Source organism: Ruditapes philippinarum, unplaced genomic scaffold (genome assembly GCF_026571515.1).
Source record: "Ruditapes philippinarum isolate M1 unplaced genomic scaffold, ASM2657151v2 ctg3194_1_1_1_1, whole genome shotgun sequence".
NCBI lineage: Eukaryota > Metazoa > Mollusca > Bivalvia > Venerida > Veneridae > Ruditapes > Ruditapes philippinarum.
In genome coordinates this window covers 2,842-74,930 of record NW_026855997.1, presented here as the reverse complement: position 1 = coordinate 74,930, position 72,089 = coordinate 2,842, and the positions used below count along the sequence as shown (strand labels likewise).

The 72,089-nt window shown below is 31.4% G+C and overlaps 2 protein-coding genes across 3 annotated transcripts; both read left to right on the top strand.

Annotated features, from left to right (window-relative positions):
- Nucleotides 1–44,357: 44,357 nt before the first annotated feature.
- On the top strand, nucleotides 44,358–54,023 carry LOC132745068 (uncharacterized). 2 transcript variants are annotated; one of them, XM_060733903.1, is made up of 8 exons: nucleotides 44,358–44,526; nucleotides 48,601–48,699; nucleotides 49,669–49,726; nucleotides 50,171–50,226; nucleotides 50,656–50,711; nucleotides 51,026–51,263; nucleotides 51,780–51,867; nucleotides 53,437–54,023. In XM_060733903.1, the coding sequence occupies exons 2-8, from the start codon at nucleotides 48,670–48,672 to the stop codon at nucleotides 54,012–54,014; spliced, it is 1,104 nt and encodes a 367-aa protein (XP_060589886.1). In that variant the 5' UTR covers nucleotides 44,358–44,526; nucleotides 48,601–48,669; the 3' UTR covers nucleotides 54,015–54,023. The 2 variants fall into 2 exon arrangements, with proteins under 2 accessions (XP_060589886.1, XP_060589885.1); XM_060733902.1 differs by having other exon boundaries at nucleotides 48,598–48,699.
- A 15-nt stretch (nucleotides 54,024–54,038) lies between these two features.
- On the top strand, nucleotides 54,039–56,122 carry LOC132745067 (uncharacterized). Its single transcript, XM_060733901.1, has one exon. The coding sequence runs from the start codon at nucleotides 54,216–54,218 to the stop codon at nucleotides 55,890–55,892; it is 1,677 nt and encodes a 558-aa protein (XP_060589884.1). The 5' UTR covers nucleotides 54,039–54,215; the 3' UTR covers nucleotides 55,893–56,122.
- Nucleotides 56,123–72,089: the final 15,967 nt, after the last annotated feature.

Below are 72,089 nucleotides of genomic sequence, written 5' to 3'. Positions count from 1 at the left end.
CGACTATCCGTGACCTGTCATGCGATCACCTACAACTAGTCGTACGACCATCACACGATTACTAAAGACTACTCAAGATTATCAGTGACTAGTGGCAATTTGTAAAGACTGTCGTAAGATTGTCGCACTTCTGAACGACCATCGTGCGACAGCCTAAGACCTTATAAGATCACTAGCGACCTGTTTGTTCGCAAGGAGGTTTTTGTGCTAGCTCAAAAACCTCTCTACGACTGATATTGGTCGTGGGACCTAAATAAGATAACCTGCGACTGTCAAAGATCACCGATGACCGTCGTAAGACGTTTTAAAGATTGTCTGCAACCAAAGGTCACTGGTGAACGTAAACTGGTCTTCACTGGTCGTAAGCTCTAATGTGACTGGGGCTTTAAGCGTGACATTGTACAGCACGCGACTCATCTGGCACCCCCTATGCCAGATGGAATTTCCGGCATAGGTAATATACTAACGGAAACGCCAGTCTGATATGCAAGAAAAGTGTGTCATATCAGCAACTTTGATCAAATAAACACACCTAAAACATTTTAAGGAAAGCCTTTTAGGAAAAATACATCTTATAATAACACGTACTGTTCTGGGATAACTGAAACAATACGTAATCAGCTACCAATAACCAGAATACAAGAATACAAGGGATGATCCAGAAATACCCGTAATTTAAACAATAAATGCAATAATATTTATTCAAAGTTCATATAACAAACAATTTATTACTGCGTAATATATCCTCTTTACAAGGAAACAAGAATATGATAATTAAACACAGTATGCCTACCATATAAGCAAACATAGGATTAGGGCCAATGTTGACTCAATGGCTATAATTACAATAACTTGGTAGAAATTCAGTACACAATGCTTCATGCCAAAAATGATTTATTTTATTACACTTGCTAATCATGCTAACAAGGATGACCTCAAAAAGTTGTTTATAAGATCGGTTGCAGTCATTATAGCTTGTTTCCTTGCATTTATTAACAGTTGCGATGATATTGTATAAACTTTCAGATACAATTTTAATTTCAAATGATTATAAATACTTTTAATTATTCTCTTATTTCTGTAATAGAAACCTGTGAATAAAATTAAATGTTTATTATTCTGCGTTTAAGATATTTAATTGCTAGAGCATCCTTGCGTTTATTATGAAAAAAATGAAGCATGGGAAATCTTGTTTGATTTTGCACAACTGATTTAATGAGTTTTCAGTTTCGACGAGGATGTCTATCCATAAATACAATAAATCATATGGCTGGCATGGAATGTTAGCCCTTCGCCTGCTAAACTGTTAAAATAAGTTATTCTTAATCTTTTCTTACGGAACAATTGAAGGAAGTGAAGACTGATGTGACTTCATACTAGTGACAAATCATTTTCGGGTCATTTAATTAAAATTGAGTTGAAAAAATGATAGTCATAACGATAACCATTAAACATTAATTGAAATTAATATTTTTGGATTGATATATTCTAATCAGATACATGAAAAGTAAAGCCCTAATTCATTCTTAGATAATTTTTTTACTGTTTCTTATAGATAACATAACTTTGTCAGATCATCCACAAAACTTATCACCATCAAAATGTAGTTGGTACTGTCATTTAAGACTCAATGCTGCTATTTAAATATATACCAAATATTCACAATGCAGGATCCTTTATCTGAGATTTTTATGTTTATGCCGATGAATACACAATATATTTTATACAAACCGTTTACTAGATTAAATTGTCTTATGTCACATTAAATACAATGTTAAAAATATAAAAGTACTAAATATTATAAAAAGAAAATTCAGTTTCCTAATTAGATATAATTATATGAAACTAGGAAAGTTTGCAACAGTTTCCGGTGTTATGTTATGTACACTTGAATAATGTCAAAACTGTTTAAAATCTTAAAAAAGAAGTTTATCACATGATACCAGTTATTAGATTTTGCTTTTAGAAACTTCTAGACAAATTTAATTTTTTAAACATTAAGTTGAAGTCATAAGCACGATCCTGGCAAAAATTACAAATGAAGATATGTCTTATAGTCAGACAGTCTTATATTATTGAACGCCGCCTTTCCTTGATGATCTTGTTTATCATATTTTATAGATGTGGTAATGGACAGTATTTGGCTTTCATCTTCATTTAGCAATAATGCAAGTTATTTGCCCAAAAAGTGGGATGTTCGAACGTATTTTTTTTTCATTTTCAATAACGCTGCCTATTTTAATAAAATGTCAACAATAAAAAAAACAATACTGTGTTCAAAAGAAAAAATAACAAGAAGAAAAAAATACTCACTTAATTGCGACGTACAAGCTACTTAACTACTTTAATATTTATTCGGCCACAGACAAAACGTCGATGTTGAAATAATTTGGACGGAATATTACATTTAGAAAACGTATTAACATTATAACATTATCCTTTGTACAAGTATAAAGTTACATAACGATTGCTGTTCGTTAACAAACTATTAAAACACTTTTCATTTAATTCAATATACGATTAATTTATGGCTAGCGTCCTGTATTATGTATTCTCAAGCAATGTAAATGTTAATGCATTATTAATTATATGAATTTTGTTTATAATGATGTATGCCTTTTAAATGACTAGAGCAATGTAAATATCAATGCATTTATAATTATATGAATTTGGCTAATAAGGATGTATGCCTTCTAAATGACTAAAAAGTATATAATATCACCAATAATTTTTGCAATTTACAATCTAGCATCGTGGTTTTCTTCTAATTTTAGAATTTATGATTTCCATTTGTGGAATCAGACATTCATAAATCAGTCGTAAATCCGTATATGAATGCGTCTACAATTCCTGGTAGACGTCTATGCTTCTATTAAAAAGTGTCTATTGCATCATTTGGCCACGTTTGAAAGCCATATTTCATACTTATCATAGACACATTTTTATATCTCTTTTCGTGTCGCCTTCCTCTTAACTGTTACCATGAAAACAATGCTTTTAGAAGTGACGCACACAGTATCACATATAGACAATAACAATACCCTTATTTCAAAGAAACGCAGAAGAGATCTCGCAAATATGCGTTCGGCGCAGAATAATATCAAATTAGATATTACATTGAAATAATCATTTTAATAGGATACAAACATTTTGATCTAATTCATAAGTTGAATTATCTATAAAGGAACTACTTTTGTTGAAAAATATGAAAGGAAAAGTAATTACTGATACGTTGCATCTATTGCAATTTATTCTATTCAGAAGTAAGAACTTTCATCAGCATGAAATGAAATCACTGAAAAGTGCTTGCAATATGAAACCTGTTGTTTTTTTCTCTAAATCAGAAACGAAGTAATAAATATTCACTTGCTGGTGTTGTTTAAAAATCCTCACGTGTAAAAAGGTCTGTGCTAGTTGCGTGTTTAAAGTATAAAACACTCCTTTAAATAATAAGAAACATTCAACTTACCAAAATTGAAATTTGAAAATAAGAACATGTGTCACATATTATGCTGTCCCAACAGTTCGTAACCAATATCCAAAATATTGAATTCATCATGTAACTAGTTTTACCTTAAACTAGAACAAAAGTCAGTGTAACGAATATCAAAATATAAATTTAGATATTTTTGACGAAACTAAATATTTCTTTGGAAGGTTTGTGCAGGTGATATGTAGCGATGAAAACATGTCACAAACTTTCATACAATATGGTTTGCCTGTTAAGAATACAAAGACACCAACCGATTTTTTATTTCCTTTAAGAATATGAATTCATTCGTTTTAAAACAAATCTATGTTTTTGCAATTAGTTCAGTTAGTGATTTAGATTTTTGTATGGAAATCAAAATTAATATGTTTACATTTTGCTACTTCTTCTTTCACATTGAGCCAACTTTCACCAGGGAACAAGCATCTAACTTTCTCTAACATCAAAATATAAACGTTATGAACTTATTGTTTGCCCTTTCTAAATATATCGAGCTCCGAGAAATGAACAGCAAATATGTTCAAATCAGCGTTTAAACAGAGAATACAAACAGAGAAGATAATCCTCAAAAAATCAATAGTACTATAAATAATGTATTGCAAATGAATATGCAATGTATAAGCCATAACGGCATTCTGTTTTGTTTTGTTCTTCATAGAAAATATACCAATTGGCCATTATAAGTTAGATTCTTTAAATTACATATCTCATTTTATATAGCTTTGGTTTTGGACAATCCTGCTTTCTAAACAATTCAGAATATTAAAATATTTAATATCTGAAAATTGATCAATATAAATATATTCAGCTCCTAATTTTAACGTTTACTTAGTCTATAGATTAATATTGGAATACACCAACAATCATCTGGGAAATATATGGATATTATCTTTGGCATCTTAAGGTATTATCGTACTCAATACACAAAGATATTAATATCGTATAAGTCTGCTAAAACATGTGCATTTACTTGATTAAAAGGAAAAACAAATCGTTGCATTGATTTACCACGTCGATAGATACAAATATTTAGACACAAGCTTCTTAGTATAATGTACATCCTAATAACATATTATGATATTTTTTATTACTTAAAAAATACATTTTCGAGCGTATAGTCCACCAACTTTGCGATGTTCTTGTATGGTTAGTTTGGTTTTACGGTGCACAAACACAATTATGATTTTACGGGACATATGATTCTATAGTTGTACTCTGCTCATCCTTGAGTAAAATATTGTTATCATGGAAATCTATTGAAATATATAAAATTCTTACCGCATATGTCTAATTTGAATAAAATAATGAATAAACTTACTATGTATGGAAAGCTGCGATCCCTATTACGTGTAAAGCAAAGGGTTGGTCTTTTCTTCACAGAAATGTCAGTTTCTTTTTAAATGATATATATTGATACCGTGCGTATCTATGGTGTGTATAGTTTTTACACATAGCATAACTATTCCGTGTGAAGTCAAAATATGTTTATTTTATAATTACAAAGACATTGTGTAGCAATTTATAGTATTTTCTAATCGAATTGGATCTTAGTTTATTTTTAACTAACCTCGGGTACTACAAATTAAAGCAACACAATGACTCAGAACCACCAACAGAAAATTGTCATACAGCAACACAATATGTTTTGGAATCAATAAAACCCATATAAGTGACAGTTGCGTGCGTTATAATTTAATCTAAATCCAAATTTCCTTCTGTCTTGTTCACAAATGTGTTTAAAGTCTCCTTGTCGTTGCTCCAATGTATATGGATAACAGTTGTTCGGTTTCTTTCCTTTATAGAAAAGCTTCCAGACAAATTGAAAGCCAAATAGAATATGCAATTCCATCAAAAGCAAAAGCAATCATTTTTATTTTATTTTTAGACCTTTAACGCGAATTTATCTACAATCATATGGGCACAAAAGTACAAATTTTAAATTTTTAAGAAAAAAAAAAGTAGAAATGTATCATTTGTAGACATTTAAGTGACATTATGCTCATATTTTCATATTCAAGTTGAGCTGAACTGACTATATATTTCAAAATATTGACTGTTAAAATGGTGATTGACCAACAGTTCATATTGGAAAATGTTTTGGATAAAATTTAAAATCTGCCTCAAATATTAAGAGACTGCCCCACTCTTTTTATGAACTGAACGTTACAGGTAAATTCTAATGGATATTTAAGAAAAAATCGTTTGGATCCATGCGTTGTTTATTTTTAATGTGAAATATTTTTTTTATTAAAAGGAATTATGGCAAAATGAAAACTAATTTTGACTTTCACATGTTCACTCATTTATACACTTGGATGGGAATATTGCCACTTTAATAACACATATTTTGAAAAGAATGTTGATAAAGTTCGTTCTTAAAGCAAAATATAAAGTTGTATAAATACGAATATCAAGGCTGTTTGCACGCGATTGTGTTAAGTTGGTTATAAGCTAAATAAGTTGGTTTGGAGAATGAAAATAGAACCTTATGCTAGAATTATGAATACTAAGCACTATTCTTTACACTTTACTTGGAGAATTGGTCAGTAATGACGCAAATAAGTTCGGTCCTAAGTAGGTCCGATATTTAAAGTGTATAAATAGCGAGAAAAATGTGAGGCAGCTTTTTTTCACTGTTCCCGTACATCATAAATTTGGGAGATATTAGGTTTCTGTATATCGTTTATCTGATCGTTTAATAATTGAGACATGCTCATATCAAAATTGTTTGGCTATACTCTAATTCTTATCTATCCGGGTACTGGTATCTACAAAACAGTTTAGACATATTTCAAAGTGAAAAAGCCATCATGCATAGTTTTGATAATTTTCCATATAAAGCTGACCAAATTTAAAAGAAAACTGTATAGAATTTCGGACAAACGATCAACTGTTTGATTAATTTAATATGATCTTCTTTAACAAGATTTTAATGGTAAATAAAAACTTATTTAACATTTCATATAAAGGATGAAAAGCATTTCGATTTTGGTACAGTAATAGTTCATTATTAACAGAAAAAAGTAAAAAGAAAGAGTAAACCTATCTTTCAATTGCTCGAATTTAGTTAAATGTACCTTTTGTTTAGTTTTTATCACAAGAATCTTAACAGAAAAATATTTTGTTGATAAGATATTCAGTTCATGTAAAAGGGGACATTCAAAAATAAAGTATGAATTTAATTACAATGTGATAATACTTCTATAGCCATTTACTGTAGATAGTTTCGTTTTTGTCCTGTTCAACATGGTGTTTCTAATGACCTATTTGTTCTTCGTAATTATTAAAGTCGAATTTTGTATTCCATGTGGGGAAAGGCTTTTGATTAAATTGAAAGTCCATTTATGGAAATTGCATTTCTATCACAGATTTGAATAATTATATCATCAGGGCGATTTACAAATCAGTTATTTCATCAACATTCGATATCACACTAATTGAGGCAAGTTTCAACGGATTTTTTTAGATTTTGCTTACCCACTAATGTAAACGCAGGAGCTTCTCTAATTGAACTTTTGTCATTCTTTTAGCGTTAACTTGCACGAAACCTGCGCACGTCGAGCTATGTTAAAATGAAGAATGTACAATCAGGCGAGCACGCGCTGTTATAACAAGTTTTCCTCCATATACATGTTTCACAAAACATGCGTTATAAAACTTAGATGTGACCTTTTTTCCATTTTAGTTCTTGGATGTCTTTTAAATGAAAGACGTCCATTAATTATAGCATATTTTATGAACACATATTCTGTCCATGTTTTTTTTTATTTCATTTGTTTTTTGTTAAAGAAGTATCCGGAATGTATCCTGAAACACATTTTCAATATGTTCAGCTTAATAAAAGAATAACTTTAATTTCTCCAAGGAAGTCGAATGAAATTCCACGACATTCTTCACCAATCAATTTGAGACAGTTTTTGAAATCATTCTCCTCTAATTGCACAAAACCTAAGGCGCCTGGTAATGTAAGATTCAAGTAGTCATTAGGTTTTTTATTGCGTATTTCGAATTATATTCCAATATTTATATTAATTGATTGATAATTCATTTAATTTAGAAAAAAAGTCCTACTCTTTTAAACTCTTCACTTTCGGATCAATAATAACGGACTGTAGCATGACATAATGACTATCCCGAGAAGGTCATTTTTCAAAATAAATAAACCGGTCTCTTTACACAAACATAGATTAATGTTAAGAACAGAAAATGACACCAGGTCCTTTCAGAGTATGTCATTTAAATGCTACAGTCCAAAGGACTCAAAATATGTTACTCAACAATAACGATTGCCTGCAACAACTACATGGGTTGGATAACTCATGGAATACAAAGATGGTCAATTTGAAAACAATTGTCAAGGTATTTTGACTTTCTTTATATATTCATTTGAATGGACATAATACGAGGGGTGTCCCAGAATTACGTGGACTTTTGCTGTAACTCAAAAACTACTGAAAATAAAAACAAACAAAATTAACATGAACAAAATGCAACTTTATTGCATTAGTACAAAAAAATTCAAAGTTGTCCGGCAACTGGATCATTGTCTGTGGGCAGGGTAATGAGACAAGGGGTAGCGGGTGCGGGGCAGTCCATTCCGACGTTACGACGTCATTCCGGTGGCGTCGCTAGTTGTTTATAAATGCGTGGCGTCGAATGTCAGTTTTTCTCAACATAGTCGCCGCCTAACTCAATACACCTATGATGTCGATATATCCACTGGTCGTACACCGCCCTGTACCACTCCTGGTCGAAATCAGCCACCATTTTCTGCGTTGCGAACGAGAGTTCCTGGAATGAATCGAACTTCCGTCCCTTAAGTAAGCGATATTGTACATATACTTAATCCGCAAATAATAATAATATTTAATAATAATAATAGTAATAATAATAATAATAATAATAAAAATAATAAAAATAATAATAATAATAATAAAGCATACTATTAACTTTTGTTACGATAATAGTGATAAAGACGACGGTGATAATGCTGACGCCGTATTATTATTATTATTATTTATCATTATTCTTTTTATTATTATTATTATTATTATTCTTTTTATTATTATTATTCTTTTTATTATTATTATCATTATTATTATTATTATTGTGGAGTTTATTTGGTACGCAAAGACAATGTGCGTTAACAAGGGAAATAACCTATCATGCGCACTATCATCTATGACGTCCTTGACTTCCTTAATTAACGTCGCAGTCAACGTTGACTTTCTCCCACGACCCTTGTCGTCGTCAATGTCCTCCCGGCCGTCTCGAAAACGCTTATGCCACTTGAAAACGAGTGATCGACAAACAGTAGGTCTCACTTTTGCAGTCTCCAACATTTCCTGCGTCTGTGTTGGCGTCTTCCAAAGATTAACACAAAACTTGATGATAGTCCGATGTTCCGCGTAATCCGTGGACGTCATTTTTTGTTAAATGTCCAAGAGCAACGGTTGTCAGTTGTCCGCTGGTAAACAGCTATGACGTCAAAATTTCAAACGAACGTTTATATGACGTCACTGCATATGCTTACTACGTCGCGCCATCTTTTACGTATAAATACGCAAGATATACGAATGTAAAGACAACTTATTAATACAAAATATTGGACTGTCCCGCCATGCGCATACTACGTTACTATAGCGACGTAAAATATAGAGAAGCAATGTTAGAAATTTAAAAATAATGGACATATTCATTAAGGATATGTTAAAGGTATTGTGTACAAATTTGCTAAAAAATGCATTAAAAAATAAAAATGTTATAGCAAAAGTCCACGTAATTCTGGGACACCCCTCGTATCTCCCTAAAATATTATTAGTACAATCACAGTCACACAAATAATAGCATAATAATAAAGATAATAAAGATAATAATATGTTCTCATGATATGCGATGCTCCCTTAAATGTTGTCAGATTTACTTACGAATAAACCTGATTATTTCTCGCGGATATTTCAATTGATTAGAGGCATATTATGTCCAGAAATGAAAGATATTTTTTCTTCTGTAGAAAAAAAACATGACTTTCATTACTTAAATATTTAGTTAAAATAGACTTTTAACATGTTAGTGGCATATCCCCCGAGAAAAATAGCGTTGAATGTGAACCAGTTTGTGATTAAGGTAATAAATTGGATTTTTGATTTCCATTTCCATGTAAAATTATAGTATTACATGTATTTCCCTCTCATAATTACTGTTCTAATTGACAAAACGTAAATGAAGCAATTTGAATCGGCCATACGGCAATAAGTTACTTTTTTAAAACTGTTTATAAAAGCGTTCAATAATTAAACAGATTTTTTTTTAATAAAAGTTATACCATTTTTAGGCAAAGTGGGCCTTTAAAATTTTAAATACTCAATTGCAATCTGTACGCTTACTTTCTCATGTTGAAGCTGTATATCAAATGTGAATTGCTTAGTACTAACTTTTCTTTATCTTGTCTATAAATCTTGTCAAAACAGGCATTTAATTTAAAAGTGTTTTATTTTTCGAAAGACCTGAAAAGTCTACTGCATAAATAATATACGTTGAAGATTAATCTTCTTATTCAGTAGAACGCGACATCAGAATTCAATCATCCTAAGACACTTGGGAGATGATTTTGTATTACAGATTTGAGATGAGTTTCAATATACTAAGTTTTTTTCCGATTTCAAAGGCCATCGATTCAATTTTCATTATGTGATATTGTCATTGTTTAGACAGCAATAATTTGATTTGTGGTTTATCGTTCCTTTAAGTGACATTATGCCCATGAAAGCGTATAAAGTGTCACAGTCATATGAAACTCAAAGTAAGATATATTTTTGCAATAATTCTATTTAATTTAATAATTTACTTGGCATGAATAATAAATAACTCACATGGCCAAAACAAAAGTCTGTATATTTCAATCGAAATATGCCTGTAGCGATCAATTGAAAAAAGAGTGAGCAGTCTTTTTTATAATTTAGTCAGATTTATATTGTAGCCTTTACATTTTACAATATGAACTGTTGGTTATTCACAACTATCATGCAACATTTTCAATTTTGTCATGTTGGGCTTATTTTAGGGATTCTGTATTTCTCTATTTAAATTAGAAAGGATTAAACGCATTTTATTTCTTGGCAATTTAGCTTAATTCAAATGATTTCTGCTGGAAAACAGTTTGAGCGATTGATATTTATATAATTATTTTGCACGAGCAATTCTTGGTAAAGAGCATCTTTAGATTATGTTTTTTTTTTAAATAATACAGTTTTAATGCTGTCTTGTCAAAAACAATATGAAGTCCCTTGAAACACGCCACACAAATAAGCAGCAAATTGTTTAATAGTGATTATAATATTCGGCAAAACATTAATAATAATGCATTGGTGTGCATTTAATCTCAGTCTTCATATCAACGCACACAACTGAAATGAAGGAAATTATCAAAAGCACACACATTGTATAACGAACAGGCTAATGCTTTTGCCAAATCATTGTACATAGTTATGCTGTTATATTGATGACAAGCAGAGTTTTGATTATGTACGAAAGACAGGGTTTTGAATGCACCTAATGGAGAAGATATAGTCATTTTACAAATAATACAACATGTATTCGAAATCTCACACATAGAAAACAACTACAATACTTCATCAGAAAAATTACTTCAAAAACTGATGATATTCTTTGTTTTTAACCACGATGCCACTTTCCCATTATTATCATGAAATATATCAAAAATCTTAATTTTATTGATTTAAAATTTTAATTTAAAAAATTTGAAACATATAACACGAAGATGTCAAACATTAGAAAAGATCGAAACGAAAGAAGAACAGAATTGAAATTTATTTTGATCGTTGTTTTCTAGAAGTATAATCTTAAAGATTCTCCAAACGTGACGAAGATTTCAGTTATTCATATACTCTAGAGAGACGAAATTACTTTGTATTTCTTTTTTAATCTAAATATTTACGAATAGATTTCAAGCATCGAAAATATCGAACAAACAAACTCATATTACTTTGTCGTATGGTAACAAAAATGTAAAAAGAAATCAGCAACAACGGTCATATAGACATGAGAACCCTAGAATATAACGTAAATTACTTATTTTGCATACTTTTAAGATAACTAACAGTAAATTTAAATTAATGTAAACATTAGTGACACGCTCACGTACAAAATTAACGTTGTTTACTAAATGGCATCAAACCTTTTACTTAGAATATTTCTACGATATATTTATCACTTGCTATGCAAATGTTTATATTTTTCAATATGCAGCTAGAGTGTTGTCAAATGGTAAAAGTACCACATTAAGTGAATTTTTTAAACCAAATTAGAGCGTCAAAGTCTTATTGAAGGAATGCTTTTGGGATAGGTTCAGTTGTCTTTGAAAGACATTTCACGTCTAGGTCGGGACTACCTGATAATACATCTAGATATTAACTGCAAAAGCGAAAGTTATTTATCTAGCATTGCCATACATTTCACAGCATAATAGTTAAACATGTGTGTTTTCTTCATATTCACTACCCATGTTATTATCAATAAAAAATCGAAACTCCTATTATATTATGATTCAAAAAAACCTTCGGCGATTTCATGATATATTAAATACTAAGCTGCGTAGGAACACGAGGAAATGAAAAAGCAGATGCTTCGACTATGGTATCCTTTTATTTCGAAGCAGTAGATTTATCGTTACCAAATAGTGAGATTAAACCCTCAGTAAATTAACTTATTTCATTTGAATGAAAATGAAATTTGGACACACTTCATGATACCAACCCTTGTCTTGAAAATATCTCTATCTCTCCTTAAACAGCATGGTATAGCATACAATGCATATTTTACTGGCAAACATTAAGTTTCTGAATGAAATTATCTTGCACATGCTCATAATAGATTTTATCGAGTCAGTTCTCTTAGAGTACATTTTGCCTCAGTTCCATCTAAAATCCTGATTGTTTACTTTACCTTGTAATCTAAGATTTAATCCAGCTCACTTGTAATGTGTCTGTGTCAGTGTTAAACCCAAGCAAACAATCATACAAACTTTTTCCTCCTGACGCGAGAATTGCAGAATGTAATCGGCCCTATAAAAATACTTGTGAAAACAGATTTGTAAAATATAAACTTCAAAATGTGTGAGGCAGTTTTAACACAATTTCTTAACATTCGGAAGCTTACACCCGTAGTGTTTGATTGTTGGGCAAGAATTTCAACATTTTTTGTCAACCTCATTAACATTAAAGATGTGCATTATGTACACCTTGATATAACAATACACAATAAGATATTGGTGCTACACAAGTCAACGATTTATCGCGCCAAACTTATTATCTTAAAACAAATTAAACGTTGTTGCACTCTGACTGTTAAACTCAATCAGCTTTTACGGATTTGTTTTATCTAATATTTTATCAAACCAAAAAAGTCAATTCATCAATTTGAAACACATTATTCTGATGGTGATATTTTGGATAATGTGATAAATAAGACCGAAATACCGTAGTTTATTTCATAAAAACTTATAATGGTGTCTAATGTTTTATGCAATCTAAACATATGAAAATGTTTTAATCTTAAATAATTATGAATAGTACTCGTATTTGGCCGTTCGTAGGCGTGAAAAGAAACATTATTATTGTTATAGAGATGCAGTTATTTATATTTCCAGACACAATTTGAATATGATTGCTTACAATGAAAGTGACAAATACATCTCAGATTAGACAAAATTATCAGAGCTTAATATTTTTTGAGGGAATTTAAAAAAACAAAACAAACAAACAAAAAAGACACAATTATTTTATATAAAACTATTATATGTACTTGTCTTTTATGTGAATATACAAAAGGATAGAGGAAATGATGTAATGACGGAAATATGTGTGACACATATATAACTAGGTTATTCATATTTTGAATTAGTATTCTTTTAAATGTCAGTTTTCTAATTAAATCGGTTATGACAAGCAATAAAATCAATAAAATTGATAAACCTTATTTTAAGTTAAGGCATGATTTCTTTTGGGTGTTAAGTTTCTAAATAGCAAAATCAAGCAATTATTTACATACATACGTGCCACAAATGCCCGTTTGATGAATTGTAAATTGTAAATATCTATATACTAATTTAATAACATTGTAGTTTCGTTCGGGAACAAGTCATTAAATTTTATTTAGCAATGCCCTTAGACGGAGATAATGTTAATCAAGTACTTCATTAATCATTATGTAACTTTGCAAATATAACTAAAATTTCTAATAAATCTTCAGAAAAACTGTTCTCGTTTGATTTCACATTATAAAAATTATTTCTGAAGAATGCAAACACAAGATCACATAAAAATAATCAATATATTGAAAGAATAATAACAAACACAATCTTAATTAAATCTTTCTTATCGGGGAAAAAGGATTGCTATTGTCCTTCAATTGATATTTTGTTCTTTGTAATTGATTTGTCGGCATTATTGTATCTTTTCGTAGCGTAAAATAGTCTGAGCTTTTATAAATTCTGTTTATTTTGAATTGTATAAATGAGTTTAAATATGTATTGCAATACTTATAAGATTTAAATTTTATCACATAACTGTGCAGCTTTTGCCGTAAATTGGTATTGCACAGCCGTAAATATATTTTGACCTGACGCCATTTGCGCTAGACAAGTATAGCGTACTGACTAAATTTTAGCGATAAGCGCGTCAACAAAAACAGTTATTATTTACTTATTTTGAATATGTGATAAACAGAATAATACATTCATGTAAATGCAATACAGAATTTATCGAACACGTTGAATAAAACAATATTTTGCTCGTAAGAGGTTCGCATGAATTTTTTTTAAACAACTCGTTCAATAAATTAGGTAATTGAATTTACTCTCAATCTAATGTGTAACAGCGCTACATGATGCCCTTTTACAAATAAGATATAGTACGTATTTTTCTACCGTTAAAATAAAGTAATAAAATATAACATGTTGAACCTAATCTTTATATCGACAGTATGGCACGAAGAATAAAGAATGTATGTCCATTCAATGTTTTTTGTCTAAGTTGTTACAAGACAAGCCAACGTGACCTTTAAAAAGACCACCAGTTTATTCTGAAAAAGGAGACAAACAACATGTTTGCCTTTTTTGCCAGCTACTTTATCTTCTTATTAAAACTGAATCTATCGCGTATGGAAATATGTATGACATATAATGTTTTATAATAAATAATCTTAATTGCATTTCATTCATCAAAAATCCTTCACGGTGATTTTGAAAGAAACATTTTTGTGATATATTGTTTTCTTTTTGCTTTAATTAAGATAATTAAGATAAAACATGTCTTGGACAAAATTCATGTGAATTATTTGGGTGTCTTGCCAAACTGAAATTGTTTTTGTTTTTTCAGTATGACACTGATTTTTATGTGGGCGTATAATTACCTTACGATTACGTTATTTTTGTTTTAATTTGAATACTTGTCATAACACGATAATTTCTGCTAGTATAAGGGTCAACAGGTCAACGGGTCTTACATTCAAACCGTGAAATAGAAATTCCTTATGCAGAGCAGAGAATCGTTTTATGTTTTCTGTACTGATTATATTTCATTATTTGCCATAATCTTTTTTTTATACCAAAATGATGGAGTAATAAATTTGACGTTACCATTACTATATATTGTAACGTTAAAATAAATGTCAGTTTTAATAAGGTCAAATCTATTTCAGTTTAAGTGAAACGAGAGATAGAAGACATTTCATGGCAAAGGTTGGAAAGCAAGTCTGTTTATAAGTTTTAATGTTCGGGCGTGATGATAATGCACTGTTATATAATGCAGAGAAAGCCAAAACCTATATGATATAATTAAATGTTTTGCGGTGAAATATTTGCTAATAAATTGAATTCGAAAAAATGGCAAATATTTTCACGCCGCAAAATTAACCACTTATACAATACCTCAAATATTCTGATTTAACTTTAATTCTATCATAAGGTAGTGATGTTCCTGTTTTGCTTTTGTAAATAAAAAACAGGATTCAACATCGAGTCTGGGGGTATAAATTTGCCGTTACGGTAATTGAATCATTATAAAAGCAGTTCCAAGCATATATTTTATTCATCGATTTTAAGGGGATAATGAATCTGTGCCAGTGTTCCGTTACATGTATCAAGTTTACTATTTCATAACCTTATTTCATCGTATTAGCCGACGAATATTGCTTTGATACCAATAGAATATTTTATTAGTCAAATAAATATAAAATATATATAGAGAGTATAAAATATCCATATTTAAAGTTTGGAACAATATTTAATAAAATAATCAACTAAATTGAACAAAATAATACCGCTCAAGCCAGTTATAAGGGGTGTGAGGGATGTTGACTTTAACATTTTTTCTCACGAACAGACACACTTAGCTTGAAGTCTTCTTGTCATTTTGTTGATTTGTTAATTCCGAGAGAGCTCTGTTACAACCGGTTTTGCAATAAAAACGAGTTTTGCAATAATTTTATTGCAAAACTCGTTGCGTTGACATGATTTTATTGCAATTTGATTACAACCGGTTTTGCAATAAAAACGAGTTTTGCAATAACATATTTTTTCTATCAGATTTTATTAAGATTATACAAAAGATATTATAAAAATTATCTATGTATATTAGGAATGAAAGGCAGGGATTATATTCGGCAATAATGAATATATATGCACATGATCAAACATTAATTAACATTCTCAATTTCATTAGTCTTTTTTCTTTTAATATATATGATGAAAGTGATATACATACATGACATTTAAATAAGGTCTTTACTTACCAGTACGTTGAAGAAATAGATAAATACGACGTTTGCAATAATTTTATTGCAAAACTCGTTTCTGTGACATGATTTTATTGCAATTTGGTCGCAACCGGTTTTGCAATAAAAACGAGTTTTGCAATAAAATATTTTTCTATCAGATTTTATTGAGATTGTACAAAATACATTATAAAATTTATCTATATGTATATCAGGATTTACAGGCAGGGATTATATTCGAAAATAATAAATATATATGCGTATGATCAAACATTTATTTACATTCTCAATTTCATTAGTCTTTTTTCTTTTAATATATATGATGAAAGAATGATCATCATGAAATATCAGGACATGTACATTTACAACAACAACTGTAATTTGAGCAAGCGAGTGTCCAAAACTACAGTTGTTATTGTAAATGTACATGTCCCAATATTTTATGATGATCATTCTTTCATCATATACATTAAAAGAAAAAAAATATAATGAAATTTAGAATGTTATTTATTGTTTGATTTTTTCATCATATATATATTAAAAATAAAAAAATAATGAAATTTAGAATGTAAATTATTGTTTGAGCATATGCATATTATATCTTCATTATCCCCGAATATAATCCCTGCATGTCAATCCTTATATACATAGATAAATTTTATTATGTCTTTTGTGTAATGTCAATAAAATCCGATATAAAAAAATAAATATTTTATTGCAAAACTCTTTTTTATTGCAAAACCGGTTGTAATCAAATTGCAATACAATCATGTCAACGCAACGAGTTTTGCAATAAAATTATTGCAAAACTCTTTTCTATTGCAAAACTGGTTGTAACAGAGCTCCCTTTTTCTATATTTTTACATATATACATGTTCATAACATCGCTTAATATATCAGTATATACCTTTGTTCCAAAAATAGCAAGAATAAAGATCAACAAGGCAAAGGCAACGTTCACGGGACGCTGCCCCCGGACACACCCAAGTAGGACACCCAGAAGGCACCAACGCCATATTTAAGTTTCCTATTTTCTTTTCTTCTTTTCAGTTTTGTATAGTTATGCTTTTTTCCTTTTTGTCTTTCAACACAAATCTGTGCAGAGTGAAAAAAGTCGAATCAAGTGCATTCACTTATATATTTTACTAATTGTTTTTAAATACATACAGAAATAATTTGTCTCATCTTTGGAAGAATTCTGTGTCACTGAAAGTGTGTTAGAAATGCAATATCACAGTAATTATTTCTTGACTATTCAATAACTTAACAGATTGAGAGACATTTCACCAACAATTTGTATTTAATCAATCAAAGAGCTGAGATCAGAAAATAATAATATTACCATGATATGTCTTAAAACATCTACATACTTGATTTTAGCTAGTTGTGTATTCATAGGTACGTATTGTATTTTGATTAAATTATGGAATGGCATTACACTACTATAACTACTGGCAGATGTTAAGAACATATTAGTTATATTATTGCGGTAGAGGTATCGGGCAAGACCTGCTAATCAAAGAATAACATTGTAATTGTTGTGCGTTGTAGTATGCTACGATGTTTCGCTTTTAGATCGCACATTTAGTATGAAAATGCAACTCATTCTTCGTTTTATATTATACTACATGCCCTAATATTTTTATCGCACTTGATGTTTTGTTTCGTCTTTAGAATTTATTGTGTGCTTTTAAAATCCGTTTATGGTATGCAAAAACTTGTAAAAATCTGGAAAAAGGGAATTCCTTCGGAAGCATTGCAAACAGGTAGTTAATGTTGTCTATTATGCAAAAACAGCATACGTGAGTTCTAGATTCTCGATAAGCATTTTCTTATGACAAAAATTGCAGTGTTTGTGTCCTGTAACTAAAAACTAAAACATTCAATAACATGCTTACGGTCTTCACCGTGACAATCTCATTATTTCCACAAACTATTTACTTGATAATATCATCTGTCAACGTAATTGTGTGAAATCAGTATAGCACTATATGTATATGAATATATCTAAACCGTCAAACAAAACTAATTGTACAATGTATATCAAAGTTTGCTTATGTATTACAAGCGTATGCGTCCACAAACAGCAGAAAGCCGAACTCACCAGTCTTCCGAAAGGTGAAAAAATATATTGACATAAAACCTCTATTTTCCCTCTAAAGACATTGAATTCGACAGACCTTTTAATAAAATAAAACAACTTACAATAATTATATGGTTAAGCAAATGTAAACGTTTCACTCTGTGGTGTATTATTTTCCATATCCTTGACATTTAATTTATAGATTTAATTGACGCAAAACAGATGCTTTTTACTGTAGACGTCATTATAAACACTATAAGTATTTGGTCTGCGATGGTCCATTACAGAGTATCTGATGTGTTACGAAATTGGCTCCTTTGTAAGAGTATCACAAATAAAATCTCAATTGCAAAAACATATGTTGTATGCAGAATTGTCAAGTGTCCGACGCCCCTGTGAAAGCTTTAAAGGTTATTTATCTTTTCATTACTTTTTCCATTTACAGCGAGACATAGAACTTGTATCTTATGAACGCTAGACTAATTTGGAAGATATACGGAATTTAAATATGATATAAGATATTACCGATGCATTGGTGTCTCGATATAACATAACTTAGTGGGTTTCTACGAGCAAAGCACATTTGCTTATTAAATAAACAGACGTACTTCTGTTGGTTATGTTGCGTAGGAGGGTTTATCATTGTTTGTTTGGTTTTTACGGCGACACATTACTAGTCATACTGCGCAAAATATAAAAAGGCCTAAAAGGAGTTGGTTACAAGAGATTTAGTTAAATATTAGAATATTGAAAGATGATATATTATTTTAGTGATTAAGAACAATAACGTAATAAATTTGTACTAGGATAGCAAAAATCATATTTTCTGTTTCTGCGCCATATGGCCTGTTGGTGCACCGTAAAAAATAATAAAAAAAATTAATAAACAAATACATTATTGTACTTGAATATATATACATAAACTGTTACTAACGGTGCTCGTGGCTTTGAAGTAAATGTCATCATAAAGCAAACACGGCTTTCCTTAAGCAGTTCTCCTCTTGTCGATTGCAATTGCAATTGGCAAAACGTAAATCCAACGTTTGTATTTAGCAGTTATTGAAAAATAGCATTAATGTTAATTTAAAGGTATATTTACCAACAACTTTATAACTAGAACTTTTATATTCTTGAATATTTGAATACATAGTTCGAGACGATATATCTTTGAAACATTCTCAATATGTTCTTAATAATACCGGCTATTAGAAAAAACATATTTCGCCGACACTGTTCTGCTTGTAGGACTTCAATATACATCAATCACGCTAGTATAAACAATTATAAGCCTTGAAAAGTTCAATTTATATTACAGCAGAATGGCACTTGATTCTATAATTACTTATAATAATCAGTTAAATAAAACGAAACGCTTTTCTTTAGCTTTCGACGTTTAGTCTTTTTCAGAAAAAATTGACGTTTATAAAATAACAAATGACAAATGACGCAACGTCCGTTTAACTATACGCTAAACAGAACGTGACGTTAACGCGGGAATAAAAAACTTTGTCAAATAAATACAGAATCTTTCATGAATATAAATACAGCAATATACAATAAATTACACATATAATATGGATCTGCACATGTGATACAAAAATTCTCATAATTAATAATAATTAAAAAAACCTTGATATGAGAAAAAACATACTACATGTATATGTATACCGGCTGAATAATGACAAAGTTATATATTGTACAAAACTTTTGCATTCATACCATTAGGAGATAATGTGTTAAGCTTATGGATCCAGTATGATTCTTGTAATAAGCGTTCCATATCATCGGAGACAATCCCTATGGGCATAAATTTAAAATCCTTAATACAATGATTAGTTTTATTGAAGTGTGTAGCGACATTGGTTGAAAATAACGGATCGGAAAAATTGTTGATATCAAACCTATGGCTATTCATGCGTTTAGACACTTGTTGCTTCGTTTGACCAACATATTGCTCTTTACATTTATCACAAGTGACAAGATATATAACATTTTTCGTAGAACAATCAGTATTGTTATTTACATGATAATTCTTACCAGGAATATTAGTACTACTAAATATATTGCTTTCAATAATAGAGCTGCAATGTGTACATCTACTTCTATTACATTTGGATGAACATTTCACATTTTTGTTATTAGACCTAACATTAGAATTAACGAGAATGTCTTTTAGATTTTTAGGTCTTTTAAATGCAACCAAAGGTTTACTTTCATGAAGCTTTTGCACAGAACATTTACTTGAAAGTTTAAGTAAATCCCAATACTTTTTAATGATAATACTAATATTAGGTAAAGTTGGGTTATACTCAACAACAAAGGGAATAACACTACCATCACTTGTTTTGTTGTTAGTGCACAGGGCCTCATCTTGTGTTAAACATGAAACCTTACTAAGTGCATTATCAATAACATTGATAGGATAATTTCTTTCTTTGAAGTATGTACGTAAATTCTGTAAAGAATCGTTGAAAACATTATCGTCAGAAATGATACGGCGATAACGTTTTCCTTGACTGTACGGAATACCATTTTTACAAGACACTGGGTGACAGGAAGAGTATTCTAAATACTGATGATTATCTGTCTCTTTAACATGTATATCAGTATGTATAATATTGTTTTCGTCTAATGAAACGTTTACATCTAAAAATGATACGAGAGATTTAGAAACGTTCGCTGTAAATTTTATAGATGGATGAAAGTTATTCAAACTATCAATGAAAGCATTCAAATCATCAAGGGAATAACTCCGTATGCAAAATATATCGTCAAGAAAACGGAACCATAAACTGGGTTTTAAAGAACGTTGGCTTAAAAAGTCTTTTTCAAATTTACCCATAAAAAGCGAAGCGTAAGAGGGTGCCATAGAACTTTCCATTGCTGTTCCCATTTTTTTTTTTTTTTTTTTTTATAATTACTTATAAAATTCAATGTCGAGTGACGATATGATATCGCAGTAGCGCCCATTGTGGCTGAGCCGTTAATGGTCTAAGCATAAAAATGCCCCGTCGTGATTGTAAGAATCGAATGGCTTGTAATAATTCGAGTTTTTGCATCTCTTAGGTCCAGCAGGTGAGGTGGTTTGGACCCCTAACGCTGCCTGAAATTTGTTTCACCCGAGGTTAAATAATAATAATCTTCTCAGTTTCGGCGCCATATTACATATACTGCGGTGGTGCGCCGTAAGACTAAACAAAGAAACTAAAGAACTTATTATTGCTGACATAATTGGATACAGAGCTACTACGATGTAATTTGACTAAAGCAATATTGGCTCATGTCTATAATATCAATTGTCGTTTGCTTCAAAGTTTCGTGTAAATTGATAAAAAAAAGTCAGTCAAGAGCTTTTCTGATTAACAATCAATATCACTATCAATATGTCTAGTGCATTTGGGTAGGTTTTAGCAGTACATTAGCTTGGGGCCTTTTGTCGGTCCCATGACAATGATAAATATAATGTTCACCAAATTAACGCAAAAGTATTAAGTATTAAATGTTTGAAATATCCTGATATAGTCATATGCCAACCAACTCGGCAGTATAATTGAAAAAAGGGAGTAATATGTCTTCAAATGCTTATTACTAATTCATTCTACCATTACACATAAACAAACTACATTGTACATGGGTTTTTAAGCTATATGCATTGTTCAGTAGTCCTTTACTAAAATTAGTAACATCCACAACTGAAGATCATTTGAAATCTTTATTACTTATCCCCGAGTACACTTTATAATCGGGTATATTCTGCATTGTTAATCCAGATAATATAATAATAAAATTTGACACAATTTGCATAAACATATATGACTGAATATTTACGATATATTTATATAACTTAGAGACTAAGTTGGATTTTTGTTCATTTAAAAGTATACGCTTTTCTTCAACACAATGTCAGTAACACCAGTGACAGAAAAAAGTGTAGTAAGTAAAATAAATGCAGTGGCTGAAGCATACCGTTATATCCTGGCAAATAAGCGCTCTAAACTAATATTTCGTAAGAATTGTGTTTATCAAATCGAGAATATTTGTGCAATTTTCTATGGTAAAAGCGAATACACTATATAAAACGAAACCTGAATATCACTTCATTTGACAGTATAATATAAAAGTGACCATATATCAATATACAAAATGATGATATATCAAGGCAAATAGTATTCAAAATTATTTTGTAATAGTCATGAAAAGTGTTTTTGTCCGTAAAATTTACTATAGTATGAGAGAAAAACAGAATCCCTAAAGAACGCAAAAAAATAACAAATTGTAAACGTTGCAGGCTCTGTTTAATTGAGCCTGTTCATAGACGAAACTATAGTCAACGTCTTAATCAGAATTCAACATTTTAATACATAAATCCATTAGCTAACTTCATTGCTGAACTGTTTATATAATCTATACACAGTGACTCTAAAATTAATGCTCAAATTTAATCTTTATATCAGCTTGTAAATTGAACTCTTTATATCAGTTTGTGTTCATATTATAAAGTGTATTTGTGTTAGCATTTATACAGCTTAATTATTTTGAAATCTCTCTTAAAACTACGCCATATCAGTATGTCTTGAGGGACGATATCTACATATTGTTTAATAAAGTATTTAACAGTTAGTAGGAATGTCATAATATTCTAATAAAATTTCCATAAAAACACAAGACAACAATTGATTCCAAATAACTTTTTATTTCCATCGATATATTTATTTTTTACCCAATCCATCTAGAAATTTTCAAAAAAGGAGTTTGATGTTTTTAGTATAAGTAATGAAAGACGCATTTATGAGTACATATATAGACATTTTATTACGGTATTAAGTAATACTGCTAAATGCCGCAAACAATTCGATTAACTTGTTAATATGAAAATGATCCGGAGCTTGTATTTTAAAGTTCATGCCATTAAAGATATTCATGATCAAAGACTCAAACAGAAATGTTTTAGGATTCCATATCATATTAAAAGTCTTAACAAAAATTATGTATCCGTAAAGTTTCAAAAGGGAATTTTGGGACACAATTGTAACTTATAGTTGACAATACAGTATGATAATTCTATAAAAGCATGTCTATCAAAGACGAACGTTGAGTTAAATAAAATATATTTACAAAAAAACATGATCTACCCTTTAATTATTTGACAACAAACGTTTCTTGACATATATCTTTAAAAGCCATTGTCAAACATTAACTTGATAACAAACAAATTAAGGAGCAATTGATAGAAACGGTCCTGATAACATGTCAGTAAAATAAACCGAAGAGAACAGTAATCAACAAAGGAACGTTGGTCTCAAATAAAAATAACAAAAGAATCAAACGTTGGAAATATTTAGCTTCAAAAGGGTAGGAATAAAAAGAAAACTTGCTCTTGGACAGCGGTACTATAGATGTACAATGGAGAATTTTGCCAAGCATGTAACTGTATACAAGACATGCGTGAAGGGAAAGGAAGTGCGTTTTATGATTCATTTTATTTTAAAACATATCAATTTCACAGTAAAGCATTTACAAATAACCATTTATTTTTATATCAATGTATATATACAACATGTATAAAACATAAATAGATATGAATATTGTTGCATTGAGGTATTTCCCAATTGAAAATGCTTCTTAAGATGTAATGGTTACGGTATTTTTTTATTTAATTTGTTATCATAACAATTACTTTTTGTTATTTTATTGCCGCGGTTTTTTTCGCTGTGTCAATTTCACGAGTCAACTTCACAAATGCACGATATCAACTTCAAGATTTCCGAGATTTTCAACTTCAGGAATTCACCTTCAGGAATTCATGTTTTGAATTTTCACGATTCCAACTTTACGAATTCAAGATGAAGTTAAAAAAGGACATTAATAAAATTGACTTATTGAAGTTGAAATCATGAATTCGTGAAGCTGAAATCGTGAATTTGTGAATATAAGTGAAATATTAAATTCAGTATGTTGAAATCATAAATTCGTTTATTTTGCTGCATGTTGAAATCGTGAATTCGTAAGGTTGAAAATGTGAATTCGTAAAGATGAACCCGTGAGTTTCAAGAATGTCACCACCGTTATTTTGTATATATTGCATCAACTTATTGATTTTAACATGAAAAAGTTTCGAAATTTAACAAGGACTGTTTAACCCTTATTTTTAACAATTTCTAAATACCACCGCCAGTATTAGTAGAATGTATGTATGGTAAATATTCATAATTGTTTTCATTATCACAAGAAAAAAAAAGTTTGTCAAAGATTTAATTATTATGCGAATAAAAACAAAATTGAAACTCAAATATCTCGAACATTTATATTTTACAACACTTTATAATATAAGAACCTAAATTTACTTTGATTTCGTTCTGTTTGCTATGAATTTGAAATAAGTCCAAGAAGTGTTACAATTTCAATTAATATATGTCTCGGGCCATTTATCTACGGACAATGGTAAGATAAGTTTAGTAATTGTTTTATGGTGTAAAGGCATGAAACTAAATTAAGCAATACATGCTTTAAAGAATGAACTTTCAAAAATTTAAAGGTTTTGGGTACACAAATGTATTTGTATTTTTTATCTTGTTTATATACCACCAAAAGGTTTAGATATACTAACATCAACAAAGCGAACATCTTTAACTGTATATGTTAAAATAATAACATTATGTATAATCAAACAAAATGGACTTTAAAACTTTTATGAAAAAAAGAAGATTTTTTTATGTCGTTTTGCTTTAAATTTCTCATTAATCAGGTTTCGCTCAATATATGACATATATCTACTGTAACCAATGCTGATATTTTGTTTTACGGCACATAAAATATTTACTGCAATGTTGACGTTCATTATTATGTTTTAAGTTTATTTAAGGTTATGGCACTTTCTATTCAGACATGAAATGATGTATGTTTCTAATATGCTACAGATCACCAGTAATCATTATTTTATGTTTCTTTCGAACATTATTTTTATAGCAGACATAGCGTGTCATCGAGATAACAATAAATTCATTATAAAAAACATAACATCAAAGCCTTTTGCGTGAGAATGCTATGGCAATGAGTTTGTCGATTATAAGATATAAATGATGTATTTTCTTATTTGTTCTTTACCACCAATAAAGGAAAAACATGTTTGTTTTCATTATTATGTTGTAAACAATGTTGCATGATGATGGTTGAAGGATAACATATTTTTGTTGTTAAATACATTGATTACATTATAGTTTGTTGCATTGTAAGCATACTCATTGCTTTAGAGTTCATTAATTAAGAAGAAAGACACAAAAGCGAGACTGCAAAATAAAATATATTCTTAACGACTTTATAAAGATCAATTCTAAATAGTTGTCTACTTTGTTATGGTTCAGTAGAAAAGAGTTTTTACAGACAGTTTAAACCAATCTTAAAGATGGCAATGGTCGTGTGTACTTGTCGTGTGTACTTGTATATAACTTTTATCGTTCTTGGAACCTTTTGCGCTTGGAAAAATCTTGAAATGAGCTACTATGTAGGGCATTGCCGAAACTGTAATAATATATTTCGTGTTAAAAATATTAACAAATGAATTGCATTTATTAAAGGTTTGTATGAATCCGAATTTTATCAAACAAAAGATTCCCCTTGGTATAAGAACATAGGCATCCAAATATAAAAATACTTTTCTCTCTTTACATGTTTACTAATTAAAAATGATATTAAGACATACACTTTTGTTTCATCATTTTTCTTTGAAACAATAATGTTTATATTGAGTCCTTATACACTTTGGCCTCACTATGTGTTCATTTGTATTAAGCAAATTATGACAAGTAGCTTTAAGCGTCACTTTTAATGTTGATCACTCGAAGATTTTTCTTTAAAAGGTTTATTGAAAAACGTTTCTATAATTACAAATGTTCTATATTTGGACAAAACGTCCAAGACATTGAATTTGGAATCATTTTCAATACAGTTTAATACTTCAAGTTATCTCATCAGATATCTTTGTATTGTAGCCAATATTGTGTTAATTGTGTTGGTGTAGGTCTTCAACCCACACTTACAACGTGATGTATTTCTGCTAATGTAAACAACTTGACTGTATGATTGGAGAAGTTCAATTTATATTTAAGCATTTCTTCTCGCTGAAGAGCACTTGGCGCCAAACATTGTATTGATAATGTTTTATTCAATCAATACTTAATTATATTAATGCATAATTACGCAATTTTTAAGAAAATTGTTGTTGTTTAGTATTGGGTAAATTTTAAATGGTAAAATTTGATTGTTGTCGTAGCTATTTATATGCTTTCTATTGTATGATCATCACTGACATTTGCTTTGAACGGTCGAAGTTAAGTTTTATTCAATTCCGCAGAATATAAATCAATAATTTTATTACTAACCAATATTGTTAATTGCAATTTCGTAAATTTATCAATACATTAGCTGAAGGATATTTTGTCCGATCGATGCAAATGATAAAAATATAGTTTTCACCTTAAGGCAATAATTGTTTGAATTACTCCGAGAGATACTTGACCAAGGCAAATCATTTCGGATTCATGTTTTCATGAGGAAATGTTAGCAGTGCCAGTTTAATAATTATTTAATGTTATGACTTTTGCAAACTGAAAGTTGTGACTGCAAACAGTTATGTAGGACCCTCAATAGTGTAAGTCCAACAAATTGTACCACGAGTTGATGGGTTATGCTATTTTATTTATAGGCAATATCACAGCTCTACGACGTGAAGACGATATTTTGACCAAGAACAAAAGGTACCCAATACTCTAGCTTTCCAAGATAAAATTTATGATTATCGGAATGTTCTGAATGACTCAAGTGAATTACACTTCGACGAAAGTTATCAAGATTCAAATTAACTTTTTCATGGCTGCATGTACCACAATTGTCATCTAGTTTTAGCTCGACTTTTTTTTTTTTGATAAAAAAGTAGAGGTATTGCTATAGTCGCGGCGGCGTTGCCGTTGCCGTCCGCAAACTTGTACCTGGATAATAACTTTTTTATTTCTTAGTGTATTGTATTCATACTTGGCCACAACAACCCTTGGGACAAGATCTTTCAGTAGACCACACTAATCTTGACCTTCATTCATAAATGACCTTGACCTTTAAGGTTAAAAGTCCAAATTTTGCTTGTTCATGCTGTTATTGGCTGTATCTTTGTTATTTTTGAATGGATTGTCTTCAAACTTTAACATAATAATCTTCAAGGATATTCCTTAAAAATAACTAGACAGACTTTGACCTTAACTCATAAATGTCCTTGACTTTGAAGGTCAAATTATTGAAATTTTCATTTTTTTGGCTATTATTGGCTGTAACTTTGTTATTTTTGAATGGATTGTCTTCAAACTTGAACATAATAATCTTTAAGGATAACCCTTAAAAATAACCAAACAGACATCGACCTTCACTCATTAATGACCTTGACTTTGAAGTTCAAATTATTGAAATTTTCATTGTTTTGGCTGTAACTTTGCTATTATTAAAGGGATCAACTTCATATTATAACAGAACATACCTAAGGACAAGACCTTGACATCACCACGTGACTTCACCACGTGACTCTACCACGTGACTCCACCACGTGACTCTTCCACGTGACCATACCACGTGACTTCACCACGTGACCCTAACACGTGACTCCACCACTCGACTTCACCACGTGACTCCACCACGTGACTCCACCCACCACGTGACACCGCCATGTGACACCACCACGTGACACTATGTGTCAACCACGTGACACCACCACGTGTCACCACGTGACTCCACCACATGTATCTATTTATAGAATTTTCTATTAATAGAATTGCGTGTTTCTATTTATAGAATTGCGTGTTTCTATTTTTAGAATTTTTTATTTATAGAATTGCGTGTTTCTATTTAAGATATATAGACAAAACTAATGTGACAAGACATACCGATTAATTTCATAAAAAGGAAACGTTAAGATTGTGTTCAAATATTTCTTTGTTTGCTTTTAGAGAAAGTTAAAAGTCGAGCGTTGCCCCCGCCCGGCGGTGGCTCTTGTTGTTATATTGCATTAGCGTAATATACTACGTTTACAAGTGAGACTGATAATATTTATTGTATGTAAAAATTAGCCTATATTGACGTTTGCAAAATAAGGTTTACCTATGATAATCCAATACAAATATACTCTTAAATTCATTAGAGAAGATCGAAGACGCCATCATGTACATAATATACACTGTGTTTAGACTTACTTGTTTAGGCACTGAAACCATTTCAGAAATAACCTTTATATTATTTAACTGATTCAAGAATGGTCAATGAGATTCCAAAATTTCTGTTTGTAGTTTTAAAATGACAAATGAAAATTATACTTATATTCAATGCTACAGGAAGTCAAACTGATTTAAGACAAGCGAAGCAAATGTCATTTAGTCATAAGCAAACATACTCGGCAGTATATTTTTGAGGCGAACAATATGGATTCACATGATTCGAACCATTCCATTCTACCATTGGCAGAAAACGAACTATTATATTAACTTTAAAGCCAGTATGGCCTAATTAAACATAGTGACATCCTCACCTGAAAATCAACGCCAAATCGTGATTATTTATGCACTGTTAGCCTTTATCATTGGGGATCTGTTGTATTAGAAATCAAGTTCTATGATACACAACATTTCGACTGAATTTTTACTAAGTAAACATTATTGACCAGTTTATTTTACTCAGTGACTAATGTGACTTTTTGTCCGCAAGCAAGTGACAATATCATTTCAAAACATCAATGACATTCTCATAACTTATAATCTTAATGGCAAAATTGCGTGTCATATTGACAACAATTAACCATTAACCCAGTTGTTATTACAGCTTCAGAAACCTTATGAATCCTGAAAAGCTCTTATCTCTGTAAGTCAAATAAGTACTTAAGCTAAAGCAAAGCAATATATCCAGGCAAATTAGTCTCCAGATTTATTTTGTTAGAACTTTGTTTATCAAACAGAGAATGTAGATAAAAATAAGGGAAAAAAACTTGTTGAAAGTGTTGAAAAAGAAAACATGTACATGTTAATTTTTAAGACATATTAAAGCTGATATAATACTACACAAAATGCTTAAAATAAGCTCTTTCATCCCATTTCTCGACACTGTTTTTGAACGTTTTGTTGTTGTTGTTGTATTTTTGTTTGCTTAATGTAAGCACATGCAATTTTTATTGATTTTCTATTTTAACTAGCATAACAAAATTAGTAAAACAGAATATTAAAATCTAGAAATAGCTTAAATTCAACATTGTTTTGTTGTCCGGAACAAAGCTGAAATACTACTTTATTGATATAAAAATGCTAGCGTTTAGCTAATACTTACATGTATATACTCTAACCATAATTACGATGTATGTATGTGAAAGTTGTTGATAATAGAAGAGATGTCTTGCAGTATCGATCCCGGTACCTTTCACATGCTAAGCGAGCGCTCTACAATTTGAGCTAATTCCCCTTTACTTTCCTTTTGTTGCAGAACAGTTTTTTTCTGTGCATTTATGAGAAACTGTATACAGTTCGATATAAACATGTACTAGTTTATTTCGTCTGCCGTACACGTAATGGATAATGAGGTAGCGTCGCCAAGCGGTCTAAGGCGCTGGTTTAAGGCACCAGTCTCTTCGGAGGCGTGGGTTCGAAATCTACCGCTGCCAATATTATTTTTATTATAATTTAGTTGTATTCTCATTTCAAAACGTATTTTTTATGTGTGAAGATAAAACGTTTAATAATAAAAATGAATGTTTGTATTTCCGTCACGTGCCAATATGCGTGAATGATTTTATCCGAAATGGATATCTTGACACATGCAGCATGCATTTAACTTAATTATCATATTTTCCCAGTAAGCATATGAATGGAAAAGTCATCAAATATTTGGTCAGTGTGGGGTCGAACAGAAACGAATTTGAAACTAAAATATCAGGAACATTTATATTTTACAACACTTTTTAATGGAAGAAGCTTAAATTTCATATGATTTGCTCTTTTTGCTATGGCTTTAAATTAGTGAATTAATTGTTACAATTAAAACAAATGTCTCCGGCCATTCATCTGAGAATAATGTTAAGATAGGGATAGGTTCAGTGATACTTATTTTGGTGTAAAGGCACGAAACTGAATAAAGATAGTGCAAATGAAACAAAAATGATTGTTTGCTTTTTTTATTATTACTTATAGCACTTTTAATAAATACATGTATGTTTGACAAGATTAACTATGATTTCAAAGGAAATCTGCTTATTTTCATTATTTCAATGTATGCATTAAAGAATGAAACGAGAACAATCTGCTTTCAAAAAATGAACGGTTTAGGTATTTGTAACATCTTAAACTGTATACTTTTAAAAAACACTATTACATGTATTAAATAATAATCAGACTAAATGGACTTTATAAACTTTTATGAAGATAAAACATGATTTTTAATCCTTTTTAAAAGAATGATGTATACCATTTGCTCTAATTCTTTCCCTTATCAAGTTTCGCTCATTATATAAAATATATTTTCAGTAACAAATGATGACATTTTGTTTTACGGCACATCAAATATTTATGGCAATGTTCACTTTCAGTATATTGCCTTACGTTTATTTTAAGTTATTGCACTTTTAATCCAGACAAGACATGATGTGATGGTTATTGTGCTCCAGATCATCTTAAATCATCGAATTGTTTGTTTCTTTCGAGCAGAATAACGTGTATTAAATTTATAAAAAAAAACATGAAGTCAATATTTTTACATGAGAATACTACGACAATGACATAAACCGGTCGATTGTAAGAGCTAAATAGCTTATTGGTTATGTCTAAGAAAGAAAATTAAACAGATTTGTTTTCATTAATACGTTTTAAATATTGCTACTTTAAATTTTATGTTTTGCTTACATAAAGGCAATGTTATATGAGATCAAACGAATGTAAGACGCCGACATGCCAGTATATTTATGAACTGCAGTTATTGTGATAGAACGATTATGAGTGTTTTCGAGGCGACGTTAGGTAATCATTAAATGTCAACAAGTCGACACAAAATACATAATATACAATTTGAAATGTATCAAAAGAGTCAAATGCTTTTAAGGCAGAAGTATAATGGGTATAAATATGTTATAATGAATTACAAGTGCTAGTGACACATGCATTAATTGTTATCAATAAAATGATTATCATAAAGAAATATATGAATCTCAAACAATAAAAGCAAAATAGATCAAATATAACCTTCTTGAATTGTATTTGTATATTTGTAAGAAATATCAACCCTTCCCCACACAAAAAAGAAAAAAAATCACGCAAATCCTATGCGATAACTGTTTTTTAATATAACTCTGTCTTGAACGGCGACGAGAATAATTTCTAATATATATTTCCTCTGTTTATAACGTGACCTAAATGTTTAGAGTAATTACATTTAGAATAAAATATTTTCATTTGTGCGGCAATCGTTAATTGTTTTCTACAATTTAAGCATAAGTTTATTTAAGTATTAAAGTGTTAATCGCGCATTCCCTGTGATATTGAATAACCATGGTAATATGAACCCGGCGCAACGCATCAAACGTTTTTTTGTAGCTAAGCTGTACTTAATTTTATTCATGCTTTAGTATCTGTTGTTTTCATATATAGCACAAACAAGTTTCATTACATTTACCTGAAATTATATTTAAAGTTGACGTCATGCAGACAGGAAATAGCTAAATTGTCAACTTCTGAACAACGGTGGTCAAAGCATTAAATGTAGAGATATAAGGTTCGCTAAAAAAAACAGAAATGAGTGCGATCTTTATATATTACTAACAGATAAGTCATGCTCCTGAGAATTGAATTAACACATATCAATAAATAGTCCATCAAGGCACTCGTTTTCAGCTGGCAAAAGTAGTTCTAAGACAGAGAATACGAGATGACAGCCAGAAAAGAGCAAAGGGAAAGAAAAGGAAGAAAGCGTAAAACAAAACATAATTGACTGGCGTCAAATGCAATTTTAAGCGCTATAAAAGGATCGAATAGTCTAAGTATCATCGTGTATGTTTGATGGCTGCATTCAGTTCAGATCAAAAGATTGACTATGAGCTATGTGTTTTAACCCTTTTTATTAAATTTACCTTGATGTATGTGTAATCAATTGAATAATATGATAATGATACGTATTTGTAAGTATTATACCCCCCCCCCCCGATTTTGTGTTTTGTCACTGTCACATTATCAATTGATAAATAGCTTTGATTTACTGTCACCGTCACATTATTATATGATTTTAAGAATGTAAGATGTCGTGTGTAAATTAATACTATAAATACTTTTTTGCATGAGTCCATGCCCGTTGAGCTCCGAGATAACTCAGAAATCACAAGAAAAAGCGGAGAGTGGCCAGCCACAGGACTTTGTTTTCGTAGAGTTGAAACAGAATCTTATCGTTTCCTTTCTCACTTAATCTCGACAAGTGAGGCCTGGTTATACATACATGATTCAGACACATAGACACTGCGGAGAATACATTCAGAAAGAATGACGATTGTTACATTTAGATTTTATTTTGCGAGGTAATAAACGTCATCAACGTTTTGTCAGCGTATCCTCGGTCTCGTTCCCCATGTCATGTGTAATTTTCACAGTGACTTTGATTTGTAAACATATTATTTTATTTTCACTGTACATGTCCTGATATTTGTTTCTTGTAAAATTGTGTACGCAAATAAAGAAATGAGAACAGGACAGCTAAAATCATGTTACTTTTGAAACAAACCCTTGTATAAGTATCATCAGCAAAAACTGAACAAAATTAATGAAAAGTACAACGTTAAAGAATTAATAATCATATTTATACTTTCATTATTACGTAATAGTATACCATAATCGGGACACCCCGACGGTGATATATAATGATCTCGGAGTTGTTGCTCTACTTTCTGACAAAACATCAGAGGGTGCAATCTCTAATGAGTAAAGAATTAATTTAATGATATCCTAGGGAAAAGATTCATTGAAAAGAATATTTTCATAAACTGTGATTGAAATATATGTCTGTCAATTTAAAATGCACCCCATTGACATGCAAGTGTTAGTTAACCGCAAGTAAACATTTGTACTATCGGTTCCTTCACATATAATAATTATAAATAAATATATAGAAATGAATTGTTCTTTTATTATTTTACTTAATAATTTAGGTAGACTTTTATCTAGAATTTTAAATACTATTTGTTTTTATAACTAAGACCATTATGTGCAATTATACTATTCGGGATCCTTATCCAAAGTTGTTATTAAGCTGATTAACAAGAGATGAGACTCATACTAGTCACAATAGTTAGGAAATTTATTTCAAAATAAGTTAGTGATTTACATGTAGGGGTTAATAACAATGCAACCGGATGTAAAATGGTGAACAGACAAAATTGTAACCTTTTATTTATTTCTTTATAAATTTATATATGATTCTTTTAAAATACATTGTATTGTCTATCTGTGTCAATATAAATTATTATCCTTGCTTTTTTATGACTTTGTGTCTGTGATGTATGAACTTTAATTTACCTGATACCTGATACAAACCACGTATTTATTCATTTAAAGTAACTATAAAATGAAATAGTGCATAAATCTGAAATGTTGTATAAAGTTGCATTCAGATGAGACAGACGAACAAAATTATATTAAATATGTGTGTTATAAACGTACATTTGATAATAGTTATTGGGGTCAGCGTTTGTTTTACTTAGGTTCCGTTTAATCAATTTTAAACAATAAAACGAAAACTACACTGTTGGTTTCCCTTTCCTTTAAGGAAAATATTTTATTTACTTCCCGTTATTCATATTGCAATGGACAATTCAAATATCATTTTACTGACGTCTTAAATGACAAAGTTCGTGACTATGTAGACGGATACGAGGAAGTTTTTTTCAATAAACCAATAAAAAAGTTTTAAAAAGTGAGGAAAGTACATTTAAAACATCAAGGTGCATCTAGGAGTTATGCGTCATCATTTTCCACACATGTACCACAACGATAAACAAAGTTCAAAATGTGAGTACTGTCACTAAAGTCAGCAATAGATCATGAAATAATAGGGCCACGTTATTAACAGTGGATAGGGTATATGTAACTGAAATTATTCTTGTCACCGTTATATAAGATAATAATAATAATAATAAACCCTGATAAAAGCGAATATATTTTAAAACGACAGTATGCATCAGAAATTAATTAGAAGGGCAAATATAAGATTTGTTACATTTACCTAATGCTTTAAGAACATAAAGATGCTTATCAGCTGGAGATATATGTGCAGAAGGTGATTTGATTTGTCATTAAAAGTAACAAAATGTAAACAAAATAGCATGTTGACTTCCATGCAAAATACTTAACCTCTGTAGCTGTACTAGTTGCAAAAAGGTAACAGAAGCAAAAGAGTATTCAAGTATGTAGGCAGTGAGTATTTTTAGAAACATAATGTGGACACGAATTAAAGAAAACAATCATTTGAGAAAGCATTCCTGGTAGGTATTGGGCGTTTATAATCTTATAATAATAGTTTAATTCATAATCATAACTGGTTAATATTTGTCATACATGAAACACAATGTTCCAAAGTCATAGGTCTTTGCATTCTTGAACGCACATGCGCAGTGGTGGTACATGTATTTGGATCAACTCAAGTTGACTGCACTGAAAGTACAGTTACCTTTGACTATGTAGGACTTTAAGTGGATAGTCCGAAAAGTTAATTAAAAAAAGCAAACAACCGGAATTACTTTAATTTGGTTCTTTTCCAATATGAATTATTTTGTTATCCGTTCAAGGTCACCCTATGATTGTTTGAAGCATTTAAATGTTAAATCAAGAATAGTTCAAGACAAAAAAGATGTACACATTCAAAATAGTTTCTCCTGAACCTGAAAGCAAAACAATTTGCATAACATAAACATATTAGTAATTATGTCAGTCTAACTTAGCATAATACTTAAACTTGATTATAATTAAAAAGGGCAATATGCAGAGATCATACTAGACTTATTAATTAGTCAAATGTAAATGTGTTATTAACCCATATCGTACTATAATAATATTTAACCAGTGGGCTGTTGTGCTCTCTTAAACAAACGACGTTCTTTTAAAATTAAAAGATGTCATTGTCCATTTCCGCTTAATTTAAAAATCTTATATTCATCAAATCTGACAGTATTAAGTAACTCTATAGTTATTATCCCACATTAAATATTCATTATGTGATGTGACGCAAATACACGCAAACAATGTGCGTATAGTTTTGGTCAGAATAACCTAGTTTTCCAAATGTGCCATTTTTCTATTAGCTTGAATCAATATTGACGATTATTGTCGAGTTTTTATTTTTGGTACTGTTTTATAAAAAACACTGACAAGTATTGGATCCATCATGATTGTTATTTATAAGTATTATAATAATTATAAATGTTTCCAAATCTGCTAATATAATAATAATTATTGTCGATAGTATAATTATCTATATATTTATTATTATTATTATTATTATTATTATCATTATTATTATTATTATTATAGAAACAGCAAAAGCCATCCATATGGCAAATACGCCGAAAATAATAGGGACGGCATACGCTGTCCCTATGGCAGTGAAAGGATTCAGTAGGAGGGTTCGGGGGCATGGTTCCCCGGGATTTTTTTATGAAAGGAAGCGATATCCTGGCATTTTGTGACTATCTAGAGGCTATATTGACAATATATTGGTGATGATATTAATTTTAAAATATGTAAAATGAAGAAGTACGTTACATAAAACCATACAACTTTTTTTCATCGTTATAATCGATTTTTTTGCAGAAAAAAGTTATTTTGCGGCCTTCAAACTGATTTTATAGTTACCAATCTCCCGTATTCACTAAATTTTAAATAAAAAAACGCTAGAAACGTCGAAAGCTAAAGAAAGCGTTTGTTTTTATTCAACAGATTATATATCATGTAAGGTTACAGAGCCCTGCTTCCTTTAGAAAAGCCAGGGCCGCTAGAAGGCAATTGTCAAATTCACGGTTTGTCCATCACAAAAGCCACAGCTAACACTGAGACTCTTGGGCAAAGATGGATTTATTCACACAATGCACCAATGCTCTCTCAGGATCATTCTGCACTATAAGTAGCAACTGTTGTTTTAAGAATGATAATAGCGTGAAATTGTGATTAAGTTTAGTGAGTGTTTTGGCCTGTTAAATAATTTATTACATTGCAATATATCAAAAATACTGCGTTATATTACACGCAAAAATATTTCAAAATCTCCTTTTAGAAATGTCACTAAATTAATTAAAAATTGTTGCATACAACAAAGATTATGTGGATCACGTGAATACATTAAATGATTCATTTAAGACCTTTTGTGATTATTGTGGTAAATTCATTAGCAGAAATACGACTAAAATAATGATGTAACTTGCTTCAAAACTCATCGCAATGTTTTGCTGACCACAAAGAATGATAATCGCAACAACTTATTTAGAAATATGGCGATTCTTTTAAATAAATGCATTAAATTGATGTTATACATTCTTTGTCTTTTTTCTACCTTTTCGACACGGCCCAGTATTTTTTTCAATCAATTGATTAATATGTCATTGAGAAATTACACCAATTTGTTACTTAATTGTTTTCTGATTAAAGATCAAACTATCAAATTGAATATCATATGCAACCGTTGCGCAGTTACTGGCATATTTACCTCGCAAGACAGAGGTAACAGGCTTCAATCAAGCAAATGGTTTATTACAAACAGCCTAATGATACTAATAATAACATGTCTAATTGTATTTTCTTTTTCCATTCTTGTTATAAGAGAGATGTACTTTTTAATAAAATTAATTTATCAGTAAAACACGTACTTCTAACAACTTGCTGAATAAGTTATAGATCACGGTATGACAAAACGAAGTATAGATAACTGGATATTGACCTGACTAGTATTTCTGAAGTACGTGCTTATAGGCTTGAAAAAAGTGAATCCGGGGAAGACATGACGATTATAGCCTGTTTCAAAGATTATCAAACTATTGACCCCATTGTATTTCGTAAATATAACTGAATGGTAATTCCAACTTTGGCATATAAAGATATTATCCCGATGAAATGGTTGAAGCAAGGTCATGAATCTGACCTTTAAACGAAAAAGATCCGTAAAAAATGTTTTAACTATCTACCCCGAAAACCTTATTGTGAAACACAGAGTAGTGCAATATGGATTTCTTTTATGGCAAAATGTTATGCATATATCAAGTCACAAAGAGCGCACGCCAGGTAAAAAGGGTACCATTTCAAAGCAACATGACACGTTGCATACCCAGCGTACAAAACATCTCGTGCCAAGGTGTATTTTTCAACGTGTTATCAGAAATGTAAACAGACGACAATTTTTGTAGCGATAACGAGGCAGATAACATAGATGCATACAACAAGTCAATGCGCGACTACAAATCACGACAATAAGACAAGCATTTTGTCTCAACATCATAACTACGCGTTTCACCGACGCAAATGTCAGTGCCTGTCACCAACAAGGATTCGGCAGTTGATCTAACGACTAAAAACAACTCCTATGGGACTGAGTTGATTCCCAAAATAACCCACGGGCTAATTGTAACTGTTCAATTAATCTGCAACCCGTTGACATTAATGATGATTTTAAGATAAATAGCAAACAAATAACTTTCAAGCAATCATGATATATTTTTTTTTCTAACTGAAACCAAACTTTCAGCATATGATCAAATTTATGTAAATAGTTTACGTTAATATTCCGACTCCTAACTCCATCAAAAGGAAGAATACCATGCAAGATATCTTCCTTCCAGATATAAAATACATTTGTCAATATAGAAAGGTTGTATTCAATTTGGCAAAAGTGTAAAAAACACAACTACTTTTAGAGCTTGAGACGTCACCCAACTGACCTCTACCTCAATAGGAAGTCAAATGCCATACAAGTTATTTTCCTACCAAATATGAAAGACATCTGTCCATAAATAAAGGTTGTATAGCAAAGAAGTGAAACTCTTTTTAGCTCTGGTGACCTTAATCCAACTGGTCCCAAACTCCATCCGAATAAAAGACCCCAATTTTAGTACCTACTAAATAACATCTGTTAGTAGAATGAATTAAATACACTTGTATAAAAGTAAAAATCTTTTTTTTGACATTGTTAACCTTGACCTTGACCCAAATGAATCCTAACTAAACCCAAAGGAAGAGGACCTCTCAAGCAGTTTGTATTAAACATTAATGACTTCAACTAATAAATATAGATTGTATTTTTTTACACCACTGACCTTGACTTTGACCCTAGAGACCTCTTTCTTTATAAGACACTAGAGGAACATTTAAGGTATCCACCTACCAAATATGAAATATATCATTAAATTAATGATAAAATTGGGAGATATTTAACATAAATTTAACTTGCCGAAATAAGTAAACCATACAAGGCCCCATTTTCAAAAGGATAAAAATGGAAATAATTGGGGAAAATGAATGACACAGTTATATAACTCGGCAATATTTTGTACTTTGTATTGATAAGTAAGTGTGGTAATTATGAAGCCATTAGATAAAACTTAAGATATTTCCAAATTTCCGTTTAATGTTAACCAGTCATTCCTTAACTAAGTGCTGAAAAGGGCAATAACTTGATAAAACGAAAGCCATATTAATGTAAGTCACCAGGTCATGTACTTTGTGTAGATTAGTAAGTTTGTAAAGGGTGAAATCATTGGTATAGGTGGAACTTGAGAAAAAAAAATGTAGTTTTAGATTATCCTCGTAAGGACAGACGGACGGACGGTTCAATTACTATTTGCCCAAAGGCATAAATTATATAGTGATTCATGTTTTCTTTAGATTCCTTGTTTTTATGACTTCAAACAGCTAAAAAGTAATTCATATCACGATGTTAGTGATAATGATAAAATGAATAATATAGATTTAACGAATGATTCCATCTTAAATTCCTATATAACTACATGGAAAATAAAAATAAAATGTATACAAACACGATGAAGCACCAGGTATCGATGGTATTTTAAACGAATACATCATAAACTTTTATCTCTATATGAGGTTTTGTTCAGTCTCGTTCTAGAAACTGGTATTATACCAAACCACAATGGTCTTATGGTTCAATTAAATTTTTCAATTTATCAGAATAAAGGTGCTACCTGCTTGCCAGAACATTACAGATCTATAACCTGATTAAGCTGTGTTAGTCAATAGGTTAAATTTATTTATAAAGCATTGAATATATAAATAAGGCTTCGAGGACGATTTCGCAAATATCATTCCATTATAATATATCACAAATTCACTTTTAACCCATTACCCCATGAGCATTTTATGAAAAATGGCTGTTTTCATTGAAAAGTCTCCCGTTACAAGTTCAATGTGCTATAAAACTATAAAAACTGCTTCAATACTATTCAAACTTGGCACAAATGTTGACTGGACCATTTGTAACAACATGCTCAGTCTTTAATTTTATGTTACCATGGCAACTAGGGGACATCTCAAAATTGCCAAAATCACTATTTTGCGGTGATTTTTTCCAACAAAATTGATTTCAAAGTGCTGCCACTTCTCAATGGATTGAGATAGAGTCAAAGGCTTTTCAGCATTGGTTACACGTTACTTTATGATCGACCTGGGGTCATTTTTAGCCTCTCACAAGTCCAAAATTTTCTTGGCGATGAGGGGGGCTCCGCCCCCCTTCACCCTCCCCAAACAAAAGGGGGCACATCCCCCTTCTGGCAACCCCTTGATGTATCTTTTGGATGGGGGTGGGCGCCGAAAAAGTGGTCAATTTTTTAAACAACATTTCTCAAACAAAAACAAGTGTTTTGGGGCCTAAATAAGGCAATTTTCCACCATTTGAGAAAGCAAAAAAAGGGGGGGGGGGGGTGAAAAAGGCGTAGAAAGGCGTACATATCTGGTAATGGGTTAATCTAATAATAGAGATTCTGAGGAAATCTTAAAGAAAATTATTTTGATTTTTGCAGATTTCTTTCAGGTGTTTGATTCTGCTTGTAGAGTTGGCTTACGGTGGAAAAGGGGACAATTATATAAATGGTAAAATGGTAAATGTTTCAGAACAATTCAGAATATGGTTACGAATATTAAGTCACGTGTTTATCAAAATGGTACATATTCTCCATTTTCGAGTGTAATTGTGGAGTTAGCCAAGGAGAAAATCTTTCATCTGTACTTTTGCATTATTCCTTAATGATAAAAAGAATATTTAGAGAGTAATGGTAATTGTTTTTGAAAAGCGATTTAGGCGTATTTTTGGAAATACCACTTTTACTTTTTGCTGACGATACAGTCTATGTATTTGAAGATCCTGTAAAATTGCAGGAATGTCTTCAACGATTTTGTGCAATATTTTCATATTTTGCAATCTTAACATTAATATTTAATTAAGTAAACCTAAAATTTTTTGAAATTTGGTCAAGAAATTATTATACTTTTAACTATAAAACTGTTGATACGCCTTTAGAGGTGACATATTCATATACGAACCTTGGAGCATACTTCACATAATCACATAATCGGATATTTTTTAAGTATGAGGAACACTTGACAGGACAGGCAAGAAACGCAATACACATAGTTTATCATTTACCAATTGATCCCGTGCTTAAGCTATTTGCTAGTTGATGTAATTCATTTAGGTATAGGGATATAAAAGCTCAACAAAGCTTTCGAAAAAAAATCGTTTTTTTTTTATTTTGTAAATATTACATTTAAGAAAATCTACACAATTAAACATGGTGTATGCACTAACTGGCGGACATCGTACTGATTTTACAATAAAATGTGGGATGATAAGTTATCGGATACGCTCGCCACTAGAAACCAAATAAACTTTCTTTCAAACTATACCAGTATATGAAAAATTAACCAAACGTTTAATTTTAATAGATACTTTAGATTTACGAAATTCTGAATGAAGTAGGCATATTTGATTCATGGCTTAGGTAAAGAGATATAAATAGCAAAACCCTTAAAATAAAGTAAAAAAAAATATTCAACTAAAATGTGCAAACATGGCACTCGTATCTTAACAATTCTAATAAAGGGCGTAATTATTTTATAAGTAAAGTTTCTACAAAACTTGAAAATTACCATATAAACCTTGATAAACTGGAGCAGTTTTGGAATTTAGAACAAGGAATCATCGGTTTCCTGTTCAAACAAGCCGATGGGTTGGTCAAGAAATACATGTACGAAAATGTTATTACACAAAATTAAGAGGAAGTATTGCTTATTATAATACAAGGGGCGTCCGTGGCCGAGTGGTTAAGGTCGTTGACTTCAAACCACTTGCTCCTCACCGCTGTGGGTTCGAATCCCGACAGGGACTTTGGATTGCTTCTTGTGAGGAAGCTATCCAGCTAGCTTACGGAACGTCGGTGGTTCTACACAGGTGCCCGTTCGTGCCTGAAATAATGCATGGAAGGGCACCTGAGGTCTTCCTCCACCAGTAAAGCTAGAACGTCGCGATATGACCTATACTGTGTCGATGTGACGTAAAACCCCAAAACAAACAAATTATAATACAAAAAAGAAAAAATTGAATCAATAAACAGAAAGTTCAAGTTTTTTTTTTAAATACAGGATTCATTTCCATCTTGTGGTATGAAAATTACCACATTTAACACGCGGCTACCGCCACACATAAAATAGTTATTCAAATATCCTTTATTTTATTTTATCACTTTTATTTTTATTTGTTGACAGACTTCATATGAGACCAGCAACCAGTTTCGAGGTCTAGCAGAAGTGCTCAACCAGCGAATACAGAGTGTGCTAGCCGAGAGAGCTAAGGACCACACTAATGAATGGCAACATTTCGTGCGCAACGTGCAAGTACGTACCGAAATAATGAGAAATAAGATAAGGAATCTTCTTTATTTTACAAGAAACTATCGCAAAAACTTCAAATAATGTTTTGCATTGTACAATTTTGATTCCACGATCTTATTCTTGACGTTCAGTAGATTAATTTATTAAAGTCAACGTCTCTGAAATATGTACTTTATTTATCACACACCCGTGCCGATTTCGCGACTCCGTAAAAATGTTATTGCACGACCATGCATATATTTTGACTTGACGTCATGAGCGTTGTACAAACTTTCTATTAAGATGCACTAAATGTTAGGTGCGTTGATGAAAATGTTTTTTTTTCACTTTCAACGGTCTTATCTTGAGTATGTGATAAATTGAATATCAAATACACCTTTGTCTATTACTGAATATATTAAAACGTTTAATAAAATAATATTATGTTCCGTCGAGACTCGTCAAATATCATTTTATTAAATTCAACACATGCAATAAATTCAGTATTGAACTTACACTCATCCAATGTCCTCTATTCATAAACAGATAAACATCACTATAATTATATAAACCCAATGTAACAAACATGGATTATTATAATGAAAACTATTCATGCATATGATTGGTCAATTGAAAAAAAAACACACAAAAAACACCAAGCACAAAATTGAAAGAAATAAAAAAAAATGCTTTTAAAACATAGTTTTTACGCAACCTGATTTTGTGTTTATCATTATTTTTCTTTTACATTCCATTCAAATCAGTACGAGAGATACATCTTAAATCATTGACAGGAGACTACCAGTCAAACTCCGGATGAAAAGAAAGTAAAATATTTATAAAAATAATCTCTGCATATTAATGCTTTATTTGTTTATATCTTATAGAAATAGTTACAATAGTTATAACAATAGTAATTCTAATGACGTAGCAGACAATTTGTTTGACGATCGATAACAATGAGCGTTTTTGACGATGAAAGTAAGAATTATATTCATAGATATTATTATAATATACCTAATAATTTTAGATTCAGCAAACTATTCACAAGTTATTCTGTTATAAAATTTATAACTATATTATGAAATTGTATACAGTGTTAAACTGTTAAACATGTATTCTATGTTCAACTGACTGCTTTAAAGCTACTGGTTTGTACAAGGTTCTATCAGTATTTAATTATGATTATATAGGCATGAAATACTTACGATACCTAAATTCATCAATAAATTCACATCAGGTCCATTTATGTTCACTAATTTTTATTATGATCAGCTCTTGCCTTAGTATTTTATTCACAGTAGTTTATTAATATCACACCGATCCGCCTAGACCTCCATACCTAAAATCCGTTTCCAAATTGACCAATTTTGTTAATTAATCGCCAAAATATGTGTACACTTAACCCCAAATCCGACCCCTTTTTAACAATATGATGTCTAAATAATAGAAAGTATTGATAGTAATTCTTCAGATGCTCAGTTGGCATGTCACTTATTATATATTGATAAACTTTGCATTGTATACTATAATACATGTAATTAGAGTTATTGAAGTGTTGATCTGTTCTGTTCAATATAGTTTTATTAATAAGTATTATAAATTTTTAAAGGATATGTTAATTTTCTTAAAATATTAATTCCAAAGTTTTAATCACATAAAATGTCTGATATGTTTTATTGTTAAAGACATTCATGTATATATCAGCTCTCGTGTTGAATGTTTAGTCTGGTTTTAAAAATACAATATACAGTGCAAGAACATATATTAAGCAATAAATAAAATGTTGTTTTTTATTAAAGCAAATCTTAGTAAGGGGTTCGGTTAAACATTTTATGTGTATACTACACTTTAACTACTGGCAAAATGAAGCAAATAATAAAAAAAAACAATAAAAAACCAAATACAAGAACAACAAAAACTGACATAAATACTGTTATACTTAACAAGCAATATAAACAATTTGAACATACTGTACACAAACGATAATACACCCTCTTAAAAATACCGTTTTATTTTTTAAAATGGACTTTAGGTGCAACAGGTTATTTTTGGCATAACTGTTCACGTGATTCTAAATTTGAACGTAGACTTACCTTATAAATTTTAGGTTAACATCGGGATGATAAGTGTCAATAAAATTAAGTTACCTAACTTAAAAGAAGCACAAAACACGTTTAATACGATTTTTAATACTCAAACGATTTATATTATATTTACGTGTTTCGGATATCAGTTATACAAAGTGTAAGGTAAGATCATATTAATATCATTAAATCACAAGATGGCCGCGCTTGATATTTTTTGATATTGTTATATCTTAACAGGAATTTTTAGATAAAGGTTGGCCCACTTTAATTTATTTTGTTTATGAAATTAATGTGTGTTATATTATGAGTTTGCCAGTGAAGTTTTAAAGTAACTTGGGTCTCTGGTTCTAGTCAAAAGATATTTAGATGATTTGTGTATTTGCTTACAGTTATTTAAGCGTTAAAATATTCTACACAGGGTAAGCTGTTGATGTTAATTACATTTTTATTTTGACACCAACATTATTTTTCAATCCTTTATTTCACATTATTGTCACAGGGTGACTAACTGTCGCCGGCCTACTCAATCGTAAATGATAACGAAAGCACTGGGTTGGTTCGACAGAATCGGTTATATTTACATGGTAAACACGCTCCTGTAATGTCATACATACACGAAAAATACAAACAATTAACAATACAAATTCAGATCAATTGAAATACAATACACAAATACATATAAGGTTTAATAGACAAACGTTTATCTGTAGATATATCAATAGATAAGTACAAAAAGGATGATAATAGTAATTAAAGCATAAATGGCTGTTTACATTTGTATTCAAAATATGGCGGATATCGATTACTCGATAGTGATTGGTTATTGATTTGTTTTTGACAGAGAGGAGGTTAATCGAAATGAATACAGTAAAGAACGAAAGTCTATAGAGGTCTGACTACACTTACTATAAACTACTACTACATTATAAATTATCTACTTTAGTTTGGTGTTCAAATTATACTCTATTATAATGTAATTATGAATATTTTATATTATTGTTGTTAGTGTATGATTGATATGAATGTAGACAAGGTACTTTTATAAATAGTGTATGTCTAGTTAGTGTAAGTGTGTATATATCATTTACGTGTATAATGCGTTTATCATATAATTTACCCTATGACATTATGTCCCTAGGACTCTTGCTGTTTTGCTTGCAAATCCCGGACAGCGTAAAATTATTAAAGTCTGTATAACAAATTTGCTTGATGATAAGTGAAATTAAGTATTTAATTACTAATTATAGAAATCTTTTTTCACCACGTTAACTTAACCGTACACACCATCTATGTCCGACGCAAAAAACGATGCAGTGATATAAGTATAAAAAATGAATATTTAATACGTGTATTTACATTTTTATTATCTACGATTGCCGTGTATTTAACCATCATCCTTATTCAACGGGTCAATAAATAAATAAATTTATATAGCAAGGAAAATATTAAACAAATTTATTAAACTCCCCGACACAATTTAGTTATAAAATACTACAGGTTGTCTGTGTTATTGTTTTAAAATTCTATATCTTAAAGATAACACGATAAAATAAAACATAATACGATACATGGAAACGTTGCAATTCTACTTGTCTGTTGTATAATAAAATGATTAAACCCGCGGTGTTAACTTCATATCAATCTCAAAATTGTGTTTCGCTTAAAAGAATATGTGCATTTTCGCTGATCCATATGTGCACTACAACATCCATATGTGAAGGCGGTTGACAAAGAACATTTTAAAATAGTTAACATTATTTTGTGATATTCAAAGCTTTTAAGAACGTGGGTTGCAACTATACCCCCGACTCCCCTCTATGTATTTATTTATTATTTTATTATTACTTTTTATTATGTTTAATTATTATTGTTATTTTTATTATTATTATTATTATTATTTATTATTATTATTATAACAATTATTATTATTATTATTATTATTATATTATTATTATAATGTTTTTTTTTTAATTTTCATACAGTTATTGTACTGGTATTTTTCTCGGGTGGTTTTGTGTGTTTTAAACAATCATGCAATGCGTATAAAGAATATGTCATTAAATGGACACATCAAAATGTATGTAGAAAGTTTTCATTATGTCTGACCGCAGAACGATGCTTGACATTCAGACATACTCTTAATTAAACATTTATAATTGATAATTGACTTAAAACAAAAAAATCTACGGTCAAAATTTCTTTTGAGCTTTACATATGCTAAACAAACCCATGGGTACATGATTAAAAACAATATTAACATAATTACAGATCACTTACATATTTTTGTCAAATTTAAATTATTCTGTTTTAGTATCATTCTGTAATTAAACTTTATATCTGGAAAAAATAGATAAAGTTTCCTAAGTCGCACTTGCATATAAACCCAATACAAAACATGGTAAAAATAGTGGCAAGTCAGAAGGGTAGAATACCATTTTGATTTTCTTCAAAACAAGCTTTACAGTGCATGGCAGTTTTTTATATCATTTATTCATTCTGCAAGAAAAAACGTTATCAAATTTTCATTCACCAAATGTTTGTTCATAGCTGACCTATGATGAAAAAAATTTAAAGACGTTCATAGAGTGGCAAGCAACCAGATTTCCTTATTGCATTTACAACAACAAATATATCAGTAACAATATATTAAGGAGCATACATCAAGAACTTTTTACTGTTCAAATAATAAAGCACTCAATGCACCTCATTAGTTTGTTATGACCAACCAGGAAAACCCAAAGACAGACTGAAAACCTGAACCCATTTGTCAAGTGTAAATCACGTAGGAATTTTGGGGCACATTTCATTTCTTAATAAACATAAACATTACAAATTCTCCTATTTGATCTCAATAAACGAAGAATGTCTGAACAACACAGATCTTCAATTCAAAAAAAAAAAAATAAATAAAAAATGAGAGATTATGAAGTAGATATTTCTGTCGGTTACATTTTACATTGCCTAGAACTTTTGTATGTAGTACTGCCTTGTGGATCTTTATGAAAGTTTAATTAGTAATGCCATTGGGTTTAAAAATGGCTTTGCTGTGGGTGTCACATATTTTACTTAGACTACACCTTTTTCTCTTCTATAACATTAAAATTTATTTTGCCCCTAACCTTATTGCCCTCTATAAAAGGTATATAAATCATGTCCCAAACTCTGCGTTCAAATGTGGATATCGCCTCCTAGAGGGTCACTAAGTGTATAGAAGCGTACCTGGTACAATATGTGTACTGAAGTCTGAGAAATTACAATGTCAAGAGGCTCAGTCATCTGTCATTAATAATTTCGCAAAGAACATCTTTGAGTAATATTATTAAAACTTGTTGTTTGGTTAGAAACGACAAACTAAATGTGACTGACATTTGAAATTGACCAATTAATTTTTTGTGCTTGGCAATATGTAACTCTGTTGAGAGATGCAGGGTCATCATGACCAGCTCGCTGTTCCTTTTTATGTGTGTGTGTGTGTGAGCGTGTGTGCGTGCGTGCGTGTGCGTGCTTGTGTATTTGTGTACGTAGTTTTTGTTTTATACGAGTAAAGAAGTGCGGGACACTGGTTTGATTGACTAACAGCCGCTAAAATAATAATTGGAATATGGTCTGTTCTAAAATATTATCAAACACAAGAAGTTATAGACGCTTAATTATGAAGTAGATATTTCTGTTTCTGTTTTTATATTAAATCTATTTCAAAGCAATATTTTATGTGTTGTCGCCGTTTAAAAAGATAAAGTATATCAGTAAAACGCTTGTATCTCTTTAACATTTATGAATAAAAACATAACATGGTCGATACAAATCACTTTACCTGTCACAAATATACATGGTAATAAATAACAATAATATATAATCAAAGCCAGAAAGATAGAAATAAAACCATAAGGAAATAATTGCATTGGATCTGCTAGATATAATTTATTTTTACATGATATGTCGTAATAAGTAGGGCGGAAATAAAGTGGTATTTCATTTTTAAAATGTGTCAACAAAAAACAAAAAAAGTGTTCATCCAAATGCGTGAAGTGTAAAGCACATTTTTACTTGTGAGTTTTAAAGTTTGCAAATATGCCCTAGCTTTGTGTATAAAGAAACGTTTGTAGTAGTTTCATAGATTGATTTCTGTTAGTGATGTACAAAAGTTGTATTAAGATAAATGTTGTTTTTTTATTCGGGATAACATGAATGATAATTAACTTAAATAAATCAACTATCATAAATTTTTTGAAGTAGGCTGTTACACCTCAGCGATAGACACTGATGACGCATCTCTTTTATGAAGTGGCTGTGCAGATTTAAACTATGAAAGATTCCGAAGAAGACAGCTTAGCAGTAAGTAACATTTGTTCTCGACAAATGATATTTTAGTTATGAATTATTTTCGTATTGCCTATCATTTTAGGAATACAATTGATATAAGAAAGTTCTACTTTAAATCTAATTAAAATGTTAATAATTAACTTGTAGCAGTTTTCCATTATGTCTTCGTTTACAGTAAATACCCAGTACTCACCTTTCAAATCAGACGAGTCAATATCAAAAGAAAACATTAAATTGTTAGTTACAGCAAACAAGTATTTAAATGAAGTATGCGAGCGTTAGTAAGCAATCATGATATCTTTATCGTGTATACTATACATTCCACACTATTCATTTATCGGTTATGATAATCAATATTTCGAAATCGTCATCATGGCATCATGGCTGTTAGGGTTATTGTCGTCCGGGGTACTACTGGTAGGCCCCAACGAGTATCTTAAAAGTATTTACCTAGTACTCATTGTTAACCGATAAAATGCTACACATAGATTTCCTAAAACAATTTACTTAAAGTACAATTTGATTTTTGCAATAATACGATATTTCGATTCTAACACGACATCAACAAATAAATGTTGCCGTACCTGATATTAAGTTACATTGCGCCTGATTTGTTTCCGTACTTATTTTCAGTGTGTCGCATTTTAGTTGTTAAGTCACATGTCTAATGATTACGTCACGTATCATAATATAGAAAGTCAATAGTTGTTTTATTGCATAATTACACACACCACACTTTCTGTACATCTATGTTCAATAGGGAAAAATGAGGTTAGTGTTTGAATTTTGATTAACTAGGATTTATGCCTATGCCTACGATTCAGTACAAAGCAATTAATAATAAATACTTTTAACGCCGAATCTCTTTCCGGCTGTTCTACATGGATTCCTGCTTAGATTTGGTTTTGCCCTAGAAGGAATTTTGGTAGGTTAAACATGTGATGTCTTACAGTTTGTTATATTTTCATATATTATTTTCAGGAGGGATGGGAGACGAGGTATGATACTATACATAGGTGTGTATTTTATGTTCACCCTGGTAAGTTTTATCTTTAATCTTATCCAGATCCTGTCCGTAAACGTTAAGTATGACATATCTATCTTCATTTTATGTTTTTATAGACGTTGCACATGTTCTAGTGCGTATGTTTTAATGCAAACACAAACACAGGTTTAATTAATACTGAGACTTTTAGTTAGGAGATAATCATGTTTAATGCAGATGTATTCATAAGCGATGTCTTGCCATTTAATCAAATATTATAACTTTACAGACATATTTTATAATGACATCATTAAAAAAGTAATGGAATTGTACGTTGAAAAATAAGACAAAATTAAAAAAAAACACTGCAATCATTTTTTTACGAGATTCCAGAGCGTTTAACTAAAGACTTTCATTAATTTCAACTTTGGGAAATTTAATATAATTTTAGCCAGTATAACACGCCAGTTTTTGCATCATTTTGCGTCTTTTCCATAGGAAAAAGGCTAGCCCAGTTGGACGATCCAAAAGAGTCGGGTGTACAAACCAAAAAAAGTATGTTTACTTATTTAATAAATGCATGAACTCAATATAAGTTTCCACAATAAATGATGTTATCTTATTGTTGTTTAAACATAGTTGAGAGTAAAGGCAAAAGAAATATTTTAGTGTTTTTCATTCAACAACACTATATGTTAAATTTTTAGTACAATATACAAGATAGCAAATGTGCATGCATACTTTTTAAACTGTATATAAATGGCCAAGTATCTAGCATGTATACTTTCGCGAATTATTTCCTTTAAATTAGTATAGTCATGTGAGCATACCTATATTCTCTACCTACAATTATAAACACATATTCATGTCATTTGCGCCCAAAGCATCGCGGAAAATTATTAATTGTGTCACTAAATATGCTTGAGTATTATTTTGATCATCTAGCAAATTGACAATTACAATATATAAATATTGCCTTTAAGTATGGGAAGGACTGGATCAACGTCATTGAATCGGATGCTCCTCTTGAAGATTTTCCGTGAGTATAAAATGATTTCTTCTTTGTAGATTAACAACCAAAGAAGAGAAGAATTTGAACTAATAATAATAACAAAACATATAGAAAAAGCCGTTTTATTAAAAGGACATCCAATAAACTGTAACCATTTCATTTCCTCTAAAGGATTGAAATCTAAAGACATACAATACAGAGTTATTCTCATGATCGCATACTTTCGTTCATTGTCATGTAGCTCTAACATTTCCGTATTAAGAAATCTTAAATAGATACATATCACAGATTCAAATTAAAAAATATGCTGTGTTGAAAGAAATCGGAAATTCAAATTCCAGGTGGTTCCATGGAAATATTTCTTATGCTGAATCAGAGAAACTTCTGAAATATCAGGAAGGTGGAACCTTTCTCGTACGACGAAGTCAATCACACAAAGATTGGCTTGTACTTGTTGTCAAAAAGTCAACGCTTGGAAAAGAAGCACTTCAATTTCAGATCAAGTACACGAATCCTGGTGAATATTTTCAAATTGAGAGGGACGATAATATTTTCTTTAGTATACCAAAACTTATAGAAGTAAGTAAGAAACATTTGTTAATTTCTATTATGGGTTTTTGAAGCATGAACATTTTGCTAAAATAAGTGCCAGTGTTGCATTACCTGAATACACATTTTATAAACATGAAACCAGTTTTGTTTGTTTATAAAAAGACATATTGATTAGCAATAATATTCATTTGAATTTTATTTATTATTATAGCATAAAAATTTATTTTAAATTTACATGCTTAATTGTTTGAACTAAGAAACAGCATATATATATATTGTTTTATAATATTTATAATATACATTGTATATGTTTTAACATCATAGCAAAGCCGTCCACATGATCATCAATAACTTATGACGGAAAATCACTATTACATAGACGATGCTTGATTAAAGTGTTAGCGTGATAAGTGTAAAACCAGCTTTCTATAAAATATACGGTTTAATATTCCTATGAAAATACCAAGACCACTTGCTTTATAATGCAAAAGCTTGTATGAATATATGCGCTAAATTATTTATTAGATCATTATTTCGTTTCAGTATTACACTAACCATACCATTCTCAAATTTGGTATAAAATTAACCGCCCCATTAGACAAACACATAATGAACGAAACGAAAAGCAGTGGTGAGTCGCCTTTTTTAGTTCATTAGAGACGAAGGTCCATGATGAGCTATTAGTATCAAAGGGGGATACTCGTCTTCCGTCGTCAATCGTCATGTGTAAAGAATCATCTTTAATTTTGCAAATAATGGGTAGATTTACCTCAAATTTGGTCTGTAGCATCCTTGTGACAGCCACACTTAAATTTGTTCATGCCATTTTAATTGGACCCTTTTAGGAGCCAAAAGAGCTAAAAATAGAAAACCATTAACACATCTTTTAATACTAAATTTAATTATGGATGATAACCAAATTTGTTTGAAGCATTCTTAGGTAGTATTGTATCAAATTTGCTCACTTGATTGGCCCCTTTTAGGGATCTCCAGACCTAAAAATAAAAACACCTTTAGAAATCTTCTTCTACAGAACTAAGTGAAGGATGATCACCAAATTCTGTCTGTAGCATTCTTAGGTACTATTTTATCAGGTTTGCTCATAATAATTTGATTGGCCACTTTAAAGTGCCGCTAAAGCTAAAAGAAGGAAAACCTTTGAACATCATCTCCTATTGATATAATTGTAGGATGATCACAAAACTTTGTCTGTAGCATTCTTAGATACTCTTTTATCAAATTTGCTCATATTAATGTATTGGCCCCTTTTAGGGGCTGCTAAAGCTAAAATAGAAATAAATTTAAAGGTCTCCTTCTACAGAACTTATTGATGGATGATCACCCAAATTTTGCCAGTAGCATTCTATCAGGTTTGCTGATATTAATTTGATTTGCAATTTAAAGGGCCGCTTAAGCTAAAAATAGAAATACTTTGAACATCAACCCTTTCTGAAATAAATGATGGATGATCATTAAACTCTTTCTGTAGCAGTCGCAGGTTGTCTGTTAACAAGTTTGCTCATATTAATTTGATTGGCCCATGTTAGGGGCCGATACAGCCAAATGTAGATAACCCTTTGAACATCAGCTCCTACTGAAATATTTAATGGTTGATCACTTATTTTTTCTGTAGCATTCTTAGGTAGTCTTTTATCACATTTGCTCATATTACTTTGATTGGCCCCTTTTATGGGCCGCTAAAGTTGTAAATAAAAAACCTTTGAACATCATCCCCTACTAAAATAATAAATGGATGATCACAAAACTTTGTCTGTAGCATTATTATGTAGTCTTTAATCTTCTATTGAAAAGCAGTTGTTTCTGGTGAGCGACTCAGGGCAATCATGTCCGTCTTGTAATTATTGTTTGATGCTTTTTTAAACTTAATTTGTATCCTACCTTCAACCTTTCCAATTTTTCCGTACTGCAAAGTTTAGCGTTACAATAAACATAATTATTTTATTTTCCTAAATGTTTAATGGCACTTTTAAAAATGGCCCATAAAATCTACAAATGTAGATAGAGTACCTTTATATATTAACCTTTCCCTATTTGTCTTGGATATTGAGTGATATTTCTTAGTCCTCCATTAAATTTTAAACGCTGATAAAAAATATTTTGTCCAAAAGAAATTAATTTCAACATATGTAACCAAAAGTTGACCGTTTAATGTTTGTTCTTTTTATAAAAAAAAATACAGTACCAGATGAGCTTTCAAATGACCCAAGGACGAGAGAACTCTATGAAAAAGCATTAGAGAAAGGGACAGAAAATGACAACACAATACGAGTTATGGTTATTGGTTGTTGCGAACAAGGCAAAACGTCATTAGTAAGGCGTTTATTGAAAAACTCAATTGAAGGAGTTGAAACAACCAACGGTATTGACTTGCATAAATGTACAGTTATCAGCGAAAATGAATGGAAGAAGTTCGACAATGAAGATCTTGACGAAGAAACTGTTCAGCGCTTGGTTAATATTGCACTTAGAGAAAGAACATACGAGACATTTGCATCGGTTACTCATGGGGAAAAAGGCCTGCTTAACAAAGATGAAGAAGAATCCACTTCAGTAACGGATATATCAAGAACAACGGCTGAAAAAAAAATTTGTTCAGCAAGTGGTCTCGAAATAATTGATAAATCTGATGATTATAGGGGCAAAAGAAGGGAAAAGGTTAAAGTGAACAAAAATAAAATTGCTGGCGCTGTTAATTTTTATGTCAGAAATAAAAGAGTCAATTTCGAAAATTTAAATTCATTTCAGACTGAATTATAAAGAGTTGAATCCATTGAGGCGGAAATAAACCTTGACAACAATATCACGCTTAATATATGGGACTTCGGAGGACAGTTTGTCTATTATGCTACTCATCAAATATTTCATTCAAAACAAGCTGTTTATGTGCTAGTGTTTAATTTAAGCATATCCCTGGATACAATAATTGAAGATAAGGAGTTCCCATTAAATCAAAAGAGAATGAGGGACTATTTAAAATTCTGGGTGGCTTCTGTAAATTCATTTGTTGGCAGTAGGGATGGAATGGAACCGGCTATTATTTTAGTAGGAACCCACACGGACAAATTAAATGAGGACAGTAAGATCGAGGACTATTTTGAGGAGGTCAGGCAAATGTTTGACGACAGTGTATGTCTTAATCATATTCAACCTGAGCAATTTGCTATTTCAAATACAAGTGAGTCAGAAAGCAAAATTGATGCTTTACGGTCGTATATTACACAATTAGGAAAAAGGCAAATAAAAATAAGAATTCCGGCTAAATGGATTCTACTCGAGAAAGCACTTAAAATGAACATACAGAAAAGAATTATAAAAATTGATGAAGTTATAGAAATAGACAGTCAAACGGACAGCCCATTACAAACTGACAACTCAAAAGAAACAATTGACCAGATCAAACTGTTTCTTTCATATCATCATGCAAAGGGAACATTCTGTTATTTTGATGAGGACAATTTGTCAGACCATGTTGTCTTAGATCCACAGTTCCTTGTTGACGCATTCAGGTGCGTTATAACATCTGAAAAGTTTTGCAAAGTACGTCCAAGAATGAGAAGCGTATGGAAGGAATTGTGTAAGACAGCAATTTTACGCGCAGAACTTTTAGAAGAGGTTTGGAGACAAGAAAAAGATAACAATTTCTATGCATTCAAACAATTACTGATAGAGTACATGCAAAAGCATCATATTTTAGCGGAGGCCCTAGCTTATAATCATAATTCTGAGCTGACCGTTGAGCGCTTAGGGTTTTTCATTGTTCCAAGTTTACTCAAGATTTCAGCCAATGATGACAATATTAGGTTATTTTTGGACGGAAAACCCTTGTCAACTGTTTCATTGTGCTACGAGTTTGAAAATGAAATGATGGCGCCCTTCACTTTTCAGACCTGTTTAGCCGGTATTATTGGACGGTGGCCACTGGTCAAGTTCAATGGCAACCCTGTTTTATTTGATAATGTAGCTGCATGTGAAATAGAACGAGGACATGCTGGTGTACTGATGCTGTCGAAAAACAAACTCGAACTCCTTATTGTTAGTCTCTGTCCTCCTGACAATGTTAAGGCCGATGTCTGTGATATGTTTCGGAGATACGTAGAGACGATTATGATCCAACGGATGCATAGATTGCATGAAAATAAACACGAGGGACATCTTATCAGTCATATTGCTGCGAGATGCTTGCACCGAGATCATGGGAGCAAGGGAAGTTATGAAACATTTGCTATTGACAATATACAATCATTTAGTGATGAGAAAATACCATGTCCTGATAGAGCGAGTCACTGCCTGCAGGTACACACTATTATAAAGGAATGGTTCATGCCTGATTTTAAAGTTGATAAAGTTCCGAAGACGAAATTATCGAACAAAGAATATAGCACTTTGGCAATGGCAATTGGAAAAGGTTGGCAGCTTCTTGGATTTCAACTTGGTCTTGATCAAATAATTTTAGATCACATTTGTATGAATAAAGATACTGCTGCAATGCGCATATATGAAATGTTACTTGAATGGGAAAAAAAGGAAGGGGATCAAGCTACACTAGACGTCATTGTACAAGCAATAGAAAACTGCGACACGGATAATTTACATGTTAATTGGGATGTTCTTAGGAATATTATCAACAAGTTCTGAACTGATGGATATGTTAACTGGTGTGTGTCAAAACCGAAAAAACTAAACAATAACGTCGCAACCCAAAATAAACCAAGAAATATTAGTTATAAGCATCCAAATTTTGCTGATTTTTAAAAGTGATAACATACAATGTAATAAGTTGAAAAATGTTTTGAATAAAATTGTCGATAGGATTGTTTTCATATAATTTACTCTTAAAAAGTACAATACATATACATTTTGCTGGTTTTAAAAGTGGTTGTTTTTTTCCCCTTGTTTCTTTAACAATACAATTATAATTTCGTTTGAGACGAAGCCTTATACTGTCTATAAACACATTGCTTTTAGTTATGTATATCTTTATCTACAAGATAAACCGTGTTTTGGTCAGGATATTTTGAATATGAGGTCACGTTACCGGCCTTCAATATTTACTTGTGGAAGAAGACATAAAATACCTTTTTAGTATTTTCCTGCTTTAAATCGGAAATGAACAAAAACACAAGCAAAATATGTTTTTGTTTTGTTTTTACACCGCTGTTTACAGTTTGTTTGTTGAAATATCGGCGGTCGTCCCATTAAATCGGCTTCCTAGATAACAAACCGGAAATAACCAGTGTATCCTCAAATGACTGACTAATGTAAATCCTAAATGATTTCTCAAACAACGGTGAGAGACTTATGTGGGACTTGTAATCGGTTATTATGCCCCCGAAACGAAGTTTGAGGGGGGTATAAAGGAGTCTCCCGGTGGTCGGTCGGTTTAACGTTCCGTTTCATTTTCCTTGTCCGGAGCATGATTTGAAGACTTATCGTTGGAATTCAATATAACTTCATACAATGGTCAAGCACATTGCGAGGAAGTGCAGTGCACAAGAACCATAACTCCATCTTGACTAATTACAGAGTTATTTCCCTTTGTTACTTTTCTTTGTCCGGAGCATAACTTGTAAACCACTGGTTGGAATTCCAACCAAATTCATACAATGGTCAAGCACAATAAGGGCAAGTGCAGTGCACAAGAACCATAACGCCATCTTGACTAATTACAGAGTTATTTCCCTTTGTTACTTTTCTTTGTAAACATAACTTGTAAACTACTGGTTGGAATTCCAAACAAATTCATACAATGGTCAAGCACAATAAGGGAAAGTGCAGAGTACAAGAACCATAACTCTTTTTAAAGTAATTACAGAGGTACCTCTCTGTTAATTTCCATTGCTTTTTTTGTCCGGAGCATAAATTGAAGACTAATGGGTGGAATTCAATACAACTTCATACCTTTGTCAAGGACATTACGGGGAAGTACAGTGCACAAGAACCATAACTCAATTTGGAAAAATTACAGAGTTATTGCCCTTTGATACTTTTCCTTTTCGGGGCATAACTTAATACGTACTGGTTGGAATTCAAAACAACTTCATACAATGGTCAAGCACAATAAGAGAAAGTGCAGTGCACAAACACTACAACTCTGTCCAGAGAAGTATAGAGCTATTGCTCTTAGTTACTTTTCCATTGCCTTTTCCTGTCCAGAGCATATCTTGAAAACTAATAGTTGGAATTCAAAACTTTTTCATACAATGGTCAAGCATATTGAGAGAAAGAGCAGTGCACAAAACAATAACTCTTTCTTGACACAATTCAAAGCTTTTGCCCTTTGTTACTGTTTATTGTCCAGTGCTTAACTTGAAGACTAATGGTTGGAATTCAAAGAAACTTATACAATGGTCAATTTGTTTGTTTGTTTGGATTTTCACGCCACGTCAACACATAACTGGCCATATCGTGCCGAATGCTATAATAGGCTTAAAACATTATGTAAATCATTGTAAATGACAATAGAAATGAGCCAATTAGATCCTCGAATACAAGATTATCTCTTTTAAATAATCAATTATGTTTTTTGATGGAATTGTATTAAAAAGTTCTTTGAGTGAATTTACACAATAAAATCTATTACGGGCCTGTGTAAAATCATGACATTCAAGAAGAAAATGCTTGACAGTAAAATTTTCATTACAACCTACACAGAAAGGGGCATTGTCATTTGTGACGAGATAAGAGTGGGTAATTTTAGTGTGTCCAATTGGGCATCGAAGAAGAACTGTTTGAACACGGCGGTTTGACAGAGATAGAGATGGTGACATATCAAGAGATGGGTTTATATCGTGAAGTTTATTAAAAACGGCATTGTCCCAATTTGCTTTCCATTCAGATGATACGAGTTTATTTATAGCCGGTCTAAAATCACAAGCAGGTAACAATAAATCAGTTTTTTGAAAATTTAATGATTGTTTAGCTAAAGCATCTACTTTTTCATTTCCTCGTATTCCGACATGGCTTGGAATCCAATATAATTTAACATATTTTGTTTTTAGTATAATTTTTATCATGAAATCGTAAAAGAAGTTTCTTTACCATGATATTGTCAGAATTTTTATTCTTAATGGATATTAAAACAGAAAGCGAGTCAGAAACTATCACACATTTATCGTGGGTATGCTGTGCTATGTATGACAATACTAAATCGATAGCTTTTGCTTCAGCAGTAAAAATTGATGCATTATCTGGTAACCTCATACTAGATGTAAAATTATTTTCAAACACAGCCGCACCTACTTTGCAACCTTCTTTTGAACCGTCCGTATAAATATGTATAAAATCTTCATGTTCTTCCTTAATTGCTAGAAACTTCTCTTTGAAATATTCAGGTGAATTTGATGCTTTTTTATATTTGAAAGGTTAATATTTATTTCCGGGGAATTATAAGTCCAAGGTGGAACATCCTCATCGTCATTTTGAAGGATACTGTCTGGATTAATTTTAAGTTTATCTAAATCATCTTTTAAACGGAGGCCTAATGGTTTAATTTCCTTTGGTTTGTTTACAAATTTTTCAATATAATTTGGTTTGAAAATAATATTTTTGGCTGGATTTTTGCTATTTGATGAAATTCTAGTTGCATATTGAAGTGATAGCTTTTTTCGACGAAGTTGAAGCGATGGTTCCCCAGCTTCCGCATATAGACTTTCTACAGGTGAGGTGCGAAATGCACCTAAAGCTAAGCGTAAACTCTGGTGGTGTATGGTATCTAGCATTTGAAGATATGATTTTCTTGCAGACCCATAGACAACAGAACCATAATCTAATTTTGATCGGATAAGACTTCTGTATAATTTCAGTTATGTGGAAGAATTTGATCCCCAATTTGTATTTGATAAAACCTTTAGTAAATTTAAAGCTTTAAGGCATTTAGTTTTCAAATGTTTAATATGTGGTATAAAAGAAAGTTTTTTGTCAAATATAATTCCTAAAAACTTAGCTTCATCAACTACTGGAATTTTAGAACCAGATATGTAAAGTTCAGGGTCATTATGGTGTTTCCACAATCCACAAAAATGAAAACATTGAGTTTTTGACTTTGAAAATTTAAAACCATTTTCTATTGCCCACTTTTGGATTTTATCTAAATTTTGTTGAAGTTGCCTTTCAATTGTTCTCATACTTTTCGATCGATAGCAGATAAGAAAATCATCTACATATAGAGAACAATCTATGCCTGGTGTAAGAGCGCTAGCAATATTGTTTATTTTAAGGCCAAAACGTGTAACAGAAAGTATGCTTCCTTGAGGAACACCTTGTTCTTGTTGGTGATCCTCAGAAAAAGTTGAACCAAATCTTACTTTAAAGTGCCTATCGTTTAAAAATCCAGAAATGAAAAGAGGAAGTGTGCCTTAAAGTCCAGCATCCTTTAGATCTTTTAAGATACCATATTTCCATGTAGTATCGTAAGCCTTCTCAAGATCAAAGAAAATTGATACCAGGTGTTGTTTATTTACAAAGGCTTCTCTAAAAAAAAGTTTTAAGTCGTACAATGGTCAAGGGCAACGAGATGAAGTGTAGTGTACAAGAACTATAACTCTATTTTAACTAATTACAGTTATTGCCCTTTGTTACTTTTTTGTCCAGTGCATAACTTAAATACTAGTGGTTGGAATTCAATACAACTTCATCAATTGTCATGGGCAATGAGAGGAAGTGAAGTGTACAATAACCATAATTCAATCTTCAGTATTTATAAAGTTATTGCCCTCTGTTCCTTTTCCTTGTCTTTCTGGACTTATTACAGAGTAATTCTATAAAATTTCATGAATGGTCAACCACATTGAAAGGAAATGCAACATACAAGAACCACAGTATCTTGAATTGCCCACAACCATAACTATTTCAATTATTTTACAGGGTATTGTGTTACTAGTAGCATCCTTATTTCCGAAGCAGTCTTGCGGGGGTATAAAGCGCATTTAGTGATAGTTCTAGTTAAAGGTTGGGTATTCTGAAAGGCCGGTAGACTACCAACTTACCATTTTATATCGCTTAGATTCTTAATTGGGACATAATACTTTATTAAGTGGACAAGCAGCTCATAGTGTATATAAGTGGTTTTACTGTGGCTTCCAATCGACCAACAAATGATTGATAGCGTCAATGTTTCACTTATATATTGATACTGATACTATTAAAATTTCCTTTTATTTAACCACCTCGTAATGTCACAAGTGTCAACAATCAAAACACAACAAATAAACGTGTGAAAAACTCTATTTCCCAAACCGCTTAAGCGTATGCAAATGAAGTTAAGTATATGCGTGACGTGTATTATCCAATACTATCGGATAAACAATGCAACGCTCCGCCCCTACTGAGATGGTGTATACGCTTCGCTTGTTGACATTTAGACTGCATTGAATTGACCTTGAACTTGGTCAACAATTAAATTAATCGTAACAATTAGATGTAGTTTGTTTATTTCAAATAAAAAATGCACAACAGAAAACATCTTCACTAATATGTTTATCGTGTTGGAGACAAGGAAAAACAACGGAGAAGTTAAAAACTTCTTGAAAAAATGTCAAACATGTACGTTATGGATCAAAGCTTGTAAATAAATATCAGAAAGTTATTTTTTACAATTGCATCCATTTAGATTATCGGAGCGTACTAATTATTCATAATTTATATAAAAATGAAGTTGAAAAACATTCCCATCGCATAAGAAAGATGTCATTTATAAATTTTGACTTTTATATCATGCTGTCTTAAGAGACCGTTTCATTCAGCGACCGTTTTGGGTGTTTCCCTTGCGCGGTCGCTTAATACACGTTTGAATGTAATTTATTATATTATTATAATTGTAAATAAAGAAACATATAATTAGAAATTTACGTCATCACATCATGTTTTCTATATATCTAACATAAGTGGTCAACAATTTTCACTTTAAGAATAACTTAACAGCAGATCCTACTACAATGTATAAGTTTAATTTGTCAGCATATTTTACTATAGCCAACTGACTCTGCTGGTGGACATAGTGAGACAATGTGTTTCAATGTTGAAAAACACATCTATCCATTATATTTAATCCGGAAAAAATCTTACTGTTTATTTTGGTTGTTTTGTTGTTGTTGTTGTTGTTGTTGTTTTTTTAAGGGAAACATGCAAAATTCGAATTACCAACTACCTGCCGGTAGGTAGTGGGGGATTAATAATAACCAACTAGCAGCTAGTAGGTAGTAGGTTATTCGAATATCCAACTACCAACTACCTATCAAATTGACGCTTCTTAAGATTTTTATCAATATCTAAGATAGAGCCATTTTTGTTGCTTGGTGAACATAGCGCTTTTATATTTCTTAGATATAGTAAATAATATGATAAAATAAAAAAGGAAATATAAAATATATACTAGATTTCTGTGCCACTTGTTTTATATATATGTCAAAGTGATTTTAGCTCAACCTTGAGAAACTGCTTTTAAACAGAGGAAAATGACATTTACAGTGAAGTTTTAATTTATTTTGCAATGTTAGAAAAAATGGTTTATGGTTTATGCTATATTTTCTTCTCATACTAAATGGTCAGTAGACTTAACATACGGTGCCTTAAGTACACATGTATACTAAAATCTGCTGACCAGTAAACCCTTTCCTGCATAAGCATTTTGTGAAAAATGGCTGTTTTCATTGCAAAACTTCCTGTTACACAAGTTCAAATTGCTATGAAACTATAATGTCGGTGGTTCTACTCAGGTACCCGTTTGTGCCTAAAATAATGCACGGAATGGCACCTGAGGTCTTCATCCACCAGTAAAGCTGGAACGTCGCCATATGACCAATACTGTGTCGGTGCGACGTAAGACCCAATCAATCAATCAATCAATCAATCAACTATGAAAAAATGTTTTAATACTGATCAAATTTGGCACAAATGTTTACTGAGCCAAAGCATTTGTATCTTAATTTCCTATTACCATGACAACTAGGTAACATTTCAAAATCACTATGTTGTGTTAATTTTTCCATCAAAGCTGCAAATTCCCGATGGGTCGGGAGAGAGCAAGGGCTTTCAGCGTTGGTTACACGTTACCTTAAAATCGACCTGTTGAATAAAGAATTAACTCCTTCAAACAGCAATCCTCTAATAAAGATCGAATATTGTAAGCAAAATGGAACTTAAGTTATACTCTGGAAACTGTTTTCAGTTTTGAGGTACTAGAGACCTTGAACTTTGACCTTGTGACCCCAAAATCAATAGGGGTCTTCTACTCAATATGGACAATCATCTTATGACGTTTGAACACAATGGGCCAAATAGAAATTAAATTGACAAAAGTAAAATTATCCCATATTCTATACCGTCAGCTTATTCGCCAGCATTTTAGAACCGTCCACCAGAAGGCGATAGTCGAGAGTGCGACAGTGCGATGACAAGAGAGCCACAGTGCGATGACGAGAGTGCAACAATGCGATGACGAGAATGCGACAGCGCGATGACGAGATTGCGACAATTCGAGAGTACGACAGTGCGATGGCGAGAGTGCGACCATTCGAGAGTGCGACAGTGCGATGGCGAGAGTGCGACAATGCGATGACGAAAGTGCGACAGTGCGATGACGCGAGTGCGACAATGCGAGAGTCGACAGTGTGTGATGAGAGTGCGACAATGCGAGAGTGCGACAGTGCGATGACGAGTGTGTGACAATGCGATGACGAAAGTGCAATAACACTATCGCTCTCGTCATCGTTCTATCACGTAATCGCATTGTCGCCATCGCACTGTCGCATTCTCGTCATCGCACTGTCGCATTCTCGTCATCGCACTGTCGCATTCTCGTCATCGCACTTTGGCACTCTCGTCATCGCACTGTCGCACTCTCGCATTGTCGCCCTCTGTATTTTATCGTATAACCACGATGGCCCTAACGGTATTCCGTACTTACTAGATGCTAACTTCAAGAAAATAGAGGCAATTTGATAAGTGTATGTTCAATACCGAATGTATGGAACTAGTTGAAAAAATACCAGCGTAAATACATCATCCGTTTTGAATTAAAAGTCAATTTAAGAAAAAAGTCGCATTTAACATACTTGATTTCATAAAGGTTCATTTCTATCTTTCTCTTTAAACCGCCATGATCAAGTAGATATTCAAAGATATTGAAACGCATATCTTTGTACTGTTTAACATGAAGCGATGCTCATTTTTTAGCTTGACTTTTTTTTAAAAAAAGGAGAGGTATTGTGATAGTCGCGGCGGCGTTGCCGTTGCCTGTCCGCAAGCTTGTACCTTAGTTCTGAGTGTATTGTCTTCATACTTGGCCACAACAACCCTTGGGATAAGACCTTTCAGTAGACCACACTAACCTTCATCCATAAATGACCCTGACCTTTAAGGTCAAAGTCCAAATTTTACTTGTTCTTGCTTTTATTGGCTGTAACTTTGTGATTTTTAAATGGATTGTCTTCAAACTTGAATATAATAATCAGTAGACAGATCTTAACCTTAACTCATAAATGACCTTTACTTTGAAGGTCAAATTATTGAAATTTTCATTGTTTTGGCTGTAACTTGCTGTCATTTTGCTATTATTGAAGGGATCAACTTCATATTAACATTCTTAAGGACAAGACCTTGTTGTTTATCAAACACTTGGGCTCTTTAATGACCTTGACCTTGAAGGTTAAATTACTGAATTTTATAAATATATACACCTGTATATGTATAAGAGAAACCGGTTGGCTAATAATTAAATAAGTTAACTCATGGACTGTGTTTTTTGTTTAATATATATAGATATCTATCATCATTATCATCATCATCATCACCATCATCATCATCAACAACAACAACAACAACAATATGCAGTACGTAAATCTATTTATAGAATGGATTGCGTGTATCTATTTATAGAATGCATTGCGTGTATCTTATTATAAAATACATTGCGTGTATCTATTTATAGAATGCATTGCATGTATCTATTTAAAGAATGCATTGCATGTATCTATTTCTAGAATGCATTGCGTGTATCTATTAATAGAATGCATTGCGTGTATTTATTTATAGAATACATTGCGTGTATTTATTTATAGAATGCATTCAGAGTTCCAGATAACGTGCGTATCGGCGTATTTTACGCTTCAAAATCAACTAAATACGCACCATATTTCAAATTTGTTGCGTTCATTTACGCACGCTAAAAATTAAATACGCAAAGAATGAAAAATCGAAGCGTATTTGATGTGTACTTTCATTTTCGAAACAGCTGATTCCATTTCCGTTTAACAGTTGACTGTGTATCTTTTTCCGTTTAATACCCGCGAAAATACTTCCAACTACTTTTCATTCTGTAAACCAGTCTAATTATGTCTTTATCGCGTGGACGCTTGGTAAAACGTGTTGCTTGATTTCCTTTACAATTGCAAGCGTTTATTAATAAAGACGTACATCATGGCTGCTTCAAAACCAAAGCAGAGAAAAATTGATAATTTTTTTATCGCGACTGAGTTACCCGCTAAGGCAATTGTCAATTGTTGAAGACATTTTAGATAATGTGTTTAAAACAAAAAGGGCGCATATAACTGTTAATCGCAACACAACACTCGACAATTGGCAAAAAAGTTATCCGTGGCTGCAAATTTCAGAAACTGGTACTGAAGTACGAATGAATTGTTTGATTTGTCGTAAATTTAAAGCTGGCAATGTATGGGCTAATGAAGGTGCAACTAACATACAGAAATCGGCAATTGACAGGTGATAATTTGTAACGTTATTGTTTATGTAGTGTCACTGATTAAGAATATAGTAAAGGCCTTTCAATTGAAGTGAATTCACGCTGAATATCTGCTAAATTTTTCAAAACTCTTTCAGGAAAATACATTAATTTAAGGAGGGGGATAAATACAAAATAAATATCTAAGATGTATTTTCATTAAAAGAATTCTATTTTCAAAGGATCATATTATTTCTTTACAAATATATTTTGTGATGTATGTAATAGTATGCTCTCTATTATCAAATGCTCAGATTATGTGCATATAGTGGATGAAGACTTGTCACTGACTTGGTATCATATAAATGTAATTAGTATTGTTATTTTTTCAGGCACTGTGCAAGTAAAGACCACATTGAGGATCAGAAAAAAGAAATAAGAAGTGCTACTATTTCCTCGGACAGTGAGAAAGATGATACTTATGATGACTTAGAAAAACAAGACCTATATCTCTTTCGTTCTGTTTATTCCCTTATGAAAAACGAAATTCCACTTAATCAGTTAAATGCCATCTTAGAGTTGCAGAGACTAAATGGAGCTGAAATGCCTTATCAAAACTTAAGTTGGAGTACAATTAAAGAGATTCAAGAAATAATTTCTGAAAACTACAAAAAAGATCTAGTCAGTGAAATAAATACCTCTAATTTTTTTGCTTTACTTCTTGATGAAAGTACAGACATAACTGTAAGTAAAAGATTGTCAATATGTGTCCGCTATGTCAAAACTGGTGAAGCATTTACCTCTTTCTTAGCAAGTGCCGAGATAACAGATGGCTGTGCTTACACTGTTGTAGAAGCAGTCCATAATATTGTAACTTCTTTGGGTTTAGACCTTACAAAATGTGTGTCCTTAGCAACCGATGGAGCCAGCGTTATGATGGGCAGAAAAGCTGGGGTAGGTGTGCAACTTCAAGCTAAGTTTTGTCCATATATGATTCAAACTCACTGTATTGCCCACAGGTTTAATTTGGCTATAACAGATGCTATGAAGAACAATGACACCATGAAAAAATTCAAGGAAATGTTCCAAACTTTGTATAACTTTATGTCTTCATCAACTGTAAGGATAAACACACTTAAATCTATGCAACAGTTGTTAAATGAGCCAGATATCACAATTAAGGAACCACATTCAATCAGATGGCTTGGCCTGAAAAGGTCAGTTGAAGTTGTATATGACTGTTTTGGATCATTACTTGCAGCACTGTCTAATTTAGCTACAGAAAATGCTTCTGCCAAGGGTTTGTTCAAGTATTTTTCACAATATAAAACTGCATTGCTTGTTGGTCTTATGCTTGATGTTCATACAGAGTTAGGAATTTCTTAGCTGCCATCTTCAAGAAAAAAGTCTTGTTTTTTCAGATGTTTACCCATTGATTGAAGGTACTGTTGGCAAACTTGAATACTTAAAGTCAAATGAAGGAAGTGGTTTACATGATATGAGAAAAAGTATTGAAATTTCTGAAAATAAATGAAGCATCCTACAAAGGGGAGACTTTGAAAAATTACAAAAAAAATCACTCAGACAAAGAATTTGAAACCGTTAAATTAAATTACATTGACAGTTTAATAAAGAATATTAAGAAGAGGATTAGGAAACATGATTCAGAGATCTTAGCTAGTCTAGGTGTTATATTGGAGCCTTTATCATACACATCAGACAATGAAAGTGCTTTGAAATGCATTATGAGTTTATATTGTGAACCAAAAGTTACCAAGATAACTGTGGATGACATTACTCATCAAACTCATGTTCCTGCCTTACTTGATGGTGACAAACTTATGGAGGAATGGCAGGCTGTCAAAGCCATGTCACAGGGTGTTATAGACAACTTCACCTTCAGGACTTCTGCAAAAAAAATTATCCTTAAACACAGCACCAGGTATCCTAACTTGCCAAAATTGCAGAAATTGGTCTTTGTATAGAGGTATCAAGTGTTGAATGTGAGAGGTCATTTAGTGCTCAGAACAGATTTAAGACAAAGTACAGGTATGAATAAATAAGTTTATTACTTTATTATGTTTACATCTTTTTATGAAAAATAAAATGAAAACAAATATAAAATATTCAATCAGCAACCTTCATTAATTAATTTTTAAGTTCCACAGCTATTTTCAATAATGCTGACAATTTTATCATAATAACTCAAAGAAATATGTAAAATATGTGAGAAAACTTTGTTCTACATTGATTTACTTTCTAAATGTTTCAGAGCTGCTCTTAAAGATGAATCTCTTGAAGCCTTATGATTGTATTTCTTCTTGGCCCTTCAGTCAAAGACTTCAACCATCAAAATCAGTGAGTACATGGCTAAGAAGAAGAGATAGAAGGAAGAAGAGGCTCACAGAGGCATACAAACCTAGATTAGTGACTAAGAAAAAACTGTAAACGTAAAGGTTTTGAATTGTATGTTAAGAGAAAAATACATATAATAAACAGAGTTAGAGAATGGTGTGTTAATTTTAATTTAATAAACCTTTGGTGCAGCAAAAAAAAGTAAGTCATTTAATTGTACTCTTTAGATTTACGATATATCTAAATTTACCCCCACATTCTGAAAAGTGGGGGTAATTACCCCCAGTGTAAAAAAATTATCTGGAACTCTGATGCATTGCGTGTTTCTATTTATAGAATGCATTGCGTGTTTTTATTTATAGAATGCATTGCGTGTTTCTATTTATAGAATACATTGCGTGTATCTATTTATAGAATGCATTGCGTGTTTCTATTTATAGAATGCATTGCGTGTTTCTATTTATAGAATGCATTGCGTGTTTCTATTTATAGAATGCATTGCGTGTTTCTATATATAGAATGCATATGTATGAAAGAGTTTATATATACAAAATATATTAGACAAAACTAATGTGACAAGACAGACCGATCAAATTTATAAACAGGAAACGTTAAGATTTGTTCAAACATTTCTTTGTTTGCTTTTAGAAAAAGTAAAAAGTCGAGCGTTGCCCCGACCGGCGGGGGCTCTTGTTATAGTCTGTATGAATGTCACACAAAACCCTCTCGAATGCCATGATTTTGTATAGGTTCTTATTATATTGTATCGTGTACTTTCAAAAGCAACACATTGGTTTGCCCCAATTCAAAAAAAGTTCTACTGGACTACTTAAAAAATAACTTAAGTTGATAGACATGTAGTTTCTCATGTAGGCTTTTACATTATAGCGTTTGGTGCAGTATGACTAGTTATGTGCCAAACAATCAATCCCGAACCAAAACAGACAACACATAAACATTCATGATATTAATTTCTACCCTTCATTTACGTCAAAAATAAAAAAGCAATACCATTTTCTCAGTGAAGCCTCTCTCAAATCCATCCCTTGATATGAATAGATAGGAAAAAAATGCATGTCCAGCATGGTATATCCAATTGTCTATTGTAACCTCTATGTTGTAGAGGCCGTTAATAGTAAAGAAATATCGGGTAAATTATATATAAGAAAGCTGTAATTACTTCATTATTTTCGTCAAATAAATGTCATGGTGGACTTTAAGATACGGACCTGCACCGCCCGGAAACGTTGACAGTTCTGTTTTGCTAATATAATATCGGCGCCGTCATTATGTCATATGTTCAAGTATATATTTTACCGTTCTCAAATGTTGCGATTTTGATATTTGAACTTGAAATTCTTAGAGTTTGTCGCAGGTTACGATCTTGCTAAACTGAAGACTAAACATTCTAAAAGCGAAAATTTTATTTCTTTTGCAAAAACCTTAACCTTTTACATATAAAAAGTAAACTATGCCTAGTTTATTAGTCCCCTACCGGTTTAACCGGAGGGGACTCTAGGTTTACCCTCCGTCCGTCTGTCCGTCCATCTGTCTGCCTGTCCGTCCGTCTTTCTGTCTGTCAGTCAGTCCGTCCACAAAACTGGATCCCGCGATTACGCAAAAAGCACTAAAGATATTTTTATGAAACTTGATATATGTTTGTTTGTTTGTTTGGATTTTACGGCACGTCAACACATAAATGGCCATATCGTGCAGAATGCTATAATAGGCTTAAAATATTATGAAAAACTCTGCAAATGACAACGAAAAAGAGCCAATTAGATCCTTGAATACAAGTTTATCTCTTTCAAATAATCGATGATGTTTTTTGATGGAATTGTATTAAAGAGTTCTTTGAGTGAATTTACATTTATTATTTAAATTTATAAAATCTATTACGGGCCTGTGAAAAATCATGACATTCCAGAAGAAAGTGCTTGACAGTAAAATTTTCACTGCAAGCTACACAGAAAGGGGCATTGTCATCCGTGAGGAGATAAGAGTGGGTAACTTTAGTGTGTCCAATTCGGCATCGAAGCAGAACTGTTTGATCATGGCGGTTTGACAAAGACAGAGATGGTGACACATCAAGAGATGGGTTTATATCATGAAGTTTATTAAAGACGGCATTGTCCCAATTTGCTTTCCATTCAGACGAAACGAGTTTATTTATAGCCGGTCTAAAATCACAAGCAGGTAACAATAAGTCAATTTTTTGAAAATTTAATGATTGCTTAGCCAAAGCATCTACTTTTTCATTTCCTCGTATACCTACATGACTTGGAATCCAATATAATTTAACAGATTTTATTTTAAGTATATCATGAACTCGTAAAAGAAGTTTCTTTATCATGATATTGTCAGAATTTTTATTTTTAATGGATATTAAAACAGAAAGCGAGTCAGAAAATATCACAAATTTATCATGGGAATGCTGTTCTATGTATGACAATGCTAAATCTTTAGCTTTTGCTTCAGCAGTAAAAATTGATGCATTATCTGGTAACCTCATACTAGATGTAAAATTATTTTCAAACACAGCCGCACCTACTTTGCAACCTTCCTTTGAACCGTCCGTATAAATATGTATAAAATCTTCATGTTCTTCCTTAATTGCTAGAAACTTCTCTTTGAAATGTTCATTTGAATTTGATGACTTTTTCATATTTGAAAGATTAATATTTATTTCAGGGGAATTATAAGTCCAAGGTGGAACATCCTCATCGTCATTTTGAAGGATACTGTCTGGATTAATTTTAAGTTTATCTAAATCATCTTTTAAACGAAGGCATAATGGTATAATTTCCTTTGGTTTGTTAACAAATTTTTCAATATAACTTGGTTTGAAAATAATATTTTTGGCTGGATTTTTGCTATTTGATGAAATTCTAGTTGCATTTAGAAGTGATAGCTTTTTTCAACGAAGTTGAAGCGATGGTTCCCCAGCTTCCGCATATAGACTTTCTACAGGTGAGGTGCGAAATGCGCCTAAAGCTAACCGTAAACCCTGCTGATGTATGGTATCTAGCATTTGAAGATATGATTTTCTTGCAGACCCATATACAACAGAACCATAATCTAATTTTGATCGGATAAGACTTCTGTTTAATTTCAATAATGTGGAAGAATTTGATCCTCAATTTGTACTTGATAAAACCTTTAGTAAATTTAAAGCTTTAAGGCATTTAGTTTTCAAATGTTTAATATGTGGTATAAAAGATTTTTTTTTTGTCAAATATAATTCCTAAAAACTTAGCTTCATCAACTACTGGAATTTTAGAACCAGATATGTAAAGTTCAGGGTCATAATGGTGTTTCCGCAATCGACAAAAATTAACACATTGAGTTTTTGACTTTGAAAATTTAAAACCATTTTCTATTGCCCACTTTTGGATTTTATCTAAATTTTGTTGTAGTAGCCTTCCATTGTTCCCATACTTTTCGATCGATAGCAGATAAGAAAATCATCTACATATAGAGAACAATCTATACCTGGTGTAACTTGATATATAGATAAATGGCAGTATGGAAATTATGCACGTCTTTTTATTTTGTTCCTATGTTGAAAATTCTGGTTGCTATGGCAACAAATAATCTGAAAATGTGGCAAATTAAACATATAAACTTGATCCAGGAATAACTCAAAAAGTACTAAAAATATTTTTTTGAAACTTGAAATATGGATAGATGGCAGTCTGGAAATTATGCACATCTTTTTCTTTTCTTCCTATGTTGAAAATTCTGGTTGCTATGGCAACAAATAGTCTGAAAATATGACAAATTTACCACATAAATTGGATCCAGTGAAAACTCAAAGCACTGAAAATATTTTTATGAAACAGCAAATATGGGTAGATGGCAGTCTGGAGATTATGCACATCTTTTTCTTTTCTTCCTATGTTGAAAATTCTGGTTGCTATGGCAACAAAAAACCTGAGTTTCAAGATTTCTGATTTCAATTTTTCAGCTTTTTCACTATAAATTCTTCTTTTCTTAAGGTGTTTACTTCAAACTTTAAATATAAGTTTCTGGTCATCAACCACGTCGTATTTGACAAGGTTTACAATTCTAGCACAAAAATTATCAGTATTACCTCCCTTGAACTTAGAATTTTTAACCAAAAAAAAGTTGTCTTTTTAAAATAACTTCTTTATTTCCTAATGTATCTACTTAAAACTTCATATATATGTTTCCTATTATCACTTAAATTTTTTAAAGTTAAATACTCTAGCAAGACTATTTCCAGAATTATGTCCCCCTTGAATTTAGATTTTGTTTTCGAGAAATTGGTATTTTTTACTCCAACTTCTTGATTCCTTATAGGATTTACTTTAAAATCCCACATCGTAATAATATGACAAGGTTGTAAAAACATAATTTCCTTACAAGGCAGGGAAACTTAACACATTACTGTGATGTAGAAAAACTTAGAACTCTAAAGATTTAAGTTCATTCATGTCATGCATTCACTGGTAAAATTGAAAGACCAATGGCCCATCAGAATGTTGCTGGGGTTCTAACCGGTAGGGGACTTATGGATTGCTTGCAATACTATGATAATTGCTTGTTATTCATGTAAAAACCGTGACTTGCTACAACAACTTCTAAATTAAAGTGTGCATGCGTTATACCGATTTGAAGAAAAATTAAAACAATGGTAAGAACAGATAACCAAAGAAGTTTTAAAGCCTTTGAAGATTAAGTGTTTGGCAACGACTGTTAAAAGTAAAGTCAGGACTAATGCAAGACGTTGACATTCAAAGAGACAAAATTGAACACGTATTTAATAAATGCATATAACA

Excerpts from the sequence above, each read along its gene's own strand:
- LOC132745068 (XM_060733903.1), top strand. The coding sequence starts at position 48,670 with ATGAAAGATTCCGAAGAAGACAGCTTAGCA. Across the intron at positions 50,227-50,655 it reads CGGGTGTACAAACCAAAAAA|TATGGGAAGGACTGGATCAA; the intron begins AGTATGTTTACT and ends ATTGCCTTTAAG. Across the intron at positions 50,712-51,025 it reads GCTCCTCTTGAAGATTTTCC|GTGGTTCCATGGAAATATTT; the intron begins GTGAGTATAAAA and ends TTCAAATTCCAG.
- LOC132745067 (XM_060733901.1), top strand. The coding sequence starts at position 54,216 with ATGAGGGACTATTTAAAATTCTGGGTGGCTTCTGTAAATTCATTTGTT.